Below are 62,634 nucleotides of genomic sequence, written 5' to 3'. Positions count from 1 at the left end.
ATTAACTATGGTTAATGTTTTAAAAACCTTAAGAGCACCATTGAGAATTAATAATATATTTAAAGTTGTTTGAATTAGGATGATATAAGAAATTGATTTTGGACCAAATTATTTTTTATATTTAAATATATATTTATATATTAATACTTCCTAACAAAAAGTGAAAAACCGTACATGGCAGTAGGTGTCAAAGTCGAACCCGATTGATTTGAATAATCCCCAACTTAAATTTTAATTTATTTGAACACAATCAGGACTCAAGTTTGAAATTAAACCTGATCTGAGTTTATCAAATCCGATCCAAACATTTAAATTAAAATCTAATTATATATATATATTTATATTGTATTGTTGGAAACTAGGAATATTTCATGTTGATATTGGGTGTTATATTAGGGGAATTTGGAATTGAAGGAAATTTGGAATATTTCACGTTGATACCTTGATCCATGGCATATCAAAATTGCTACTCCGTACTTCTCCCTTGATAGTTGTACTTCTCCCTTGATAGTTGATACCTTTGCATATCAAAATTGGTACTTCTCCCTTTGCTTTCGAATCAGCTTTCTAATTTGATACTATTTTGATTTTTGAATTTTTTAAAAAAAAGTTTTTAAAAGTTTTATAAGGGGTTCTTAATGTATATTTTATGGGTAATGATATATGCTGTCCTTAGAGGTTAGGGCTGCATATATGCATTTAATATACTTCTTTTTTTAGTATTAAGTTGGGAATTTATTGACAATTCACAAGTAAATCGGTGTAATAAATGTTTATTTATTGTCAATTCTTTTCATTTTTAGCTTCTTATTACTAGTGTAAGACCCGTGCCATGCACGGATAAAATTGAATCATTATTATTATGATTAATAATGGTCATAATATAAGACAACCTTTTTATAATCGGTATTGTTAATATATTTTTTTTTTACGGAGAATTAGAAGTTAATTTAGTAAATGTTTAGCCATTTTTTATAATTATATACATTAATACATATATAAACTAATGAGTCTAAAGATATTGTCTCAAGATTGTTCTTTTATATTGAGTTTTTTTTTTAAATACCATCCAACATTTCTATAGTTAAACTTTTAGATCCATATATAAGGTCGTGGTGGGTACATATATTTTATTTATACTAGGGTACCCTACGCGCGCGATGCGCGCGAAAGAGTTAGCTCTTGCATAGAAGTTGTATTGTGCGTAGTTACACCTTTGGTTTGGGTGGTAGACCTGGTAATTTTAATACGTACGATTTGGTTTATGTGCCTATGTAGTGGTTTTGTAGAAGTATAAAAAAAGCCACCAAAATCTTTAATGACAATTATTTGTTAAAACCCTCAAAAGTTTGACAGTGTTATTTCAAAATTATTATTAAATAATATTTAATTGATTTGCATCCCTTCATATCTTAAGCTACTTTAGAACTTTTAATTGATTTGCATGATTCAATAATACTTAACGTATTTTTCTTCAAATGATTTTTTTGTGAGCTTGGTCATACGGAGTAATAATATGTGAAATGTTCGTTGTAGCTAAAAACTTAATAATGTAAGTTCAATGTTCTACGACCATCTAATATCTATATCTATAGCTAATACTAAAGCAATAACCACTTAGTTATATTTTTCCTTTTAAATTCTCTCCATATTTAATACATTTTTTTTTTCTATCATCGATTTCCCTCGATTTTAGGATTTTAAAGTTATTTATACCTCTTGATAACATCTGCTCAAATATCATTATTTAATATGAATATCATTTAAATTCCACGTTGTTTATGTGCGTGCCATCAAATAATTACAATTGAAAAGCTAATAAACCATAACAATATTTGTAATTAAAGGACAACAAAATTGTAAATAAGAAGAGCAACCACGAAGGAGTAAAAACAATTCATCTCGTGATAATAAACAAAGTCTTCGTACATACAATTTTTTTCCTTTTTAAATAATAATAATAACATATGAAGTAAAAACATTATAATTTTTTTATTTAAAATAAAGGCATTACAAGTTTTTGTTAAAAAAAAAAAAACTTTGTAGTAATTGATAGTATGTTTAATGAAAAAAACTCAATTAAATATATTAATGAGAGTAAACACATTAATGAGGGTAAAAAAGTAAATATACATTTTTGTACATAATTTTGTACATATTTTTGAGGGCATAGTTGGTAGCACACTATTCCTAAGAGTTATTTTCTACTTTTTATAAGGTAGGGAAGGACAAAATAATTTAACAATAATGTTTTATAAGTGAATAATAATTTGCACGGACCTAAATCTAACCATTTCTTAAATTTTTTACCATTGAATAAGACTTTTAATTGTTACTTGTCGTATAATACACATATTATATAGTATTGTCTATTGTGAAATATAATATATGCATTATCTTAAAATATTATTTTTATTACTATTGATCAGCACTAAGAATTTTTATTACAAATTCTTCCGTTTTGTATAATGTGTTTTCCGGCTTTCGGTGAACGATGTGAACTTTCATTTCTACCAAACCATAGGGTAGATTAAGGAAGATGCTAGTTCACTCGAAGCACCCAATTGACATTGACCCACAAATGATCGTTCATAATCATTTGAAGTGTAAAATTGAGATTTTTTAAGTTTATTTACACTATGTCATAGTGCTTGTACTATAAGCCATTTTAAAGGGCAGCTAAATTACAACAAAAATGAAAAAATTGTCACTAATTTGAAGTCATAGAAGCAAAAACTTACAATTTGATATGTCACTGAGTGGTCTTCTTAGTTGATTATCTGACCTTTGTGAATGATATGATAGTCGTTATTGCTTTTCATTCAAAATTCGATATCTATTTAACCTTGCATTTTTTTTGATATGAGTTAAAATGATATCATCTAACTATACATGTATATATATAAAAAAAAATTGAGAAATATATATGTAACTAATGTATATTTAGATTATCAATCAGACAACCTTTTTGTGTGATTTTATTAATAAAATTAATATTTCATAGTAAGTGAATATATTTTTATTTTGATGGCACTAAGGGAATATATATAGAATACAAATAAAATTATATCTAGATAGTATTGTGGAGTTGCTTAAAAAAAATATAGTATTGTGGAGTATAAAAATTATATTGGAATATTTAAGATTTTATATTGCTTTTTAACATTATTTCTATTTTAATAATGGTATGGTTGATACTTGATACATTTACTATAAATATATATTTTTATATTAGTTAAATAATAATAATGAATCACTCAATTGTTTTAATCAAGATTATGAGTCACTTCTTTCCAAAGAAAAAAAAAAGATTATGGGTCACTTTTAAAAAAATAAGTACTGGGAGATTTATGGGCATATGTTAGATAATCATTCTTTGAATTTATGGGTACATTTTAGATCATCCTATCTTTGATTCATCTTTAGTAATTGAAAATCTTTAATAATTGAAAAGGTTTGGCATAATTTTGTTGGTGATGTGGCTAGTGCTTAGAATTATATTACAGAGTACCTTAATTCTTCATTATTCAACTTTCACGGTTTGTTATGGCTTATTATGTACAAATCAAAAATTACAAATGTGTGATATTTGCTATAAGTGGCGTTTCAATGTGTAGTATTTAAATATCATGTTTTCAACTTTTCATAATTAATTTTTATACGTAATTAAAGTGGTACTTAGTTGTATATGTAAGTTAATTATTATTATTATATAAAATATAAGTGAGTAAGACAAATAGAAATAGACGGAGCGAGAAATTTTAGTGAGGTTATTCTATAAACCTAAAGATATATTCTCTTATTAATATCTTAAACATAAATAAAGATAAATATATTATTCTCCTAATAGGATCAATAGAGAAAATATATCACACATATATTTTCCAATATTGATGATATCATATATCTTAACAATATCATAATTATTGAAGGTGTCTAGAAAAATAGCTCACATTATATTATTTTAAAAATAAAATTAGAAAAGAACATATTATTAATCTCAGAGTAACAACTTGAGCATACAACAAAGACTCGAGAATCATCTTCATCCTTTTCGTGCTCAACCTTAATCTTTCGCTGATATTTGGTTGTAGAAAACTCAGTTGATGTAAATTGGTCATCTGCATTCATGTCATTAACATCTTTAAAAACACCTTTTTTGATTCGGCGTGGCATCACTATTTGAACAATTGTCATCGGAGTGCTTGTTGCTAGAAATCTGTAATTTTAATGTATGTATTAGTGATATTAAAAAAATTGCTAAAAATATAAAATAATATTTGTATTTAAGATGACTATGGAGTGAAAAAAAACCTAATAATATTGATACTTGCCAACCTTATTGCCGTCATTGCCAATATGTGCAAAAGCTAAATAATAATAATAATAATAATAATAATAATAATAATAATAATAATAATAATAATAATAATAATAATACAACGAATATTAATTATTAATCATCATAAACCTTAAGTCGAAACTAAGTAACAACCTTATAAGCATTGTCCGACTCCTCAAATCTATAAATCTATATCTATAACTATAACTAAAGTAACAACCGCTAACATAATCCCCTATTTAAATTGTACAGATGTCAAGTTGTGGTAAAAAATTAAAATTTCTCGCCTAAATCAATTGCTGACATCATATTCTTATTTTTATTTTTACTTATTTTTTAAACCTTTTTATTTTTTACCTTGAATTATTAAATTATAATACGGAGTTTTTTTTTTAAGATAATTATTATAATATGTTATTTCTATATATATATATTTTTTTTACATTATTATGGATTTATAAAAAACTATCTCGATCCCAAATATAATTACTCTCGGTTTAAGAGTACTCCGTATTGTATAATTTTGTTTATGGTTATGTTTGTATTTTTTTTTTCTCATATGAGGTACATATATAAAATTTATGTATTTCAAAGAAATTTATTATGTCATGCATCGTACGGGGCTAATTCAATTTAGAACTATAGATCACCGTGCATGGCACGGGATCTAACCTAGTGATTTTATTAAGTTTTTATCTTCGGACATCTTCATAACTGTGAATAAGGGACAATATTGTAGAATATTATACTCATAAAATTTTATCTTAAACAAACATTTCCTTTCTAAGAGTTCATTCAAATCTTTAGGAATCAAATCCATATTATCTCCATCCTGCATCATTCTAAATTCATGATATCATAATTGGCATTATTAATCACAAATTTAATTCAATTTACTAAAAAATTAAAATATTTACCATACCTTTGTTTGTTTTTCTCGTAGGTATAAAGCAGATTTGCCTAGAAGATGCACCAATTTAGGATTAAACAACAAATGAAGCACTTCTAGAATCATCAACTACCCTAATCTGAACTTTGAATCTTGGAACAGGTTCAACATAAGTATTGCACTTTTCACACAAAAACTTTGTTAGCCCTTCAACATTTATCTCCTTAACCTTCTTAAAATCTTTTTTACAGGAAGGTAGAACCATCCATTTTCAGTTTCAATGGAGTCAATTGTAGCTAATGTGACACAAACACACACCTACAAATATAAATAAATAAATAATATTTATAAAATAATATTTATAATAATAAAATTTAGTCATATAAATTTGATAACTGTTTTAAACATTATGATTTTTGCATCATAATTGTAAAATAAAATAGTAGTAGTAAGCACTTGCCTCTTGTGTATAACGGATCTCATCAACTGTTTTTCTTTCAGATTAATTTGTTTAAAAAGTCACTCTCATTTTTTTGTGAGATATAACTATTTATGTCAGTCACCAATTCCGAAGAAATCTTTTCATCCTTATCAAATCTGCAAAATTAATGTAACAATCAATATATATTTTGTTGTATAAGTAATCAATATATATATATTTTGGGGGATATTACTCTTTCAAGAATAGTATGCATATCTAAAAAAGAAAAAATCATGTACCTATTCTTAAACTCATTCAGCTCATGAATATCATAATTTAAATAGAGTTTAGTCGCTAATAGGGAAGTTGATAGCATGGTAGTACTTGTTATTAAATAAAATTTAATAAACATGAATATAATAGATAGTACTAATAATATTGATGTCAAAACCAAAACCCGCAACTTTACATACCTTGCCAAGTCTTGATTTTTACAAACCGTAATAAGATGATAACTTGACGTCATGGATGCTCAGATAAATAATCTTGTAATTGATCAGCATATCGATTCCATAAAGTGCATCTTAAAACATTATTTCTGAATTTAATAAACAGAAATATCATTAATTCAATATTTACTATACCTTTTCATCCAATAGCACCATCTCAATAGAATAGAGGAGAATGATAGTGCCCATAAACGAATGGCTCTAACTCGCAAGGTTACATTCTCAGTAGTAGGACTTATGTCCTTGATGAATACTAAATTTTCAGCCATGAATGAATGAAAATTATGGTTAAATAATATAATAATAATGGTTGAACAGTATAATAAGAATTAAAACCCAAATCAATTGTGATCAATGATTATATATGGTTTATATATAGGGAATAGATCTTATGTAAATATGTAAAATTAAATTTTTTTACTCGTATCTATTGTCAATCATGCATAAAATTGACATTTAATGAAAAATTGCAACTATATTTAGATAGTATTGTGGAGCATAAAAATATATTGGAAGTTTGAAAAGATTTATACTACCTTACCATTTTTTACTCGTAACTCTCCTCAATCATGCATAAAATTGAAATTTAACGGAAAATTGCAACTATATTTAGATAGTTTTGTGGAGTATAAAAATAATATTGGAAGTTTGAAAAGATTCTATACTATCTTTTCACATTATTTACTCGTAACTCTCCTCAATCATGCATAAAATTGATATTGAAAATTGCAACTATATTTAGATAGTATTGTGGAGTATGTATAAAAATAATATTGGAAGTTTGAAAAGATTTTATACTACCTTTTCACATTATTTTTGTTTTGTGAACGATATGGTTGATATAATTACTATATATGTATATATTTACTATGTAAAGAATAATAATCAATCCTAAGAAAAAAAAAATAATAAACCGATTGGTAAAGAATAATAATCAATCCTAAGAAAAAAAAAGAGTTAATTTTTTATGCAATTTCAATTTCAATCAATTGACGAACTACCTAAATTGAAACATTGTAAATTAAACCTAAATTTCATAAAATTCACAGCTAAAACATTCAAACAAAAATAAAAATCAAATATAGCAACAATCCAAAAAAATTAAAGTTGATAAATTGATTCAAGAGCAATAAAAATGAAAAATAAAAAACACTAACCTGTAATTGAATTAAGGGTTATGAAATGATGATGCTTTGTAATTGTACCTATATATCTTCGAAGTGTTAAAAATTGCTTCTTTCAAAGTTTGAAGAGGTGAAAAGAATATCAGTGAAGAAAAAGAAAAGAGAAAGAGTAAGTTCTGGATGTTTCATCTTTGAGATTCTAGAATCATGGTGAAGTGCTCCGTATTGAACTATTCCTTTTCGGGTTTTTAAATAATAAATAATGTATAATAATAATAATAATATATAAGGAAATAATTATATATAATAAAAAATATAATATAATAATAATTTAGGAATTAATGAAATTGGCGGGAAAAGAAGAAATGACATTGTGCCAAGTGTCATGGAAGATTTCGCTTTTAGTATAGGTTAATAGATTTGCATAGGGCTGCATATATCTTTTTCCATATTTTATATATTTTTAATGTATTAATTTCGATGTTGATAAAGAAAATATGAAGAGAAAAAAACTTGACATTTAGATTTCATATCTATTAACTATTAATAAAATAAAACGTTGTTGACGTCATTCTTGTCCACAGGTCACTTTTAATAACAACTTTTATTTGCATTAGTTTGACCGGTACATTTGCCGAGACACAACTTTGACCATTAATATCTTTAATTGTAAATTGGTAAAAATTATATTATAGAACTTGACATTATGACAAATCTAACGATATATTATATAATAACATTTATTTACTTTATATAGCTGAAAAAATTAAGTCCCCATGGTATGTGAATAGTGTAAAAATCAAAGTGATGCATTTAAAAAAAACGGAGGGAACAAAAAATTTCCCACCTAAATGCAAGTGTAATGTCATCTTTTTTTTTTTTTTTTTTTTTTGGAGCTACCATATATAATAATTTTGAAATATGAATATTAATAGCTTTTACATTACCAGATTTACCACTACATCCTATCAATTTATCCTTAAAAAAAATAAAACAATTGTAAATAGCACACTAATAAATGGACTCTTACATTGAAATATGTATTAGGCAATGTTGAACAGGTGTTATGTCATAATTTTGATGAAAATCTAAAATTTTAAAATTACAAATTTTTTTGTACAAGGTGCATAATCAGGGCCGTTTCTGAGGTTTTGGGGGCCAAGGGCGAAAGAATAAATTGGGGCCCTACTTTATGCAATTTTTTTTTAATATTGGAGAATTTTTTTTTTCAGTACTTTAATTTGAACAAGTAATATTTTTTCAAAAAAAAAAAATTTCAATAAATAGTCTAGTTTTGACTACTGTTTTTTTTTTTTTTTTTTTTTTTTTTTTTTTTTTTTTTTTGTTAAAAAGGGGTTCGAACTACAAACCAAGGCGCAAAATTTAACCTCACATATATACACTTTCCACCAAGCTACACAAACAGACATGATGATTAATGTATCTCTAAATTGAATATATCAATACTTCTGAACTTAAAAGGCTGAAAATTGGGCCCTCCCCATCTGTGGGCCCTGGGCGGTTGCCCCGGCTACCCTGGGTCAGATACGTGTCTGTGCATAATTCTCATTTATATTTATCTATTTTTCTTTACACTACGTACAATTAAATATAGATTTTATATAAACTGTGCATCAAACGGATTCTAACCTATTTAAAACTTACGAAGTACTTCGTATATCTATTCAAAAAAAAAAAAAAAAAGTACTTCGTACATAATAAGATTTCAAATAGTAACTAGTTTTAGGGTTGGGTGATGCCTTGGGTCATTTTTTGTATAAAAATATTATAACAAATTAAAGTGAAATTTATTGGTGGTTTTATAATTTAATTTTTTTTTTGTAAATATTATCGAACATTATCAAAATTCATTATGAAATATGCATTAACCTAACTTTTATACTTCATATTAGTTTGTTTTATTTGTTAAAGGTTTTTTTTTTATTTTATTTATTTTTTTTTTTTTTATTTACCATTAAAAATTTCTTCAAAGTAAACACATATTGTGATTTTGAAATTGCTACGTATTTTTGTGTTACATATTTTAAATACATAAACCTAGTATAGGAATTATGGATGAGTAAACGAAATAATGAGATTATATTGAAATCAATTTAGAATTTATGAACATAAATTTTTTGTGAGGAGACATTGATGATAGGTTTTAATATGACATGACCCCACATTAGTTATCAAGTCATGACGACACGTGACATGATTACAATTCTTGCCATGTGTTTTAATAGATATATAGATAATTTTTCCTATACATAGATTACTAAAGATAGTCAATTCGACCAACCACATGAATAGTCTGCGAGGAGAACTTCATGTACCAAATGGAGTATGCTAACAAATTGCTCATTTAGTTACGGAATTTTATTTTACTTTTTTCATTTTTACCATGAGAATTATGTGGCGGTTTTTGTGTACCTGTAAGTGTAGCTGGTTTGCAACATGTTCACGAGGAAATTGATATTTGGAAGATGAATTTAATGCTTTTAATGTTTCATAACTATACATGACACCAAAAATGCATGTGTCCACACAAAATTCACATGAACTATTATTACAGTCTTGATAGCCTTAATTAAATTTTTTTTTAATAATATCCCAAAAAATCAAATACTCCCTCCTTATTTAATTAAAGTTGTATTCTTTGTCAAAAAAAAAAAATAATAATCAAAGTTGTATTGAGTAATAATTTAAATGTGATTGTACAAGTCATACATGGACCAAATTCATAATAAGTTTGTTTTGACATTGAATAGTGTAGTGCGCTCTTGCCTATTTTTCGACAATTGTGCAAGCAATTTTATATATTGGTGATGTGCTCTTGCCTAATAACAAATGAAAATATGTGCTCTTTGTAGGGAATTATAGGTACTACTGTAGGGAATTATAGGTACTACGCAGCGGAGAAACATGAATCATATTCATACAGTACCTAATCCCAAGATCTAATGCATAACACATAAAAAAACATATAATCGAACCTTTGAAGCGTGATTCCACGTGCGATCGAGCAAGAACATTGGGAGATAAAGAACCTCAAGCGTGATTCCTCTACTTGGTCCACGACCATAGATTAAGACCTCCACTAATGCTAGTTAGTTGCAATTGAACCCTTCAATTGACCTTCTATGGAGAAGAGCGAGCAACGAACCACCATGAACCACCACACGCGCCACCAAGGGTGGCCGGCCGTATGGACGAGGGGAGGAGAGAGATAGCCGTGAGATAGAGAGAGGAATTAGGGTTTTGGGATTGGTTGCCTTGATGTCAAAATACACTGTGTGTGAATTATGACTGCTTGCAAGCAACCCTAGGCATGGAACTTATTTATAGATCTCATCTCTAAATAAGAGCCCATGTCAAAAGCCCAAAACCTAATTTTCATCTAACTATATATGCTAGCCCAATCCATTTCATGATTAGTTAGTTGCTCATGAGGCCCATTAATGGGCCTCTTACTTGCTTAACCCAATACCCTTGTTGTGTGACCTCATAGGATCCATTCTAGTAGGCTTTGGACTATTTGACTAGCCCAAAGATCATTGATCATAGTCTAGCAACAGATAATGACGACCCAAAAGAACGAACTTATTATCTCCATAATAGTGATCCTTGATATATCTAGTAATTGCACTTATCGAAGACACAATTCCTTCAATCTCCCACTTGTCTGAGACAAGTGCGCAATATTCAAATTCCTTAAGTCAATGTGTGTCGATTTGATAATATGATTGCATCTCATGTCGTGATCATATTAATCTACAAATCTTTTCTTGAAAACTGAGTTAGAATTACAAAACAAATGATTACTATGTAATCCATTTGAGCACGGCCACGCATTTTCTGAATTCTCCTTCTTCAAGGGGCCAAGACACATTCCTATTTAATAGGTAGACTCAATCCAATCTTGTGGCAACCAAGGCTCCCACTCAAATCATGAGGTAACTAGGAAACACCCTTTATAATCTCCAGTTACGGGAAGACGTTTGAATGTACACAGTTACATCAATCATTGAATGAAATCAATGTTCCACTCATGTCAAAGGAATCCACTAATATATCCGGAAGTTCTATACTTGAACTTCAAAGTAGGTCTATAGTTCGATCATGCATCATTCATGCATACCCATGTGATTGACCGAGCTTCACTACGCTCCTATAGCCCATGAAACTGCGCTATCCAATCAATCTTACATGCTAGTCCAATTTATGAAATCATTTATGTCCACATTAATGATTCCGAACTAGGAACTTAAATAATGTATGAATTTAGTTCACCTGTGGGGTTTCATTCACCAAGTTATTTAAATAAATTAACCTGATGAGCCCATCAATCCATAATTATTTTGGACATTTTATTTAATCTTGAAACCATGATTAAATAAGATTGAAACTTTGTTTCAATTGATAAACATAATTCTGCAAATGAATGTATTACACATGTAACTTGTTTTTCTCCAAAAACAAATACAACTTCTAATTACATCATTTGCCTCAATTCAGTTTCATTAGCATGTTTCTCATGCTTTGGAAATGGAAGGGGTTTAGTAAGTAGAGTTCATGAGACATTCTCATAAACATGAATTTTGCAATTTCTAAATTTTATAATCATATTCATCTCCATACATTAAGAATTTTCCTTCGCCCTTTTGCAAGGAACTTTGGAATTTCTAATTTGTATTCCAACGTTATATTGGATTTTGATTGAAATCTATCATCACTTGTTCTTAAAAACATGTGAATCAAATAGACGAGTATAGTCCATGACATGCATGATGCATCCTTTTCAAACTGCATAAGGATCATCACTCAAGACCTTAATTTCATCAACCTTTCTCAAAGTATTGAATCATAAGCATTGTGCCATGTTACATGGGATTGAAACTCCTTTCAATATAATGTTGAACCTTATAAGAATCTTATCAATATAAGTTTCTTAACCAAACTCAAACATCCTTTGAGACCTATCTCTATAGATCTTGAATCCCAAATGTACTCATCTTCTTCTTCAAGGTTTTTCATACAAAATGCATTACCCACCACTTGACTCTTCAAGCAATGAATAATTTGCTCTTTATACTAGACCAAGAAGACTTCATAGCTCGCACTAAACATCTTGTACACACAAGACCTTTTCTTCATTTTACGAGAACATCAAACGATTTGAATAACTCACAAAATTAAGAATATTAACTCCCAGATGCTAACTTCAATCCATTAAAGGATCTTTTATGCATCTATAGGATTATTGGATTTTCAAACTTTTGATTGTATCATATACAAATCTTATTTCATGAACAAATTCAAGAAGGCGTTTTGAAATCCATCTACCAAATCTTATAAGGTAGAAATCACTAAAATATCTTTAATAGATCTTTGCAACGTGACTAATGTAAAGGTTTCATCGTAATCATAGTCATACTATGAATTTGTTGAATCCATTAACAAGTCTTTGCTCAGTTAGAAAACATTTTTCTTTCTTTTCTGCTTTGCTTACAATGATTCTTACTCAATTACGCAAATTATTCAAGTGTCATACACTTGCTTACAGACTTATAATCTATTTCAGATTTCCTGGTTTTAAACCACTTGGAGTCATAACTTGTCAAATCATCTTTATTACGTGCATAATCATCATGTTCCAAAATGAATATTTTAGAACTCTTAGTCAATATGAAATCATATTTCTTTGGCTAAGTTTTACATATGCTAGTCATCATTGTGGGTTTTTATGCAACAATTGAAACTCATACAACAGCTTTGTTTAGCTTTCAATGAGAAACGAAAATTGAGGATGTGCACTTGGAATGTACTACCTTCGACACATGGTTATTATTCCCATTACACTTAATGAGACCACGCGTTGTCATTTGTAATATGAGGTGAATCATGCTCATATTGTTGCTTTGATTCGATTACTTCTTAAATTTCTTCAAGATTTTTCGAAATCACTTTTCTTGAACTCTTTCAAGGCTCTCGAACTTTTCGAGATTCTTATACTCCCACTTGCCTTTTTGAGGAGGCACTTTTTAGCATAGGGTGAACCAACCATGGTTTGAGCCATGTTTGTATGTTGCTTTTTTCGAACTCTTTCAAGATTTATACTACTCCCACTTGACCTTTTGGAACAATTTCCATAAGGGCATCTACTTGAGCAGCAAACATTTTGTGCTAAGTATGATTTGTGTAGTAGTACCCCGTGCTCTGTGTAGGAATTGATCGTGCATTAAACGATTTAATACAACTTTTATTCCTTGCTTTGTAGAAAGACTTTATAAGAACTCTTCTTATCCATATCACATATGAAACCTTTGCTACAATTTGATTTGACTTATGTATCTTTGTTTAGTTTTGTAGCTCATCTTAAAAGTATATCCCCTGAATAATGGTTGGAAGATAGGTAATTTTATCCATTATAAAAATATATCTTATATAGATTGATAGCTCCCTTCATAAACACTTCACAAGGTTTTCTTTCGGAGTTTGTCGTAAAAATATTTCACAACTTTTGGATGTTCATCAAGGTCTTGGCTTAAATTTTCATTATTACGATCATATCGCAATATTTTGAATGTGTTGCCAAGTAAATGTCTTGACTCAAATTTTCACAATTACAATCATATTGTAATGTAATTATTATCTTGTCAAGTTGATACTGAACTTCATACCGAACCTTTTGAACATTTTCAAAATTTTCATACTTATGCTTCAACTAAGCACATGTGATCATATCACAAATGAAGTTTCATTGTCCTTCTCTAGCCTTTGAACCTTTGGTTTTCTTACATCGATATGTATTCGACCTTGAGTTCTCATCATCATTTCTTTAAATGGTGACTTTGTCAATACTTTCAGATTAGAATGATATTTACATATATCAATGGATTCATAATCCAATGATATTGAAAGTCCATCCCTTTGGATATTTCGCATGCAATGTTCATTTTTCATTCGAATTAATTGACATTTTAGAGACAATTTATATATATAGAAATGGTTTAATAATTTCTATCATACAGAACTTTGAACCTATTTAGCAATCTCAAAACACATTATGACTCAATGAAGCATAGAATAACATTTATTCAACGTTTTTGAATCTTCGATGCTTAGTCATTACTAACATTGAATGGTGTTTTGACAATGGCAAGAATGAATAACATTTATTTAATTCTAGACAATAACAAGGTAAGGTGAAATATAGGTTCTACTTGTAAAGTTGCAACTTTTGCTTTCAGACTCGTAGATTCTACTTGTGAAGTAGCAACATTTGCTTCTAAACTTGTAGATTTATTTCTCCTTTAGCCATACTTCTTCATTTAGTTCAACCTTATTCTCAATAAGAGAGAACTAAACAAGACATCATATGTCCAAGAAGTAGTAATGTGCTAAATCAATTTCTATAATATACTTCTTAAATTGGAACATTTTCCATTCTTTTACCTTCCAACAATATGAGGTAGTTTCTAATCAATTGGAATTGGTCCATTTAATTTGAAACATTTGTTATTCATAACAACTTTTAGCATGTAAGTAGTTCTAGGTTTGAGAAATAGCAACTTGTTTGCATTTCTTGGCCTATAACTTCTTAATGCAATCCTCTTACATTCCTAAACCTTTCCCATTTGAGCCACTTAGAACACTTCTCTTAGGTTCAAAATGATGTTTTGCTTAACTACTTTAAGAACTTTTCATGATTTTGCTAAGTTTATTCAATCATTATTCATAATAGAGTTTAATCAACTATTTAACTCTTATATAAAATGGATGAAGAATAGCGTCATTTGATCAACTTTTGATCATAGAAATTTCCAATCACTTTCTTATATCCAATCATATTGAAAATAAGAGATTTTATTGGACTTTTATGCTTGTCTTTTAGAGGGTTTGTACCTCCCATCTCATTATATCCCTTGAAACACTTTTCAAAATGAAGATGTGTTGGCATTTTACTCAAACATTTTGAATAAAACCAACCTTAGACATGTGACATGGATTTCTAAAACTTGCCTTTTAGAAACCATCTTAGCAAAATTGGAATATAGTTTTATGGATTATCTTTTAACCTTTTGAGAACATTTCTCAACTTTATTTTCAATCGAGGAGATTATATATAATAATAAAATTAGAACGACATGTTACTTATATGTAAACGCAAAATTCAATTATGTTTAATAAAATTTAAAGTACCATAAGCGAATTAAATATTGGTAACTTTAAAGCATTTATTCAATTTTAATTTGATCCCTATTGAATAAAATGATTCCAAGATCCTTTATTTGTGCAATAATTGACCGGACTTTAGCCCTACCATCAACCATTACATTTTCAAGGTGAGTAAACTCTTTACTGATTACAACTCTTTGTAACTCTTGGTTGAATAATTAATCATCACATGTTTAATTATTACCCTTAGCTTCAAGGTTCTAAACTCTTTAGGTAACCTTGTTGAGTATAACCAATCAAAATTGTAAAATTTGTTTTACCCCCACTCCCCTAAGATATAATATGACACCCAGCTTTAGCATGACCCATCATAAATATCGAAGGTTTCATCGGGTTTTTGATTGGAAAAGCTACCTCAATATTACTGGGACCTAGATTCATTATGTTGTGATTAATAGTGAACTCTAGCGCATCATCACAAAACATCAATAAAATCTAACATGCATAATAAATTGAATGCATAAACAAGACATAGCATGGCCCCCTAATCCTAAGAAAACCAATAAAGTAAATGCTCCCACTTGAATCATCATGGATCTCATCCACCTTGCTCCTTTGGGCCTTCACTTCATGGGTTTCTTGGATTAACTGCAACCTGTAATTTTACTCTATTCTATCTACTACTTAAATAAAATGAAATAAAATTACAAAAATACTTCAACGGTATGTAGACCGTACTTAGATTACATAAATACATCACGATGCGCAGATCGTATTTAGCAATCTACTGGGCCATACTAGTCATTATATAGCAGTAAATAATATCATATATTATAAAGTGCCACATAATAAATCACTCATCATGCTTTCCTAAACTACAACATCGAATGATCATAATTAAGGAAACATGGCATCTAAATATCTCATATTTTAATTAATGCAATTAGATAATATCATATATTATTCATGACCATCAATAAAACATCGTATACTTTAAATTAGTCATGAGATAGAATCAAATCTTATTTTAATCTTAAAAGATAAATCATATTTATCCTCAAAGATTATCCTAACAAAGTTAGAAAATTCTATCCTAATTACTAGCCAATCACAAAATTTTAAATCAATTATATCCAAAAATAATTATGGGATAATCACATTATTTAAATCAATTATTATCCTTTTGGAATATGCTCAGAATATCCTAACAAATCTTATCCAAAATTAACCACTTTAATTATGGATAATTACCAATTTAACAACTTTAAATATGGATAATATCAAATATAACAACTTTTGAAAGATTTGACTTTATCCTAAAATAAAAGATTTTATCCAAATAAAACCGAATTTATCTTTCAAAATAAAAGATCATATTTTTCAAAATATTTTATCTTATCCAAAATAAATCATATTTATCTTGAAATATTTTTAAAATAAAATAATTTTTTTTTGAAAACCGTGCACCAGCCACCGTGGTGTGGCCAGCCAAAGTCGGTCACGGTGGCCGTACACCGTGAGGTATACGCTGCTCTGCAGCGGTGCACAGCAGCAGCAGTGCCGCGCAACCCTTGCACGGTGCTGCTGTTGCTGCCTTTACTGACACGTCCTCCTGCCCCACCTCGCCCCTCCCTCCGGACCACCTGCAGCGGCAGCCACCGTGGCTGCGCCACCCAGCCGCGATTGCTGCTGCTAAAAACCTTTTGTTTTTTTTTTATTATTAATTTAAATAAAACAAAACATATTTTGTAAAATTAAATTAATGTTAATGTGGTCCAATTAATTTCAAAATTAAATCACATTCAATCTTGAAATTAGGGTTCTTCATGAAATTAATCCCCAATTTAATTTAACACTTAAATTAAATAATTTGATCATGAAAAATTCATAATTTATCATGAAATCAAATAGATTAAAATCATTAATTACATAGTAAACGAATTAAATCAAAACCAAAACACAAAATTCATAATTTAGGGTTAGGGTTTTGAAATTTTCAGAAAAAATAGGGTGCGGGTTCGAAATTTTTTAGTGATTAGGGGCAAAATTCGGATCTCTTCATGGCTATTTTGAGCATTATTAAATCACATTTAATCAATTCCAAGAGTTAAATCACATTTAATATAATAATTGACCCATAATTAAATTATTCTCCCTCCTAATTGAATTAAAATTGTGGACTATCAAAGAATTATAGTCAATATGCGTAAATGCAATAGGCTAATTGATACCACTGTAGGGAATTATAGGTACTACTGTATGGAATTATAGGTACTACGCAGCGGAGAAACATGAATCATATTCATACAGTACCTAATCCCAAGATCTAATGCATAACACATAAAAAAACATATAATCGTACCTTTGAAGCGTGATTCCACGTGCGATCGAGCAAGAACATTGGGAGATAAAGAACCTCAAGCGTGATTCCTCTACTTGGTCCACGGCCATAGATTAAGACCTCCACTAATGCTAGTTAGTTGCAATTGAACCCTTCAATTGACCTTCTATGGAGAAGAGCGAGCAACGAACCACCATGAACCACCACACGCGCCACCAAGGGTGGCCGGCCGTACGGACGAGGAGAGGAGAGGAGAGAGATAGCCGTGAGATAGAGAGAGGAATTAGGGTTTTGGGATTGGTTGCCTTGATGTCAAAATACACTGTGTGTGAATTATGACTGCTTGCAAGCAACCCTATGCATGGATCTTATTTATAGATCTCATCTCTAAATAAGAGCCCATGTCAAAAGCCCAAAACCTAATTTTCATCTAACTATGCTAGCCCAATCCATTTCATGATTAGTTAATTGCTCATGAGGCCCATTAATGGGCCTCTTACTTGCTTAACCCAATACCCTTGTTGTGTGACCTCATAGGATCCATTCTAGTAGGCTTTGGACTATTTGACTAGCCCAAATATCATTGATCATAGTCTAGCAACAGATAATGACGACCCAAAAGAACAAACTTATTATCTCCATAATAGTGATCCTTGATATATCTAGTAATTGCACTTATCGAAGACACAATTCCTTCACTCTTGTCGTTCGGATGAGGATGTTAAGGAGTTGGTTGCAAATTGGGGTGAGGTGCTGGAGCTGGAAGATGACTCATTGGGATTGGATCGATTTCGACGTGCTAAAATCATGATTAATGTTGCTAAGCCTCTCCGTCGCTTTCAAAGAATCCTTGACAAAAGTGGACGGGAAATTTGTGTTGAATTTGCCTATGAACGCCTTCCTTGTTTTTGTTATGCCTGTGGCATTATTGGACATTCAGAGAGAGATTGCTGCTTAGTTTCAGAGGAGAGTAAGAAGAAGAAACTCGGTTGGGGACGGTGGCTGAAGGCGTCCCCGAGGAAAGGCAGAATGCGAAAAGTGGAGGAACTAGAGGCTATGCTTACCTCTAGGAAACAGCTATTCATCACAAAAGAGGCAGAGCAATTGATTCCTCAAGAAGATACTGACTCAGACGAGACTATGCAGATTGGTGGGAATAATGCTAGACTCAATGCAAGTTCAACTGAGCAGGGCTCAGGGAGTGATTCAGAGATAGTTGTGGCGAATTCCTTGAGTGGAGCATTGGCGAGGGAAGATGGTGGGAAAAGCGGCGAGGTGAAGGCAGGGGATGGTGTTAGCAGGGTAGATAATGTGGGAAGTGTGAATAAGGAGCAGTTTGAAGTTGAGTTACAGGGAGGGAGTGAAGATATAAATAAAAAAGTGGAGGCAGGGGGGTTAGTTTTTGGTGCCGGAGTGGAAAGTCATAATAAAAATAATACAAAGGGCAGAAATAAGGTGTATAGGAAAATAGTGAGGGAAAGAAATCAATTTGACACTCATATGGAAGTGGTGGATGATGTGGTTTTAGGCAAAAGAGAAAGGGGGTTAGGCTTTGCTGATGGGGAGGGTGATTTATCGAAGAAAAAACTGGTGTTACAAGATGAAACTACTGGATTGCGGGTGGCGGAGGTTGTCAATGGGCAACCCCGCCGAGCTCCATGAGTGCCTTGAGCCTAAATTGCAGAGGTCTGGGCAACACTTCTGCAATTAATAACCTTCTAAATCTAGTTCGGAGGGAGGCCCCGTCTCTTATCTTTCTTATGGAGACAAAATTAAGTAGTGGTGAAATGTGTAAGGTTCGTGCAAAAATGGTTGGGTATGATGGGATTGCGGTTGATAGTAATGGAAGATCAGGGGGTGTGGCTCTCTTATGGGTCAAAGGTTTAAAGGTAGAATTGAGATCAATGTCAATCCATCACATTGATGTCAATGTGGCGGGTCTAGGGAATGTGGAATGGCGCTTTACGGGTTTTTATGGATGGCCGGAGGTCCATAATAGACATTTATCATGGAAGTTGCTTGAGGAGCTAGCTTTGGGAGAGGAGGGTGCGTGGATTTGTATGGGGGATTTTAATGAGATTCTTGCAGATTCGGAGAAGAAAGGAGGGCGATATCGAGCTATTTGGAAAATGGAAAACTTCCGTGAGGCTGTTGATCTTTGTAACTTGAGAGATATGCCTTTCTCGGGTTACGAATTCACATTTGATAATGGTCAGTTTGGAGCAGATAATGTGCAGTGCAGGTTGGATAGAGCACTTGTTCGTCAAGAATGGCTTGAGGTGTTCCCGAAAGCAAAGGTTATCCACCTAGAGCGTGAATGGACTGACCACGCCCCCATTAAATTGTTGCTTGATGAGGGATATGGGGCAGCTTGGAAGACGGAAAGGCCCTTTCGGTTTGAGCAAATCTAGACCGAGAGCGAGAAGTGTGAAAATATAGTACAGCAAGCATGGGTAGGTGGGCAGAACTCGGTGGAAGGGAAGCTAGCATTATGTGCAGAATTTTTGAAGTCATGGAGTGATAAGGAATTTGGGGCAATTTTTCGTGAAATCAGAAAAAAGAGGAAAAGATTGGGCACATTAAATAAGGGGAGTCGAACTGAAGCTAGAGTGAAAGAAAGGAGAAGAGTTGTGAAGGAGATTGCAGACTTGATTCATTATGAGGAAATCTATTGGCGTCAACGTTCAAGGGCTCTCTGGCTCAAAGATGGTGACCGAAACTCGAGTTTTTTTCATAGGAAGGCTTCAGCTAGGTGCAAGAAGAACACTATTTCACACCTTCTATCTGATGATGGTGTTCGATGTGATGATGAAGAGGGAATCGGCAATGTGGCTGTGAAGTATTTTCAGAATTTATTTAGTTCTTCGACCCCTGTTAATGTTGACTTGGCACTTGAAGGTGTGGAGAGGAGAGTGACAGAGGATATGAATGAGTGTCTCAACGCTGATTATACGGCAAGTGAGGTGCTCCTGGCTCTAAAACAAATGCACCCCTTAAAAGCTCCGGGCCCGGATGGTATGTGTCCCTTATTTTTTCAGACTTACTTGCATATTGTGGGTCCTGCTGTGACTTCTTTAGTGTTGGGTGTCCTTAATGGGGATATGATTCCGAAGCAGATAAATGAAACTTTTATTGTGTTGATCCCAAAGACTAAAGAACCTGATAAGATGACAGAATTTTGACCGATTAGTTTGTGTAATGTAGTGTATAAGTTGATTACTAAGGTGTTGGCTAATCGGTTGAAAGCTTTTTTGACTGATATAACCTCTATTAATCAGAGTGCTTTTGTCCCAGGAAGGTTAATAACAGATAATATTTTGGTATCTTTTGAACTTTTTCATCATATGAAAATGTCAGGAAGTGAAGGAGGGATGATGGCTTTGAAGCTCGACATGGCTAAAGCCTATGACAGGGTAGAATGGGGTTTCTTGAGAGCAGTTATGAATAAGATGGGCTTCTCTGAGCTCTGGGTTGATCGTGTTATGCATTGTATTTCGACGGTTTCTTTCAGAGTTCTTATTAATGGGGCACCTTCGGGGGAGTTTACTCCAACTAGGGGTATTCGACAAGGTGATCCTCTATCCCCGTATCTGTTTATTTTATGTGCAGAGGCTTTGTCTGGGTTGTTGACTAGGGCGGATGAGAGAGGTAGTCTTCATGGGGTGAAAGTGGCCTCGACGACCCTTTTGGTTTTGCATCTATTTTTTGCAGATGACAGTATTATTTTTTCGAAGGCAGATCCGGAGGAGGTGAGCACGATTAGAGGGATTTTGAAGATGTATGAGGAGGCGTCGGGTCAAATGGTGAATTTTGATAAGACGACGGTATCTTTTAGTAAGGGTGTAAGTGGAGCGAGAAGAACTGAGTTAGCAGCTTTAATGGGTGTGAAGGAGGTGGATGTGCATGATAAATACCTTGGTCTCCCAACGGTGATTGGAAGATCAAAAAGGGTGCTTACTAAGGGCATCCGGGAAAAATTGTGGAAGAGGCTTCAAGGGTGGAAGGGGGGTTTTCTTTCTAAGGCGGGTCGGGAGGTGTTGATTAAGGCGGTGGCCCAATCTATCCCAACCTACGCGATGAGTGTGTTTAAATTCCCTTCTTCTTTTTGTGACGAAATGAGATCTTTGGTGGCAAACTTTTGGTGGGGGCAAAAAAAGGGTGAGAGGAAAATTCACTGGATAGCATGGAAAAAATTATGTGAACTTAAGGCAAAGGGAGGTTTGGGATTCCGTGATTACAAATTTTTTTAATGCAGCTCTGTTAGCTAAACAAGGTTGGAGATTATTGCAGAATCCGGAGAGTCTAATGGCAAGAATTTTGAAAGCTTGATATTTTCCGAATGGGAATTGTTTAAATTCGGAGTTAGAGAGCAGCCCAAGTTATACATGGAGAGGAATTTGGGGAGTGAAGTGGGTGTTGCAGCGTGGTCTTTGTTGGCGGGTTGGTGATGGTCTGAACATATCAGTTTGGAAGGATGCGTGGATTCCGAGCACTCAAACTCGGAAGATTATTTCACCAAGAGGTAATGCGCCAGAAGACCTTCGTGTTTGTGATTTAATTCACCTTGCAGCAGCTCGTTGGAATGTTCCTTTGATTGACACTCTTTTCTTGCCTTTTGAAAAAGAGCGTATTCTAAGCATCCCACTTAGCTTCCGTTTACCCGAGGATTCCCTTGTGTGGGATCTTGAGAAAAGTGGGGAATTTTCTGTTAGGTCAGCATATCGTGTAATTTATAAAGACTCTAAAGCTGAAGAGGAAGCCTCTACTTCGTGTCCTACTGCAATATGGCAGAACGTCTGGCATGCGAATACACTCCCACGCATCAAATTATTTTTTTGGCGGGCTTGTTGCGGGGCTTTGCCTACTCTCCAGGGACTAAATAAACGTTTTCCAGATAAAAACCCAATGTGCTCTTTGTGTAGGGCTGAGAATGAATCCGAACTACATTGTCTTAGGGATTGTATCATAGCCAGGATGATTTGGGATGTGAGTGAATTTTTGGGAGACTTAAGTGGGGAATATCTTGATTTTGGAGATATGGCTCTCACTTGTTTACATAGGCTGCCAAAGAAAGATCATGGTCTTTTTATGACAATCTGTTGGTCTATATGGAATGCTAGAAACCGTTGGATATTTGAGGGTGAAGTTTGTAATCCTAAGGCTTCGATGGAGTATGTATGGAAACTAATGAAGGAGCTGCCTTGTGAAGAGGAGGGTCCAAGAGTTAGTGCTGCTGCTCGGGTGCGATGGAAACCCCCTGATGATAACGTGCTAAAACTCAATGTTGATGGGGGTGTGATAGAGGGGATGGGCTCTTTTATGGGAGCTGTTGTGAGGAACTCGGATGGAGCTGCACTATGGGCGATGGCATGGCGGACTGAGAGCAGATGGCAGCCACAAATTGTCGAAGCTATGGCTTTATTGATTAGGCTTCAGCATGCTGTAGAGTACGGGTTTCAAAGGCTAGTAATTGAACGTGATTGTCTTAACTTGATCAATGCAGTAAAGTCACAAGAAAGGGGGGGGGGGGGGAAGTGGCTTCCACTTAATATTAGATGATATATATCATACAAGTAGTAATCTTTGTTGGGTATCTTGGAGTTTCGTCCGTAGGGAGGGTAATAAAGTTTCCCATGAACTTGCACATTGCTTGCCATGGGTAATAGGTAGTAGAGTATGGGTGTCGGATTTTCCTACTTGTATTCTTCCTCTCTTGGACTCTGATATTGCTATGAATGAGAACTAATCACCCTGTTTGGGTTGTTTGAAAGAAAATAATATATATATATATATATAATTTAAATGTGATTGTATAAATAAGGATTTTTTTTTACGCCTTTCTTACTAAGGTAAATCTCTATGTATATCCTCCTTTTGTTTACAACGTTATCAAAGACTTGGGAAGTCCTGAGACCCGCATCAAGCTAGAAAACTTCTGCTATCCTCCAAAAAAGAAAAATCATGTATTCCTTAACTTAGATTACTGAGTTAACACCTTAGCTACTTCAAGTATAGGTAGAGGTGCTACTCTCCCCGAATAATTCTTAATGTTAGAAGAAATGAAGAATGCCTCCGATACCGGATCTGCTAAACTAAAGAAAGTAACATCTAATCTAATAAGGAATAATGCCAGCTGCTATATATATATATATATATATATATATATATATATATATATATATATATATATATATATATATATATATATATATATAATTGCTACGTACTCATGGTATGATCTCATGACCTCTATAAAGAGAGGTGATGCGCCTTAACCACTAGTCTAGTGAGCACTTATGGTTATTTGATGTAATGTTTTATGTTAAAAAATCTTTTTTCTTTTTGCCGGGTCACATGACCCACCATACACAAGGTGGCTTCGCCACTGGCCATATAAGAGTAGGAAATACTTTAATTATACTCCGTTAGTAATAAAGGAATAGTTACTTAGGGTGTATGTAGGTTAATATTTTGATAAATAAAAAAAAAATCCTTTACAAGATGTTGCATTAGAAAAGAAAAAATTGACAAGAATAATCCCAACTTTGTCTCATTCGCTCAAAATAATCCCAAATTTGGATTATTTTTTAGAAATCCGAACTTTGATATGAATTTGTTTTCAATGATCCCAAGTGACCGGTAACTTGTTGAAAAGGTTAAAAAAAATTTCAATGTAATTTACACATGTAACCACATAATTGGTCAATAATTAACTAATTATTTTAAAACTGCCTTAAAGAAAAGACTTATTTTAAAACTAACAATTTTAAAATAATTATATTAAGAAAACCACCATTAGCCACCTTCCCTGCCCTCCACCTCTGCTCCCAACCCCAGCGCCGCCTAGACTCCTCATGTCGGCGTCCCCCCTCACCGCTGTGACTCTTTAACTCCTAATAATCCTCCTCACACTGCGACTCTTTAGCCCCCTTTCCTCGCAATGTTGCAAACCCTTTTCCAACTAATTAACTCCCACTTACAACCCCCCTTATGCGACCACAAAATCGGAAAAGGTCTGGGGGGGTTTGGATGAGATTCCAATAGAGGTCATGGTTCGCGGGAAGGCCGAGGGTTCGTGATCAAGGTGAGGGTTGTAGGGGGGTCTTTGGTTGATGGAGAACTAGCGAAGGAAGGGGATCGGTAGGGGTGTTGGGATGGGAGGAAGAGAAAAGAGGTGGTGTCGTCGCGCGGGAATGTGGTCTAGACGACGATCTGGGCATGGCACTAGTGGCGATTTTAAGTTAATTAGATGATTATTTTTTAAAAAATTTTGCTTAACTAAATTCTTAAATTTGTTTTAATTTTTTACAGTAATATTTAAATTATTATTTTTAATTTATTTTTTTTATCAAAATATATGCTAACACGTATTAAATAACTTGTTATAACAAGTTAGATTACCGGCTGAGACCATTGAAAGCAAATTCATATCAAAGTTCGGTTTAATTAAAAAAATCCAAAGTTTGTGATTATTTTAAGCGAACGAGGCAAAGTTGGGATTATTCTTGTCAATTTTTCCTTAAAAAAAATTAAAATAGGTAAAAATGAGTTTGAACGGGTAAAAAAAATTAATTTAAATTATTATAATGTATGGGGTAATTTAACAAACAAATGGAACGTTAAAAAAATAAATAAATAACTCTCTCATTTTTTTTAAATGCATCAATTTAATCGACACATTGTCAAGACATAACTTTGACCATATATATTTAATTCTCTATTAGTAAAACTGTAATAAAATTAAATAATGATATGGAGTAATAGACATTATAACTAATGTAATGGTATATTCCATATTATTTAAAAACATTTAAAGTGATACATGAAAAAAAAAAGGAAAAAAAAGAGAAGAAACAAATCTAGTTTGAAATTAGACTTTATTCGATCCATTTTACCAATTCCGACTCCAACACCTGAATTGACTAGGAGCCTGTTCTGATTTACTGAACTGAACTGAATATTTTATGAGAGAAATGAATTAGACACTAAACTGAACTGATTGAAGATGAACTGAAATTAACCTAAAGAGAACAGGCCCTAGGAGTATCCTTAGAATATACGGAAGGGTAATATTATATGTAGCCCTTAGAGCTATATATAAACATTAAATACACTCTTGGAAATTGTATAAAATTAGGAATCCAGGACAAAAACACGCGTAAATTAGTGTGATTAGTGGTTTATATTTTAATGATTTCTTAACTTTTTACGATTTTCAAGCGTAAATGTAATTCTTATATGTAGCGGCTAAGGGTTTGTTCTCATACGTTTATTTTTAGTTCTATTTAGTTCAGTTCAGCTCCTAATTTTCTTCACTTATAAAATATTCAGTTCAGTTATGTTCAGTTCAACTGAGTTCAGTCTATGAGAACAGACCCTAAGTAGGAGTACTCCCTCCGTGTTCTTTTAAGTGTTAAACTTCCCATTTCCGGCCGTGTTTTTTTAAGCGTTATACTTTCTTTTATGGCAAAAAACTAAATTAAAATATTATATCTCTCTCCTCTAATGGTCCCCACCCAAACCCACTTACCTAGTTACCCACTATTATTTTTTTTATTATATTTTTCCTTTCTCATTCATTATTTTTCAATAAACTATTAACCCCACTATCTTTCTTTTACAATTTTTTAATACTCCAAATACCTCACTTACCTCTTATTTTATTTAAATCAATTAAATTGCTTAAAACTATTATCGGTCAAAATGTAACACTTACGAAGGTTGTAAAATCTGGCAACACGTAAGTCGATAGTCAACAGACCACAAATGAAATATTTTTGGGAATATGCATATTGAATGGATAAGATCCAGCTAGTTTGCCGGTTTTAGGCTATGCGTATCACTCCAACATCCCCAAAACCTGATTGTCTTTTTTTACTAGGGCATTTGCTCAAGTACTCAAATGGGAACTGCATATTTTTGGGAGGCCGATAATTTTTTTTTTTTTTTTTGAAAAAACATTAAATAGGAATCAGAATATGTTAAAAGTACAAGACTACGTAGGAATGGGCCTACACAATAAATTTCGAACAACCACACGTATCTTATCTTGTCACAAAGTAAGATACCGTGTTACCTACCCTTTGAACATGAGAAAAAACAAAAGCATTAAAAAATACTTAGGTAAATTGCTAATATCATCATAAATTAAATTAGCGAGCACCTTTATAGAATCCTTCATAACTTAGATAACATACATTTTTACTCCATATTTGTTTTGTTTTTATTTTATTTTTAAAAGTATTACTTCCTTAGTTCCTTGAATATATACGATAATTTTTTAAAACTCTAGTTTGAACACTTCTTCCTTGTGTAAGAAAAAAAAAAAAAAAAAAAAAAAACACTTCTTCCTTAAGAAGAGTTTACTACTTCGTATTATTTCTTCTTTCTTTTTTAATAATTACATCATTCTTTATTAGGGTGTTAAAATTTGATTATCTTCTACCACATTTATTTCACTAGCAAAATTATACTCCCGTATCACATTATCTCTTATTCATGTCCACATTCAATTCATTTATACTTCTAAAACTTTATACCCTTATAAATGGTCGAACTATATGAAACGGAGGAAGTAGTATTGTCACAAATTTTCCGGTGGGTTGAGAAATTGTTTTTGTCCTTAAACCTCAAGCCAATATGTGGAAGTTATGAGGTAGAATCAAGCAGAAAAAGACAAGTAAGAAATGAAAGAGGTTAGCACATGGGATAGATTGCCCACTCTGGTTTCCACCCATTATCCTTTGTTGCTTCCTTGGTCTTACTTTTAGTACCAACTTTTTAAGAGTTATTAACAAATCTTAACATAGGATGCCTTTGCCGTTGGCGGGGTTAGCTCGAACCCCTTGGTTAGATCAGTTCACAGGCGGCTGACCTCTTTCAGTCCACCCTTAGCTCCGTCTCTGCATTCCAAGTCCTAGTCAAAGATATGCTCCCTAAACTGGACCATTAAGCCCAAAAATGGTAAAACTGTGAGGTTGTTCATGAAAAGAGTCAAAACATGATAACTTGTCTACGCTTTACTACAGAGTCAAAACATAATAAGTCTTTTGAGGGTAATACTAAAAGACATGAGATCAAGTTTTGTAAATTTCGTCAAAAAAAATTGTAAATAGCTTCCACGAATCCAAACAAAAGATGAATATAATCCAATTAACAGAAATTTGTATTAGGAAGCATGTTTTAGGGTACTTTTATTAAGTGTTATTTACTTATTTCTCTTATCATCATGAAAATAAAAAGTAGGAAGTGTTACAAAGTACATTTCTTTACAAACTTACCTATCAATTATCATGGTCAGTTTCTATTGTCTTTATAAAAACTAAAAAATTACTATAGGAGTATATCTTAGAGACTTAGCTACATTACAACATCAAGACAATAACACACCAGCAGAATATGAAAAGCAAATCAAAACAATAAGAATGCACCATTTGAATAAGATATGCAATCAGACAACTGAAGAATCTGCAGTATCAAATTTCACAAAGTAGAGTGAAAACTACAAAAACTAAAAATTACAGGGAATTTCCTTACACGAAAAATTGAGGACGAGATTAGCTAGTGCAAAAACATGCACCCTGCCCAAAAGCTAACTTACAACTGCTGCAAACACTTCAGACTATTATGTAAGCCTGGTTATGAGTTGTGTACATTATCAACTCTCAAAGGTGCTGATAATTGCGGGACTTTCAAGTTGAAGATTAAAAAACAGAGAAACATCCGTCAGCACCATCTCAATCAATGGCTAAAAACTGCATTAGTCTCCTTGTAAGCAGTATAGTTGGCGAACATTCCCAGAAGCTGTAACATGTATCAAGGAAACCATTAAAAACAGAAAAATAAAGCACAAAACTAAAACATCCATCCAACACCCTTCTGCTTCACAAAGAATTTTCTTTTTTCTCTAGTTGTGAAAAAAAATACTTACAAAAAACTTAGGGCCTGTTCGTTATCTTTTGTTTGTTTCAGCCTGTTGTTATTTTTTTAAACAAAAACCAAAAACTGAAAACCAGAGTGGTTCACATTTTATATTGTCAAATTTCTAAATTCTCATAATTTCAATACAATCAACTAATTATGATTAATTATATGACATACATCGTATGACTTTCAGTAACAAAAAACCAAAAAAAATTAAAGCGATACTGAGCGGCCCTAAGCATATAATGTATTAGTTTCAATAATCTGGTTCATAAAGCTGATAAAGCACACAATCTAAGCATCAGCGACATATCTAGAGGTTAAGCCTTTACCGTATAACCAATCTTTAAACAACACATGAAGTGCAGATGACAGTTCTCGCTTCTTGCTCTCATCTAGGGGAGTTTCCTGCAGAACTTGCTTGACCTCCCCCAGGTTTGTGTTCTGAAGGATAAGAGTCATTTAATTAGTTAATATTTAAAATTCACAATATCAAGTCAAACTTATTTAAGAGAATTCAAAACATACATTTTTATGCTGAGAATTCATGTAAGCCTCAGGCAAAGAAAATGGGTTGTCTTTAGTGGCTCCAGGTACTTCACCACCAAACCAGTTCGGAATCTGCATAACCAAATTGAACAATGACATGCAATTTTATAATCAAAGTAAATAAAATAAAAAATCTATTTCATTCTACAAATGAATCTGACAGGCAGTCAATTTTTTGATGTCCTTCAATTCATCAGACATGAGCATAACTCAAATTGGAGAAGAATATAGCCCTTGGGGTCCCCTGTATTGGGACTATATTTCTATTTATTTTTGTTTCTAATTGGTCAGGGGCTCGGGGAAATATTACAGACCTTACCAGGAGTTAGCCGCACCCATAAATGATATAAATACAACTGTTACTTTAGCTTTACTCATGTATGTAACTCAAGTCAGTAGCCTATATGGTAAATAAATTTAACAGCTCCAATTAATTAGGTAAACACATTCAACAACTCCAATTTTTTTTTAATGTCTAAGAAGATTTCGCTAAAACCCTACTCACTTAGTTTTTGACCTTTAGGAAAAATATTAGTCAACGAATTAATGGTGGTTGTTCTTGAATCTATAGTACCTTTAATGATTCCTATACCTGTCATGTTTCTTGGATTATCTAAAGTTGGTGTTTAAAGTCATATTCCAATTTTAGCTGCAGCTTATATAGGCAAATCCCTGGAAGGTCATCATTGATTATTTGATTTAACGAGTCTCTCTCTTGGTTAAGATCCAGCTAATATATGTGGTTCAAAGAAACTTCATCAAGAACACCCATCAAAATAACCTATTTTATTTATACAAATACATAGTTCACTAGTGTAGTCTGCCTTTAATGAAGCACATAACCTCCGGCACATTTCCAGCACAATTTCTTTTAAAGAGGAGGAAATGCCGCATACATATTCAAAAGATGAAAAGATACGAAGTAGCAAAAATGCGTAACCAGAGACTGATAAAAAAATACCTAGTACTGAACAGATAAAGCAACATAAACAAAAGCAGCAGGTTGTAAGGAATTTAAGCTTACCAAAAAGTTAGTAAACTGATCTGGATCCAGCGGTGCAGCTGTCTCAGCTTGAGCATCAGAAACACCTGCAGGGTGTGATAACGAATCATGTGGATCAACCACACCCAATGGCAAAGGTTCATTCCACTGGTTGATAGTGGGCTCAATACCAACTTGACTCATGTGTTCCTCCAATTGTGGGTAAAAAGTATTGTATGGTGCCACCTGAAAATTCATCAAGGATAAAAGATTCTCTCATAAAAGCAGACAACAGAAGTATGCAAAAAAAGAATCAAGCAAAGCTTCACAATACACTGGCACAGTAAAAAAATCATAGGACGAAAAGAAATTAAAAAAGATTGCATGCTCCCTAGTGGGGAAAAATAAGTATATAAACTTCACTAGCGATATCTATGGCCTAAAAGGGGGTTTGACACCTAAACCTCAAAGTGTGCACATAGGGGATTGGGTAAGGAGTTGAGGACAAGCCACTGATTACAGGCCATTAGAAAGCAAAAGAAAGAATTTTACAACGTACTTCAAGGTCTGACAAAAGCCTCCCTCGTAAAACTTACATATCTAAGCAAAATCTGATGTAAGCAGTCTACAGTCATAACCAAATTAAGCTAACTAATTAATGCACAGCTGATAGCCTGATACCAGAGGCCATACATTCATTATTTAAACATATAGGCTTAAGGTCACTTCAAATTCTATTAGCATAAATTACCAGATACCCCTACCAGTTGCAGGCCTCCATTCTTAAGTATTTGTTCACAGAAAACTGGCAAAATGCTAAGCCACACACATGAGCAGTTAAATAAATCACAGTACAAGGAGGGGTTGATCTTGTAATTTAGCCAATAGTCAATTTTTTCCACAAAACTAACCATGCCCATTAATCCTAGACCTAATTAGTAATTAGGCAAAAGCCATCAATCAATTTGAGGTTGTGCCAACTGAAGTACTCTCAGTAGGAGTCATTTCTCAGCAGACTCAATATTTAAAAAGGCTGCACAAACCTCAGAGAGAACAATCCTCGAAGTTACTATTATCAATGCTGAAATTATGCAGACAACAAACAAAAATTTGACAAATGTATTTCTTATGTTGTGCTTGAGCATCAGATCCCTGTTTGCTTCTCATTAGTTAAATTAATATTTGTTCAGTAACCTCACAGGTAATCTTCTATGGCCAATAACATTGAGAAAAGTGGATAAATTTCTCACTTGGATTATCAGCTGAAGATGCACTTGAGATTATCATTGATTTGTATCATACCAATCATTTGGAAGAATTAAAATGCACACGCATGGTAATTAAACACCCTCACTGCCAATAGAATGGGTATGGTGTGAACCATAAATTCCATGTATAGACAGTAACCCAAACTATATTTTGAATGATAATCCAAGAATCGGGATATATTTAAGCTCACAAAGTGAATTTAGTAAAAAAAAAAAAACATCTAGAGGTTAAAGGCCGGCAATTAAAAAAAGATAGAAAAGATCTATGGCATAGCGCAAGGCTACAATGGGACTTGCAACGAAAACTGTTGGAAGTAAATTCACATTAAAGTTCGGATTATTAAAAAATATCCAAAGTTGGGATTATTTTGGGCAGATGATGCAAAGTTGGGATTATTCTAGGCAATTTTTCCACTTAAAAAAGAACAATTTACAGCACTTACTATATGAAGAATACAAAATAAATCCTATGTCCACAAAAACCTATTTACTATTACAAGCGCACAGCAATAAATCAAAAGACCCAACTTTCCGTAAATTGTTTTCTAGTGAAGCATGTCACAGTGCTGTCTGCCCATTTCAGTTAACTTCACTGGCACCATCCTCAATCCCTAATTCTGAGCAAGTGACCATATAAGTACAGAAAACCATCTATCATCCATAAGAGTGATTTTCGTGATTGAGGTTTCAGCCATTAGTTGATAGCCATTCATCCCTTATTACATGGTCATTAAGCTACACAGTTCATTTATATAACTGAATATTTATAATTATAGTACAAAACACTACCCTCTAGGCTCTAGCTCACCGAAAGCTCACACTATTTTGATGAATATCATTTATGCCTCGACATTTTTATACTTGAGTATCTTTCCACATTTAACCAAGTCCATCCTGCGGAGAAGTTACTTCTAGTAGCTGGCTATTATTGGTAGCCTTTTCTAACCCATCAAACACTACAGTGCATGACAAAATTGACTTGCTTTCTAATATTTTATTGAGGGTACAAAACAGTCATGATAAAGAGCTAAAATGATCAAGGCCTCATTAGTTTCAATAAGTCAGCTACTCCTTTACTCTGGCCATCAACTCATTCTTAGAAACAGAGGATATGACGGCTTAGTGTGTGTGTGTGTGTGTGGAGAGAGAGAGAAAGAGAGAGGATCAGTCAAAAATCAACAATCAAACACAAAAAGGTGATGGATCAATGTATTGCAAAAATGTTACAGTGGATACTTTTAAAAGTAGAGAAATATGGGGAATATACATTAGGAGACTGATGGTGAAGTTGCAAATAAAAGTGACATACCTGTAATTTATGATTATCACCGATAATAAGAGGTCTTTGATTGACTCCCAAGTAAAACATGCACTCACGACAGTTGGCAATACAAATTCGTTTTGCTGCAGAGATGACATGAACTCGCTCACAGTGTTCTACTCTTAGAGCCTGTTGACATTATCATTGTCATAACAACTGTGCTGTCAGTTTCACATCTAACTCACAACTCACATTTAGGCGTCTCCAACTAAATTAAACAAATAAAGAAATTCATGGGATCATCTGGGTCAGCAAAGATGAGAAATATAACTTATTCCACAAATGGATCATTACCTTACCAACAGCTCCAAGAACTATAGTTGCATCAGAGCAGCCATATATGGTGGCATATCTCAAGGGTGCCAAAATATAGATAACAGAATCATGGCAATTTAGAACCTTAAGAGAAGATCCTTTCACATCAGCTGCTTGTTTCACATAAGAGGACTTAGAAATCCCTTCAATAAAAGTCAGGCCTCTTGAGCTTGTTGAAGCCTTAGCTGAGTTTGAGTTGGCATCAGACATAGCAATGTCTTGATCAGAGCCATTTTCTTTTGCAGTGGCCCTCTCAGCTATACGTTCCAAGGCATCAGCTATCTTCTGTAGAAGCCAATCATGAACTTGTGCTGCAGGTACAGGTGCAGCAGGCATATCAGGGTCTGAATTTGCAAAAAAGGGTGCTGCTTGGCTTAATGGTACTACTTCAGACCCCTTCACACCAAATTGAATCAAAAAGCCAAGGTGTTCAAACCTTTCCATTGGCAATACCTGCCATATAATGTAGTCAGATAAATCAACAAAAGTTGAGAGAGGAAAAACAAAAAGGCGCAACAAAGAAAGAAATATAGGGGGTCTAAATATAGCGGGTTCCTCAAATTATTAATTTTTTTTTCCATGAAAAGACCAAACTTTTACAGATAGTATAACATTTTCTCCCAAATTAGAAGAACAATTAACAACCTCATATAATTCCTTTAGCAAGCAACATAGCAAAATTAACTTTTCTGGTCAGCTAAACACAGAACATCAATAGGACTACACTACAAGCACCATAAAATTGACCAAGAACAAACCCTTTTTTTTTTACTAGATGGTACCATTTTATCTAAATTGGGAAAAAAAAAAAAAAAATATATATATATATATATATATATATATATATATATATATATATATATATATATATATATATATATATTAACAATCTCCTTTATTTAACAATGCAAAATCAACTTTTCTGGACAGCTAAACAAAATTACTAACTTCAACTACTCAATGTACCACATGGATGATTAAATTACGCCTTTGCTTCTCTTTTTCCCTTAGACGTGTATGACAAATGGCATGTTGCCCACAGAAACTTTTATCTGTCAGTTAGCATGATGACAATAAAAGTGTCCAAGAAGGACTCAATTATAAGTCTTGACCTGCACTGTTACTACAAAGATCACAACTAGAAACAAAGTGGTCTTGGTATCTGTCCCACGTCACTCCCTCACACTAGTGTTAAGGAACCATGAGATAATAAACGCTCTGGTTGATCACTTTTCAATGCACACACAAACATCTAACATACATCTTTCAATCTACAACAAATAATATGAATAAAGCAGTAAATCAATCAAGAGACGTGAGAAAATAATTCTTCCAGGAATAAACAACTCTATATGATACTGTAGATGATAGTTGCAACTAACCAGAGATTCGTCACCTTCCCCTTCAACTGGCTCAGCTAAGAGAGTGAGAATATTTGCCAAGTGTTTTTGCAAGTAAGATAATTGATGAGCTTCTTCATCTGCTTGTGATGGCATGAATTTACGAGTATTACTGCGTACAAGCTGCAAAAGGAGTAGACATCTAGCAGTCAGATACCAAAAGCAGATAGTTGATGGTATCATTCCCATCACAGAGGGGTAGTAGCAACCAAAGTAGTCAGCAAGAACTGCAATATTACTAATTTGTTGATTCTTATTACTACAGATAAACATTCAGCTCCACCTTCGTTCAAGATTTCCATGTGTTAAATAAATCTGAATATTAGGTGTTTTTTTACAGAAACTAACAGAATGCAGGATTAAGCACAAAATTAACCTACAAAAAGTAACTTGTGAAAAGTTCAGAAGACACTAATTCATGAGTATCCTGAAACATCCGTTAACAGATCCACCAGCATTCTAACAAAGTTTGGGAACCAAGGTTTAGTAAGGAGATATGAAAAGGGAAAACCAATGACAATACAATGTCATCATAACAAATATTCTCCTTTCAGGTAATCTATGTAGCATCAACACAAAAACAAGAACAGAAACAGAAACAAATGGACCAACTGAACAACACCTAGTGTCTCAAAATTTTGAAAATGAAGCCTTAATGAGGATTCGAGAGGAAAAAAAAAATCCACCTTTTTCTGGAGCACTCCACTACTTTTCATAATCCCTCTCCCTCTTCTTGTTTCCCTTAAAACTTTCCATTCCCGTGTTATTTATAAGATTAATTTTGCCTTCCACATTACTACGTCCTCTTACTATTTCTCCAACCAGAAAAAGTATGAGCAAGTGGTTATAAATTCACTCATCCATTGATTAAGGACTTGAAGTAAGCAAAAGATAGCACAAAGCCTTTGGTTGTGGAGAGAGAGAAGAGAGATCAGTTGGTGAAGCCAAGCCTTTAAACCTCACAAAAGCTTTTGCCAACAATACTTATCTAAACTATATCTCCCTTCATTCTATCCCTTTGTGCCACCTCTAGGCCTAAAAATGAACACATTTACACACTTGGCATTACACCTCACAAATGTTTCATCCATGACACCATAGGTTTGGGGATGTTTTGTTCAAATTTCCCGACGTTTCACCTTTTTACCTATAGTCCACACACTACCAAAATATTTGGACCTATAACAAATCAACTTCACCTAAATAAACTTTTTACATGTATTAGTAACCAAAGTTAGGGGAGAAAAGGAGACCAAGTCACAAACATTTGTCTTCATTTGTTACTAACCTTCTTATCTTATTCCTCTCACAACTTACATTTTCATTTACATTTTAAAGGTCTGCAATCTAAATTGAAAATGGGTATAATGAAGGAATAAATATACTAAGAAAAAAGACTTTGTGGGACTCGTAGGTTGTAGATTTCTTTTCGAAATGAATTCAAAGCTGGTAGTTTCAGATCCGCATCCCAAGTCAGACTAGATTTTGAAGTCTTGATAATTAATCAGCTCGAATTCTACACCATCAGGTCCGACCATTTCCGTCCCTAATCAGATGGATATTAAGTATGCCAATATAAGCTGATAGTGGATATACACTTAGGTTGTGAGCCAAGTGTAATTCTATGTCCATACCCAATTGGGAAAAAATAGTCATTGGATATATACCTGCCATGGGTGCTAGGTAAGGTGGATATGTGTATAAGGGAGGAGATATCTGCCTCCCCTTCTTCATGAACGTGTCTAAAAATTAAATAAAGTACGCACTCCTTTGTCTACAACTACTTTTAGTCACTTTTCCCTTTCAAAAACAAGTACGGTTGCCTTTACATTTATGTGTAAAGTTGACTATTAAGATTAAAAAATAATAATAATAAGGTTATAATTTCAAATAAACAATCTAGCGAAAGTACTCCACCAGAAATTAAGCTAAATAAATAACTCAATATAATTTTGACAAATTTATTGTTAAATTAAACCTAGCCAGGTGTGGAATAGTATTTAAGAAGAATAGTTTAATAAAATAAATAAATAAATTGATAGGCTACAGCTCATGTCTCTAAACCAATAGCTTAGTACACTGATTAGATATAAAAGTAAATGTACCTAGAGTTAAAACCTTTGCTTGACAGATGTGATATCTATTCTTTTTAGGGTTTATTTTGATTCACTTGGTTTTCATTTATATGAGCATAATAAGCTGTAAATTGAACTTGGGTAACCCTTACTAACTTTTAGTTGAACTTAGCTAACTTAAATAAGTTTGCTTGGCTTTAAAATAAACTAAAGACCAAGACCATTTAGTGTGAATGCGTGATTGGGATAATTATGAGAGATAATGGCAAAGAGGGCTTGTGAGAATGGAATAAGAAAACTTCAAATCAACACATGCCATCTGATGCTTCCTCTTCACTTTCACTCAAGTTTGTGGTTATAATGGTAAATGAAATCCAAAGCTAATAATCCTTTAGTGCAATTTTTTTGTAAGGAAAGTTGGCGAAGGGAGAAGATTGTTGTCTAGCGCAGATTAGTATGTTCACATCCTCACAATGCCTTACCAGTGCAACTAACTCAAAGAAGTTTCTTTCTCTAGACTATAGCTTTTTTCCAAAGAGGAGGGAGCTTCTTTGCACGTTATCATGGCCACCAGATTTTAAGATAATAACAAAAACTAATATTAGAGTTCAGGATCAGCCATGTTCAAAAGTTTTAATCACACTTGATTAAAAAACCCTAATACCCTGTTCTCAGCATACCTCTAATCTTAAGCCAATAGTAATGCATTCTTAAGTTAATGACAGTACCTACCTGTTTAATCCTAGGCCAGCATAGTGCTAAATAACATTCTTGGCGAATAACCATAACTTGTTTTTCAAGGAAATAATCTTCTAATTGGCAAATAACATTGCACTCATAAGAAAGCAAGATTTCACTCCATATCCTTGTTCTCTTCTTACAATCGCCACCAAAACCTTCTCCCCTGAAGAACTATTCCAAACCGCAAAACAAAATTAATCCAACTATTACATCCTCTAAAACAAAGTTGCCAGTCATGTCTCATTCCATTTCATCAAACTATCTAGCGCAGATTATTATGTTCACAATGCCTTCCCCTGTGCAACTAACTCAAAGAAGTTTCTCTCTCTAGACTCTAACTTTTTTTTCCAAAGAAGAGAAGCTTTTTTGAACATTATCATAGCCACCAGATATTAACAAAAACTAATATTAGAGTTTAGGATCCACCATATTCAAAAGATATAATCACACTTGATTAAAAATCCCTAACACCCTGTCCTCAGTATACCTCTTATTTAGAGCCAATAATAATTGCATAATTAAAACGATGACAGTACCTACATGCAGAATCCTGGGTCAGTATAAGCAATAACACATTTATCGACGTATTATTTGATCTATCTAGCCTTGATCCTATCCTAACCAAAAACTCTCCTTGCATTAACTGTCAAGGTGTCTACTCATCTCATACACTAATAACCTGATGGAGATGAGGAGCAACAAATATATAAATAAATAAATCCTTCTCTAACCCGTGAACAAATTCATTACACATATACAAGAACCATGAGTGATCAAACAAAAGCAACTCCATCCAATAGGCGCAAACTTCTGCAGGTATGACGTCATACCCTTACTCTTTAGACCCCATAGGATACCATCAAAGGGGGGAAAATTACAAAGAGCAGAAGGCCTCCTCACACTTATTTTCACATTGCATAAATATTTAAAGCCAATTAATCAAAAAAGCCTTCCAATTTCTATCAATATCCAACAAAATATAACCTAATGCCCTGCACAAGCAATTAAAATCACTCCTACCCAAAGAAACTTCTCTTGTACAAAGCTGACAGGCTGACATTTTCTTCATCGTTTGTCCCAGAAGGAGGAAGTCCTACATCCCCTAGTTGCACCTGAAACCCCGTACAAGCACCAGGAATCAAACCCGTCCAAAAAACTTGAAGTGAGTAAAGATGTGAATGTGCAACTGGCTGTCCCAATCCAATAATCAAGGTAGACTACAAAGTTCAGAGAACCTTTCTTTTGAGTCAAATTACGCCTATTCCAATACCACAATCAAATTGATATTAAGACAGCTAAACCTATGTTTAGATTAGAAAATATAGGCCTTACCTTAATAGCCTAATTCTAGACCACGATAGTGCTAAAACAACACTCTTGGCAAATTACTTCCAATCTTCTAATTGGCATATAAGTGATATAACATTGCACTCATATAAAAGCAAAATTTGACTCCATATCCTTGCTCTCTTCTTACAATGCCACCAAAACCTGCTCCCTAAACTGTTCCAAATCACAAAACACAATTAACCTAACTATTACATCCTTTATACCAAAGTTGCCATTATTTTCTCATCCCATTTCATCAAACTATCTCCTTCTCGCCATACCTCACATTTGAATTTGTAAAAACTCCAATCAAAATTCAAGCATAATAACCAAGCACCTAAGTTTCGAATTCTCGATTCCGACAGTACTACCCTATAAGTTACAACAAGACAACATCCTTTCTAGCTAATGCCAATCAACAATCAATCAAAACTCACCCAAGAAACAACCAAAAAAATTTCTTCATTTCACAGCACAAATCATAAATAAAAATCAAAAAATTAAAACCTAAAAATTTACCTGAAGAGGAGAGAGAGCAGACAAATACCCATCAAACGCCGAAGTCGAGGGCCAAACATCAGCAACAGCAGCAGAATCCTTATGAGTCCTAGGCAACAGCCTCTTATAACTCTGAATATACAAAAACAAGATCAAATCATACACATTCACCCCAATCGCCGGCACATCATCAGGCTTCGCACCAACAAGAGGATCAGAATCATTCGGAAGAACAGCGGCAATCGTATCGATAACAAGCCTCGAATGTTCCTCGGAGATTTGCAGAACATCAGCAACAATCGACGGATTAACTCGGAGAGAATCGGATTGTTCTAGAAGCTTCTCCTTGAGGGATCCGATTGAAACGGCGGCGTCGGAGAAGATGAGCTTAGGGATTGGAAGGAGGCCGTACTCGAAGGGTTCGCGACGAGTGTGGAGTGTGATTGGATCCTTGGTCGGCGTTGATGGCGGCGACGAAGAAGGTGGTACGTCGGTGTTTTCCGCCATTGAAATGGAGGAGAGAGAAAATGGAGGTGAAGAGAGGAGAGAGAAAATGGGGGGATTTTTTGGATCGAGAAAAATGATGAAGGAAGTTTTAAAAAGAGGAGAGAGAAAGAGAAAAGAGAGTGAGAAGTGGCGGTAAGAGAGGAAGAGAGAATAGTAAAGAGGTGTTAGCTCCGCCACATGATGGTTAATCACGGTGGTTGGTTCATCGTTTTTTTCTTTAGATTTTGTGTTTAATTATGAAATTTGTGAAAATAATTAATGCAAAATCTTACAAAAATTCTATTTTTATGTATTTAATATGGTTTTTGATTATTACATTAGACTAGGTTACATTATTGTGATGTGAGTCATTGTTGGATAATGTTTTTGACATGGATTATTAGATGATTTGGATGAACAATTATTAAGAAATTGTAATTTTTAAGTCAATTGATTTAGCTGTTTGATTATCTATTTGAGGTGACAATTATCAACAAGGAAATTTTGTCAAATAACATTTTTTATAACCCTTTAATTGTCAAAAAAAACACCTTATAATTTTATTTTTTTTGGTTAAAACACACCTAGAACAAGATTTTATTTTTTTTTTACTTTTTTTTGTGAGAACGCACCTTTCCCGGTTTTCAGACCATTGACTTTGGTTTACCGGTGTTGACTCGTCACATGAGGGTCACATTCTCAAAATACCCTCTTTCTCTTTCCTCAAGCCACCACAACTACAAGCCTAGACAACCCTAGCCACCGACACCACTGCCTAGCCACCACTAGAACCTCCTCTCAACCGTGGACACCACCACCAATCAACCTAGCCACCATCACCGCCTACCCAATGCACCGACGTTGGAGGAGCTAAGGATGTCCTAGTTGTTATGGATGAAGAAAGGGAGGGGGATTTTCTAGGTAGGTTTAGTGTGATTTGGGTGGGCTGTGGGCGGTGATGGTGGTGTCCACGGATGAGAGGTGGTTCTAGCTTAGTGGCGGCTAGGCGGTGGTGTTGGCGGCTAGGGTTGGCTAGGATGTGGTTATGGTGGTTGTGAGGAGAGGGAAACAGGGTATTCTAAGCACGTGACACTCACGTGAGGGGGCCTGGTCAACACCGTTAAACCAAAGTCAATGGTGGGTTTAGGTGTGTTTTAACAACAAAAAAAATAATAAAATAAAATAAAATAAAATTATAAAGGTGGATTTTCACAACAAAAGAGTTATAAAAGGTGTTATTTGACAAATTTTCCTATCAACAATGTAGTTTTTTTTTTTTTTTTTTTAATCGAATGATGATTTTAATTCACAACGTTGCAAGATCGAATTGATTGGGCCAATGAGCACATATTGTTGTACAAACAAATTAATGCAAATTACATCTCGAATTTTTTTGGCAAATCTTGGAGCGACAAATGTGAGAAGCAACTTCTCTCTTAAAAAATGTATCTTGATGAATATAGATGAAAAAAAGTGATAATTTGAGAATTGAATGGTCGGAAATTTTGCTAATACATGTTGGAGGTTGTGTAAGTGGCTTAATGCAACAACCTTCCATAGCAATTTAAATGCTCCTATTGACCAAGTGTGCTTCGTGTTTGCATAAGTTGAGGTGATAAAATGAGTAATGGAGCATGAAGAACATTAGGACAATTGTAAGAAAGAGTGGTGAGAAGAAGCTTATATCAGGTGGCATTTTCTAAGAAAGGATTGGATTCTGAATATCGACAGTATAAGTAAGGGGAGAGCAAGTGTACACATAAGGGTACAATGTGGCAAATTATGCAAAGCATTGCCCTAAATTGTGGATGTTGTACTTTTACTAAGGGAGAATTGAATGGAGTCTTGCATGGATTGCTAGGTGGCTAGTTGGTTGAGATGATGGTCATAAGATACTAAGATAGTCCAAATCACTATATTCATATCATCTGAAAATGTAAAGCTCATATTACTCGTCGAGAAATGATTACAATAAACTTTTGCTATAAGGAAGCTAATCGAGTTTTAGACTTATTAGCTAATATGGGGTTAAGTCAGATCAAAAGTATGTGTTATTCAAGGTGGTCACTAAAGATTTTCAGTTATTTTATTGGAGGATCATAGTGGGATGGCAACGCAACCAGGGTTAGTGCTAAAGAGGGCCAACATTAACTATATTTTTTCTTTGTTTGTTGTGTTTCCTTTCTTTTGCTCTTTTGCTTATTTTTAGTTTCTCTATTTTGTTTCTTCTCTTTCACCCAAAAAAAATGTTATTATAAACAGATTCTAACACACAATGTTCTTATTTCTGATTGATACTTTATTTACTGACTATACGCTTATACAATGTAAATATTCTAGTTAGTGAAAGTATTTTTTGTTAGTGACTATAAAGCTAGCATTAATTTTTGAACTGTTGTGACTTAACTTCATAAGACACACTATCTTCTACACATTGTGGATGATTTTTCTAGAACTGTATATATGGGTGTATTTGTTGCATACTAAAACTCAAATTCATTAAGACCCATTCTTTCTTTGCTATTGTTGATTGTCAATTTGAAGCTACTGTTTGGTGAGAAGTAACAATGGAAGACACTACATCAATATTGAAGTGGTTATAAGGGCATCTTGACAATCTAGGGGTGTTTCATCCTCGAGCTATGAGTTAAGGGCCATATGTATGTTTTGTATGAGTGGGTTAAGGTTAAGGCCTCATAGCATATGCAATTAGATTATGCATCATTATGAATTTAAGGAAATAGATTGTAAGCAACAACTATATGTGCATGCTGCAAACCAAACATGACAGGAATTGACCTCCACAGCCATCACATTCGATACAAATGCAGCAAAAAGGATGCATTTTACATAATTTCAAGCTCGTTATACTAAAAATTGGAGTGAAACCTGTGATTCCAAGAACACTACAATTAAATCTTATACTAGACTTGTATAGTGACAGAAAATAGCAACAAAAACTCTTTTCTACTACTATTTTTTCTCCTGCATTCACCTCATCATCGTTGGTCTAGCTTGGGGGTAGCAGCTTTTCTGCTTGGTCAGGGAAGAAAGTGACGAACAGAAATGCACCTGTATTTTGATAATGTAACCAATGTCGCAAGGAAATTAAAGTTAGCATTATATGGAGATTCCTCGGTTTAAAGGCTGACAAGAAGAGTGACTTACAAACAAGAATTGTTCCAAGTACTGCTGAAATCTTCCCTTGAACTGTAATCAAACCGGCTTTACCAGCATTCTGTAACTCGGTGGAACCAACAGATTCAAATGTTCCTACATATAAGTTAAAAGCATGGCATTTTGTCAATTGGCGTTTCCTGATATCATAATACCGGGGTACATAAGTAATATTTGTGTTGTGTGCATAATCAGATTAGTACCTGGTTTTACAGACTGAAGCCCAGATGTTATGCATGCTACATTCTGAAACCCATATTCTTCCAACTTCCTAGCAGCAGCTGTAGACCTGTAAGGGTTCAATCGAACGTACAGTCCAATTATCATTTCAGTAATCATATGTTTAAGAGTAACCAAACTCAGTTTTAAAGAAAGGTTAACTAGGATTCAGGATTTAAGAACATAAAGCAAATTAAACCATTTTCTAAATTGAACTCCTTTTGTTATGATACACTAAAATTATAGCCCATGATTCCAAGTTCAAATAAATATTGATCTTTGTAATGAAATCAAATGAAACATTATGTTTTTTTTTTTGGTGTTATACCCGGTTCACCCTTTAGGCTAATCCGGATTCAAGGATCAGCTCTGGGTGGTTAAGTTCCAAATACCAACCTGTATACATGAAAAATTGTATACATAATACGAACTCAGAAGTGAATCATGAATTTGAGCCTAATGAACAATCGTTTCAAAGTGGCACAAGCAAGCTAGACACATTAGAGATTATAGTTATGCTACAGATACCAACCTTAATCCTTCCTGACATACAAGTAATAACTTGGTATCAGGTGAAAACTGGCTCTTTATAGACTGCACAAAATCAGGGTTCTGTTTAGTGAAAGGCAATCCAAAGAACAAGCCAGCAAAATTGTTGTGCAGAGTCCTTTTTATGATTGTGCCTGCATGATCAAAATAACAAGTGTCAAACTAGACTTCGTTTTTTCAGAGATGAAATGAAGAGTTCGAATAACATAGTTGATACTGGTATGTCAGTTATTAAGCAAATGAGCACTAATTAATGACATAAAGCGCGATCATAGTATATAAAGAACAAGAGTGTACCAGGGTCATTGTCTTGGTTTTCAATGAAAAGGGGAACATGATAACACGATTTGATATGAGCACGCTCAAATTGAGATTTATCTCGAACATCAACAACTGCATACCCATCAGCTTTTACAAGCTCTTTAGCCTCATCAGCATTTACATAATCAATTTCTGCTCTAATCCCAAATTGTCTTCTTCGAAGAAATGATCTCTTAGGAAGCACCACCCATGATTTACCAGAACTCTGGAATGCCAAGCAAGATGCTCGAAAATAATCACTGAAAACATATATCTTAAGCTCTCATTCAAATTTAAATAAACTCAAGTTACCAACAATAATTGGTCAATCAATGGTACTCTATAGTTGTTTTACCATATATGTTCAATAACATTTTTTTTTGTTGGTGTTAGTGAGGCGCAGCCCTGAAAGATTAGGGCTGCGCCCGTCACTAACACCGAAAAAAAAAATTGTTATATACACCGGTGATTGTTTAATACTTACTCGTTAAAATTATACAATAGTACAAATAAAATTGAAATGGTGTAACATAGTAACAATATAATTAACTTATTTTAATGATCATACTAAAAATGGAAAGAAAATAAAGAAAAAGGGGGGGTACCTGCGAGGAGGAAGCAGTGTAGAGTAGTTGAATGTGGCCATTGAAGAGGAGTTTCGAGATACAAACTCCTTCGATTATTACTCCGTAGTTGCCAAATTCTTTCTCTATCTTCTCCTCTCTCTCTCTCTCTCTCTCTAACGGTTATGGAAAAGGGGTCCATGAAATTGAAGATATGCAATGGGTTTGTGCCACGTGGTAAAAGAAATCGGATAATTTATGTAATTTGTGATTGCTAGAGATTTCTGGTTTCTGTACTTTAGTTAGAAGTACTATTAGTCATCTTACTCATCTATGAATATATGATTCTATGATCTTATTTTATACTCTGTACTAAACTATATTAATTGAAATAATCAAATTAGGCTCGATTCACTTTATCTTAATTTTACTAAAGCTAAACTATTTTATTGAACATAAATTATTTTTGTTTAACTCAAATTATTTTTAGTAAACTAAAATTATTGTTATTAGTAGAACATGAATAGTTAGTAATTGAATTATTAGTAAATTATCAAATTATTGTTGTTAGTAGAACATGAATAATCTTGTGAGTTTTAATTGAATAAGAAATAAATTAATAATTAAATGGCATAAGATACTCTTTTCAACTCATGTTTTTCTTCTTGCGTCTATTAGAGTTTATTATATATTCTCCAAATTCTCAATTGATATTTCTATTTTATATTTCTTAATTAATGTCTTCCCTTGCAAGATCTATCGTAGCATACACATTTTTAGGTTGATATCTACCTTAGACATGGCTAGAGTTAATTAAGTAGAGTATTTTGTATTAAATTTGAAATGAGATGATTATTCATTCAGATCTAACTATTCAAACAATTTAATGTTTTTTTTTTTTTTTTTTTTTTTTTGAATGGAATAGGGGAAGGTGATTTCATTAAATAATTATAAGTCATTCGACACTTACAATCATCAAAGACGGATCCAGGGGGTGGCCGGCCATGGCCCCTTATGATCCAATCATCAAAGATGGATCTAGGGGGTGGCCAGCCCAGGCCATGGCCCCCCTATGATCCAATTCATATAAAAAGTTTAAGTTGCAATGTAATATAAGGCAAGGTTACTTGACTGATTTGGTTTTAGCTCATATCTCATAACATGTAGGTTAAGAGATTGAAACCTAACGAGCCCATTTATTACTTTTTTTTTTTTTTACTATTCTTTTAATCTTTCTTATTCTTTGTCATAAAAGTCAAACGTTAAATAAATCTTAGTTTATTTATACATAAGCTTTAGAAATCTGGCCCGGTCTATATGTAATTCCTAGATCCGTCCTTGACAATCATCCCTTAAGATATCTAAATCATCAATATAACTATTAAACACCACTAAACTAATGGCATCACTTCTAAACTAAACCTAAATAATTTAAAATGTCTTTATTGCATCGTTCTCGATGTAGCTCCATTGATGTATATATCGCGAAAGTGATAAAACTTTATTGGTCGATGTAGCTCCATTGATGTATGTATCGCGAAAGTGATAAAACTTGATTGGTCATCAAGATCGACAAATTTGCAAGATGAATCTTCTAAATCTGCATCCTGCTACTCTTATACCAACAGAATCGCAATTCTACAAATTTGTAAGAAGAATTTTCCAAATTTGTATCCCTATACACGCGAAAAACAAACATACTAAAAATCCCACCATTAGGGAACTGACTTAATCCTACATAAAAGGATCAAACTGACTATAATCACCATACTGTTGGTGGTCTTTAATTTATTGGCTAAAAACATTAAATTGAGGAAAAATTTGGGGCTTACCATCTACAAAATCGATAAAGAACTAAGTTTTACTATGGTGGCGAGGTTTGAAGATATATAACAAAGAATTTTTTAGGATTTTTTTTTTCTAAGAGTAATTTTTTCTTATTTTTTAGGAGGAAGCCCCATTTTATCTCTTTGATAAAACAAAATTTGTTTATCAAATGACAAAACTGTAAATAAATCAATAATTTTGCCTACTAGTTATCATGACATATTTGTAAATGAATCAACTATATTATGGAGTCAATTTTCAAGTTATCATATCATATTTGTAAATAAATCAACTATTGTGACATCCATCTTTATTAAAAAGTTATTGATTTATTTACAATTTTTCCATTTGATAAACATATTTTGTTTACTTGTATTTTCTCATTTTTAGCGAGGAAGCCCCGGATTATCTCCTTTTATCAAATGACAAAACTATAAATAAATCAACAGTTTGCCTAGTCATCATGGCATATTTGTAAATAAATCAACTATTTTGTCTAATCATGGCAAAACTGTATAGCTTGGTCTGATTGGATTTCTTTTAGATGAATGAATACTTTAAGAGAGTTAAACTATGACAATGCATGGAAACACGATGCAAGTAAGGAAAACCTCTAATTTTCAAATTTTCACAAATTTGCTAAGCTAATAAAGGTCTGTTCTCATACGATTATTTTCAGTTCAGTTCAGCTCCTAGTTTCCTTCTCTTATAAAATATTTAGTTCGGTTCTGCTCTAATAAGTTCAGTTCTGCTCTAATAAGTTCAGTTCAGTTCAGTCAATGAGAACAGACCCTAAGTTCAACCAACTTGTTGATATATTTTTTTTTCAAAAGTAGATCAAAATTGCTTTATTTCCCAACTAAAATAGAAAAGGTTGTCGTTCCGTCGCCTGTGATACTAAAACCAACAGGTGAAAATTTGATTTATGCCTCATTTTCTTTTTTTTTTTTTTTATGTTAAATTAGTTTAGTGAGGTTTTACCCCGCAAATTCCTTAAGCTTTAATAAGCGACTTTATACCACTTAATAGTTCGATCAACAAAAAGTATGTAGCCACGAGTCAGAGAATTGAACGGATACTAGTTACGCCAACCATTAATGCTAGTCTAAACACAAACCATATCGAAGGAGTTAAGGGTGACCCTAATCAGGAAATCCAACCAGACTGCGACTACGGGTCTGTTCTCATTGACTGAACTCACCTGAATTGAACTGAACTGAACTGAATTGAGCTGAACTGAACTGAGCTGAACTGAACTGAACTGAAATGAATATTTTATAAGAGAAGGAAATTAGGAGCTGAACTGAACTGAGCTGAACTGAACTGAACTGAACTGAACTGAATTTCAACGTAAGAGAACAGACCCTACAACTCTATAGAAAAAGGCATTTTCGCATAAAGTTGACGCCTATAATCTCTTCTCTAACTTGTGATTTTGCTTATAAATGCTCATTATCATCGAATATTGCACCCCCAAATGGTATGAAAAGTTATGAAGTACTCCATTTTAAGATGATAATGTTGTGTAGACACCCATTTGTGTCTCCCCAAAACCAAACCCAGTGATGAGTACCTTTCACGTCGAATCATAATCGAATGAAACGAAAGTGTGGAAAGTCTAGTGTTGCGGAAAGTTTTAATTTCTTTTCTCTTCTCTCTGTTTTTGAAAACTTATTTTAAGAAAACAGCCAATCCAGTTTGGTTGGTCCATGATATGGGTCCAATAGTAGTGTAGTTGGATGGGGTTTGCAAAGACCTTTCCAACGATATATTATAAGCCCAATTCCGATGAATATTGAGGAAGTTATGGCCAATTTACCAAACTAGGCCCGGTTTGAGCTTTATGTACGGCCCAATGATCTAGGGGAGGGCCTAATGTGATTTATCATTCCTAATGCAATTAGGAATGGTTTTAGTCTTCTAGATTCTTCTAGAAGGTTCTTTTCATTCCTAATTCAATTAGCATTGATAAATTGACTTTAGTTGACTTTTCAGAGTTTTAATCAAAATCAAATAGCATTTTCGAAGAAATTATATTATTTTATCCTCCAGTACGGTAAACTTATCGAATTTTCGAAAACGCGTTGGTATCAGGCTTGGCGCCTAACCCCAGGCCTTGGCGCCTGGAACCAGGCCTGGCGCCTGGCGCTAGCCATTGGTGCCTGGCGCCAGCTCTGTTTTCTGAGCGTCAGACTCTGTTTTGTCTAATTTATCTTTTTGGCTGATTTTCTCTATAAATATCGTATTAAAAACTCCGTTTTGATTCACCAATTATCATCATCTACATTCATTCATCAATATTCACCAATTATCAACATCTACATTCATTCATCAATATTCACCAATTATCATCATCAACAATCATTAATTCTTTAGCATTCTCTAAATCTCTCATCTCTCTCTCTTAATTCTTTCTAAACCTTTGTTTTCACATACAAAATTCCGCATTCACAAGATCTAGAAACACCTAGTCATATTCGAAGTTGCCTTTGCCCTAGACGTGAAAGGTTTTTAATTTCTGAGGGTTTGGTCCCAAATCTCTATTTCAATTATTTAATTTAATTGTTTTGTTTATTATTTTCCTTGAAGTTACTAACGTGTGTATTTTGTTATTAGAAAGAGGTACGAGGCATCAAAGTAAGTGCTTTAATTGATTTATTGATAATGACGTAGAATTGATCATGTTTACATTGTTATTATGATATTCCCAGTATCATGTCTAGGGTAACTTTAATATCAAATATGCTTATTATTATTCCTATGATGCCTTCTATGTTCTTCCTAATATTTATGATTGTTAGTATCATGTTAGGGTTAAAGATTTGATTTTTATTGCTTAGTGACATGCTAGGGTTTGTTATTAATCTTGTTAGTATCATGCCTAGGATCTTGCTATTATTATTATGCTTTAATGTTAACATGAACATGATTATGATTATAATTGTTATAATGATTATGAATATTATTATTATTATTTTGATGATGATTTTATTTATGATTATTATTTTTATGATTATTATTATTATTATTATTTTGATGATTATAATTTTATTGCCATGATTATAATTATTGATTATTATTATGTTGCTTGATGCTTATTTATTATTTATTGCTTGATCACACCTTTTATTGCATGTTTAAAGGGAATTTGGTACTTGTAATCACGCTTAATAAGATAATTAATAATCTTGTTAGGGTTAATTGTGATTATAATTCAAGTGATCGCCAATAATAGTTTGTTTGTGCATTAATATTCAACCAACATAGATAAACAGGTTTAGGGCAGGTTCAATCTCTTTAGGTTGGATTTGTACCTTCATCCCCGAACCCTTATTTGGTTCATGACCTTATGGAGTTGACGATCTCTTGGATCGTTAAGGGGTGTAACCTTCACCTCGTGAACGGTTTACAAGTTCCTAAAAAAACTTGTTGGCGACTCTTTTGCTCTATCTTCTTCCCTTTTGGACGCCACCGTACTTTAGTGTATGATCACAGTGGGGTTCAAGCTAGTGGGATTTTAAAGGCTTGAAATTATTCCCTACATGTTGGATAAACTATTATTACAATGAGACCTTTTTTTTTTTTTTTTTTTTTCTAAATGTACGTAAGATGAAGGATCCTAGTGAACCGACTCCTCTCACAAGTTACACAGGTTAACCTATGAGAGAAGTAAGTGAATCATTCTAATCCAAAGCAAATGTAGTTGATGATACTCAAACTCGTTACCTCAAAGTCACACCGTACGTAAATTTCACCCGACTCCACCAAAGTTGCTTAGTTTGCTTTATTATTATTACCATATGAATGGAATTCAATTTATGATACAAATATATGTAGAACTTTATATTCATAATCATTATCGTTACGAATTACGGACTTATCAAACGGACCGTACCGTGTTGATGGACATATATTGTAACTTTATTGAGAAAATTGGAACCTTGTCCCTTTTCTTCGAGGATTCTAGCTACATTATTCCCACTGCTTCATTTAGGATGAACTATTTAGTGATTCTAAGTATTTAGTGACTTCCACCTCAATCCTACTTCCAAGTGGAGATGGAAATCTATCAATTAGTTTCAACTTCGTCCAACTGATTGTTATAACACTTGCTGAAAATCGTTGAAAAGAGGAGTAAATTGCATAGGATGACACACCAAAAAAAAAGCTAATTTTTTCGATTTACATCCTTGATCAATAAGCTTATACAAGTATGTGACTACAAGTAGTCACATGATACTCCATCTGTTTTTAAAAACTAATCTCATTAATTCCCGAAATTCTTCATATGGAGTACTTTTCTCAATGTTCCATCCTCCACCACGTATGTAGTAATACACTAATACATAATTATCTCATTTTGTAAGGATATAGGGTGATCAATTGCCTTCAACTCCCCCTCTCCCCTCATTAATTCATTTTTTTTTTCATTGTAAATGAGTGGCAAAACATGAGTAATTTTTGAATTTTTTGCACATGTCAATTGCATAGATGGCTACTTTGACGATTATATGGAGTGGTTGAAAACTTCTTGGCTTATGTTAGGATGATTAATTTCCACACAATAGTTTGTTTCTCGTATTGGATAATAACATGCATGTTTGTTTGCTTGTTTGTTCATATACGATTTTTGTAAGTTTTGGGAGGTATATATGTTGCTCAATTCAGTTCGTATCAATTGATTGTGTGATTCTCATGACCTGTGATCAATTTCTACATGATATAAAAATAAGATATACTATACTCACGAAAAGTATGGAAACTAGCTAGAAGGGTTGCTCTTTCTATTACTTTTATTTTAGGTTGCCTATCCGGTTCACCGGAGCTTAGCTCCGACTACATCCGGATCCGACTCGGGTAGCACACCCGACTTACGGTTGGTGAGTCTCCTAACAAGAGTTTCTGCATACGGTGAGACTCGAACCCGAGACCTCCCTTTACCACTTGAGCCAACTGTTGTTGGTGCTCTTTCTATTAAAAATTGGTAAAGTATGAAAGCTTTGAACCTTAGTTTTTAAACGGAAATCTCCCCTCTCTTGTTTGTATATATGACTATATGAGTACACAACTTTAGATTTAACTAGTTGAGAAGTATAAACCTAGAAAGGTTACTCTTTCTATCACTAATTGGTAAAGTATGAAAGCTCTGAATCTTAGTTTTTAAATGGAAATCTCCCCTCTTTTATTTGTGTATATGACTATATGAGTGCACAACTTTAGATTTAATTGGTTGAGATTAAAAAATTTCTAATGTATCTTACTTAAAATTTGGAAAAAATGCTTAAACAATTATCATGGGAAATTACAATCAAAAAGCCAATTAGTGTACAATAATACAATATCCTATATGTATATAATGTCAATAAAGCACACAATTTCATGCAAAGTTCTGAGTTCTTGATCGGCAGACTACAGTACATGTTTTCAGGCACAAATATCCTCACTTCCCAACAATTTTTTCAAAAAAAAATATTGCCGTTACTCTAGTTATTTTTCCATTTTTTAACCATTATTAAATTTCTCCTTTTTTTTTTTCTTTTTGTTTTTCTAAGTTGTGTACTCAATTGGGTCGTACTCTTTGTTTCTATATAATGCTTGTGGCTCAGGTGCAATATATTCCCACTTCTCTTGCTCAGTACTTCACTCAAACTCGCTCTCTTTAACTCACTGAGTCACTCACCAACTCTGCCTCACCTATGGCTGCCATTTTCAACCTCCTTTTCTCTCTCCTCTTTTGCCTCATTTTTACTTCTCTTCCAGGTAATATATTTCACACTTTTTTTATGCATATTTTGCACATTATACTCATGTAATGCCTTAATCTTCCTTATTTTCTATATTGTTAGTATTTAATTGTGTAATTTAAATACATATTATTGCATATTTTATGCTTAGGTTTCACTCACCATATAATTTGTGTGCTTCGTTCGGATTTCATAGACAAATTTGTAGCTTATAAAATTTGTTAAATACAGCCGATGTACTGTTCACTTAGGGTCATGTGCTCATTTAATCAACAAATGAGCAAATTTGTACCTTATAGATTTTGTTAAATACACCTGGTGTACCATACACCTAGGGTCATGTGCTCATTTAATCAACAAATGAGCAAATAATATTTTTACTCATTTGTTGATTGAATGAGCAAATGACTCGGATGTACATAATAGGCTCTCTATAGTTTAAATGTTACTTAGTATACTATTAACGTGACTATTATTTTCGAATATCAAAACATATATGATACTACATGTAAATGACATTTTTATATCAGTTTTAAGTATAGAATTTTGTGTGTTTTTGTTTGGATTTAGTTGTCACATTTGTAGTTTAAGCTATTTTTCAACGGGACTACTCTACATTACTTTCACATGTTTGTGAATTTATTTTAATTTTAAGTTTCATTGTTTTGATGAATTAATACTTTAGTGTAGTCTTGACTCTTGAGATTTTGTTACTTTTAGTTTGAACATTTCTAAGATTAACTGTATATTTAAAGAAAATTGGTCACTTTTTTTAAGCTAATAACCTTAAAAGTCAAATCAATTTATATATGACCTATAGAGTATGTATCAACTTTTATAACTTTGTTAAACCGTGATATATGTTAATTATAAGTTCTTAGATTTGGAGACATAATACTATGTTTGAAATTATTGTTAGATACAAGTATATAATACTCTTCTGTCTCCAAAAGTTCTTTATGTATTGACTTTTTTGGAACACAATCACCATTCAAACAAGATGAACTTTAACTTAGAAACGGAGAATATATTTAAAATAGCAATACAGCAATTTATTAATTCATCTTAAGATGGATTAATAACCTTATATTTTGGTTACAACAATTAATTAATTCATTTTAAGATGGATTAATAACCTTAATATTTGGTTGGAAATGTGAACAGGGGAAGTATATGGAGCAAAAATGGTGCTAGTGAACAAATGTAGGTACACAGTGTGGCCAGGGATTCAGCCAAGTGCTGGCAAAGAAATCCTAGCTCGAGGTGGATTTCAGCTGCTTCCTAACAAATTTTACGTCCTTAATCTTCCGGCCGGGTGGTCCGGTCGGCTTTGGGGCCGCCACGGATGCCACTTTGATGCTAGTGGTCACGGTACGTGCGCTACCGGTGACTGTGGTGGCACCCTTTACTGTGCTGGTGCTGGTGGTGCTCCTCCTGCTACCTTAGCTGAGATTACTCTTGGACAGGAGCAGGTATTGTGCTTTTACATTTAGTAATTCCTGTCAATTAATTATTGTTAAAATTTAACCAACTAAATTAGTTAACATCTATATATTGATTTAGTGTAGTCACTATTTTTTAATTCGTACATTATATATTTCATCACCACTAAAATTTTTACCAACTAAATTCATTGACATCCACATGTTAATCAGTGTTGTAGTAACTATTACGAAATATATCACACTTTAGAAATATTACAATACTATTGTCAAAATTATACAATAGGATGATTATAGTTTAGGATTATTACCAGAACAAAACTTCGGTTTATTTTGAGTTAATCTAGTTAATTTAACTTGAAGAGTTGAAGTAAGTCTTCATGAAGGTAACTCATACGGAGTACTAAAGTCCTTTTGCATTGAATGTGAGTTGAAGTACCACCTAATATATTGGCATTCTTGGTCTTATTTTCATTTACAGAAAAAGGATTAAAGAGTTGGTCATGTGAACATGTTAAGGTTTTACCTTTAATGGCCTGAATTTATTCATAATTATCCCATCCAACCCTAAGAATTAAATGAGACAGACTCATTTTAGATGCATTCATGCTCTCTCTTGTAATAAGTGTACATTTGAACCCTTGTCTATTACTATGAAAGTTACATTATTGACACGCTAATATTATTTTGATTAAAACATACAGGACTTTTATGACGTAAGTCTAGTGGATGGTTACAACCTCGCAATCTCAATGGTACCTTTCAAAGGAGCATCAGGACAATGCGCGCCAGCAGGATGCATAAGCGACTTGAACACGATGTGCCCGACGGGACTCCAAGTCCGAGGCGCCCGAGGTGGTGTAGTAGCTTGCAAGAGTGCTTGTTCAGCCTTTAACTCACCAAGGTATTGTTGCACAGGCACCTTTGGTAGTCCACAAGCTTGTAAGCCAACAGTGTACTCCAAAATATTCAAGACAGCTTGCCCACGCGCTTACTCTTACGCGTATGATGACCCCACTAGTATTGCTACTTGCACTAGGGCTAACTATTTGGTCACTTTCTGTCCCCACCACCGCCGTTGACTGACTGTTGAGCACTTTAGCAGAACCTCAAAAAAAGGAAAAAAAAAAAAAAGAAAAAAGAAAAAAAATGTGTTAGTAGATCTATAAGGAAAAAGTAGAGTGTAATTTTGTTGGGGGTTAGTGGATTTTTATTGAATTATGAGGAGATTCTCTTATCTATGTCAGATGAATAAGAATATATTAGGTGCATGTCGGTCTACAAGTACTAGTATTAATATAATCTACGTATTATTATGGAGGTGATCTTATGATTTTGTGACATTAGTATGTTCGTTCCTTATTCTTAATAGCTATGTTTAATAATCCGTATTATTATTTGAGTGTTACTTCATCATATTAGGTCATTTTCAATGGTGAGACTTAATTTTGAATATTGAAATACAAAATGAGTTGTTTTTTATCTCCAATTGTGATACATAAGTCCCAACCCACTTCCCAATTTAGCAATTTATGTGAAGTCTAATTTTTCAATGGTGACACTTTTTAAAGTATACTAATGTCACTTTCAATTTTTGGCCCTCCAAATCATATTTTATGTTTTTTTAAGAAAAAAAAATAAAACTTAAATAAATTACAAAATATATTATTATATTGATAAGGATCTACACTTTTTGTCAAATGAGACTCAAAGTTGAGTATCTAAACTTAGCAACTTTCTTTTGGAGTTACTAAGTTTAGATATCAACTTATTGACATCCTTTGCAAAAATACTCTCTCTCTCCTAAAAAAAAACTCACTCAAGGCTCACCATTGAAGAGGGTGTTTATATTATTTTTTTTTTCAAATTGTAGCTATGTAAAGTTAAGGTCCGTTCTCTTCAGATTATTTTCATTTCAGTTCAAATTCAATTCAGTTCAGTTCAGTTCTTAATTTCCCTCTCTCATAAAATATTCAGTTCAATTCAGCTCCAATAAGTTCAATTCAGCTCAGTTCAGTCAATCAGAACAGACCCTTAGTATTTCGCAAATTGCAGCCATTTAAAAAAATTGCAAATTACAGCCCAAAAATTGCTATAAATTATAAATTGCGACCTAATTCAATTTTTCATCGGTTTGCGTGTTGAAAAATGTTCGTTTAAGGTTTTAGGAGCCATTTTAGATCTTAAGGAACTGAATTGAGCTCAGAACTTGAAAAAAAAAATGACGTAAGTGCCTCGTTTTGCTTAACAAAAATGTATCGATTTGTGGGCAACTATTTTTTCCAGTAAAAACGAGATGCTTACATTAAGTTTTTGCCAATTCCGAGCTTAATTTACAATTGACAAAAAAGAGGCACTTACGTTAAGTTTTGCCAATTCCGAGCTCAATTTACAATACACAAAAAACGAGGCATTTACGTTGAATTTTTGCGATCATGATTATATATTTTTAGTATTACTTGGAGGTTTTAATACATTTTGTTAGTTCTTGAGTTGAATGATAATGATTCCCGTAATGACATACATTGGTGAAGAACAATATTACATTCTTCATTTCTTCCTCTTCTCATTCTACTACCTTTGTTATATATTATGTGCAATTTTTAAATCACAAATATTTAATAAAACCCGGTGTACAGTATTTTACTGAATGGCGGCGGAAAGAAAAGGAAGGTTTTACTCACCCACCCAAGTTAAACATATTTCTCGCTCCTTCATTCTCATTTCCCATAGAACTTCTCTCTCCTCCTTTTTTTTTCTCTCTCCTCTTCATCTACTCAGACTTTCTCTTCCATTCTTTTTGGGTGATTCAAGTTTTTTCTGCCTTCCATTTATTATATCCTTTCGATTTTCAAGTTTATTGTCTTAATTACTTTATGGTTTTTTTTTCTCAGCTTCTAATTATAATGGTAAGTGTTTTTTTAACAAAAAAGAAAAAGATAATTGCTCCTTGTACTTTTCAAACAAAGGAATCGATGTTATACGAAGTACCAATATAATTTCTGAAGTTGTGATGTAACTTTTTTTTTTTTTTTTTTTTTTTTTTTTTCTCTTTTTCTCTTTTTTGTTATCTTTTTTTTGTTTATTTTGTTGATTTTTCTTTTTTTTTTGTCAACTTTTGGTAGATTATGGGTAACTTTTTCTAGATTATGGGTAACTTCTGCAAATATAAGAGTAATGTTTTATGAGTGAAGATATAATGGGTAACTTTTTTTTATTTTAAAAGGGTAACTTTTATGCATAAAAGGGTAACTTTTATTAGAATAAAGGGTAACTTTAGTAGATCATATACGCTTTATGTGTTCATTTTGTGCAAGTCATGGCAGTTTTGATGTACAACTGTTTTTGGGTAATACACGTAGTTGATTTCATTAAATATTTGGTATTTCACATGAAATTGATAATTAAATAGTTTACTATCTGCAAATTTGTGAAATCATTTGAAATGTGGCAAAGTAATGTGATTATATTCATTTTGATGGAGCTAGTTTTGTACTGCAATTACTGTGTCGCTAATGTAAATGCAATGACAGGGATGCAACCCGCCAACAATGGATATGGCGGGGACGTTGGCAGATATTAGTGCGTTTTTGTAAAATATGGGTCACTTTTGTGGAAAAAAAGGGTCACTTTTGTGGTAAAAAGGGTCACTTTTGTGAAAAAAAAAGTCACTTTTGTGAGAAAAAGGGTCACTTTGTGAAATATGGGTCATTTTTGTAAAAAAACAAAAGGGTCACTTTTATAAGAAAAAGGGTCACTTTTTGCAAAATATTCGATGTACAATAAAATTATTGTAAATCGGGGGTATGCAAAAGTTTTTGTTTTTAAATATTGTATAGGATTTTTTTTTTTTTTTTACTTTTACCGCCAAAACTTTTAAAAGTTGTATTTTACCATCAAAAAAATTTCTATAAATTGTTTTTTACCACCTAACATCAAGAAAACCGTTAAATCTAACAGTTGTAAAAAATTCTTCGATTTTCATGCGCAAATCATGTTCTTCATAGGTTTTAGGGGCGCATTTTGGTCCTTTGGATCCAATTTAAGGTTAGAATTGACAAAAAATAATTAGAAATGCATCGTTTTGTATGTTTCACGCAAATCGAGGTATTTTTAAACCCGCAAAAAAAAGCATTTTTGATCATTTTTTGTCTAGGCTGACCTCAAATTGGATCTAAAGGGCCAAAATGCCCCCCAAAACCCCTAAAGACCATGTGTTTGGAACGAAAATCGAAGAAGTTAAAAAATTCTTTTAGGTTTTTGACGATAGACAGTAAAAAATAATTTAATTTTTTTTGTGGTAAAATAAAACTTTTAAAAGTTTTGGTGGTAAAAGTAAAAAAATCCTATTTTGTACTCCGTATCTCACAAATAATACACAAAAATTGCACATACTATGTAACAAATGTAGTACTCCGTATTAATTCAGTATTTTTCATACCAAAAAAAAAAAATATATTACATGGACTTATAAATTTTTCCATCTTCTACTCCAAACTCCCACCCAAGACTGCACTTTATCTAGGGGGTGAGCATGGGACGGGCACCCGTATCGTTAGTATTAACGGTTCGGGTACCCGATAACCAATATCACTAAAAGTGATATCTATAAACCGAACCAATAAGTTCGGGTACCCAAATTTTTGGATCGGTTATTGTAGGGAATAATTTCAAGCCTTTAAAATCCCACTAGCTTGAACCCCACTGTGATCATACACTAAAGTACGGTGGCGTCCAAAAGGGAAGAAGATAGAGCAAAAGAGTCGCCAACAAGTTTTTAAGGAACTTGTAAACCGTTCACGAGGTGAAGGTTACACCCCTTAACGATCCAAGAGATCATCAACTCCATAAGGTCATGAACCAAATAAGGGTTCGGGGATGATGGTACAAATCCAACCTAAAAGAGATTGAACCTGCCCTAATAAAAGGCCTCTACTTTATTCTGATCGTATTCATGTGCGCTTTCTGATTAACATACAATCAATAGGATTAACCCTAAACCTGTTTAATCTATGTTGGTTGAATATTAATGCACAAATAAACTATTATTGGCGATCACTTGAAATTATAATCATATTAACCCTAACAAGATTATTAATTATCTTATTAAGCGTGATCGCAAGTACCAAATTCCCTTTAAACATGCATCAAAAGGTGTGATCAAGCAATAAATAATAAGCATCAAGCAACATAATAATGAATAATCATTATAATAATAATCATCATCATAAAAATAAATTATAATTGAAATAATCATGATAATAATCATAAAAGAAAATAATCATCATATTAATAATAATTGAAATAATTATCATGGATAAAATAATCATCAAAATAATAATATTCATAATCATTATAACAATTATAATCATAATCATATTCATGTTAATATTAAAGCATAATAAAAATAGCAAGATCCTAGGCATGATACTAACAAGATTAATAAAAAACCCTAGCATGTCACTAAACAATAAAAATCAAATCTTTAACCCTAACATGATACTAACATGAATTAATATTAGGAAGAACATAGGAAGCATCGTAACAATCATATTAAACATATTTGATATTATAACCTTTTCCCTAAACATGATATTAGGAATCATAATAACAATTTAAACATGATTTCTACATCATAATATCAATTAATCAATTAAAGTACTTACTTGGATGCCTCGTACCTCTTTCTAATAACAAAATACACACGTTAGTAACTTCAAGGAAAATAATAATCAAAACAATTAAATTAAATAATTGAAAGAGAGATTTGGGACCAAACCCTCAGAAATTAAAACCTTTCACGTCTAGGGCGAAGGCAACTTCGAATATGGCTAGGTGTTTCTAGATCTTGTGAATGCGGAATTTTGTATTTGAGAAGAGGCAAGTTTAGAAAAGAGAGAGAGAAAGAATAATCAAGAAAATCTTGATGAGAGTTGGTTAATGAAGAAGAGAATTGATGATTCTTAGTGAATGAAAACGGAGTTTTTGATACGATATTTATAGAGAAAATCATCCAAAAAAGATAATTTAATAAAACAGAGTTTGAAGATCGCAAAAACACATTGGCGCCAGCCCTGGCTAGTTGGCGCCAGGACCAGTGGCTAGCGCCTGGCGCCAATCCTGGTTCCAGGCGCCAAGGCCTGGGTTTGGACGCCAAATTGATTTTCCACGCGTTTTCGAAAATCCGATAAATTTCCTGTACTGGAAGATAAAATAATATAATTTCCATCGAAAATGCTATTTGATCTTAATTAAAACTCTGAAGAGTCCTAATTGAATTAAGAATGATAAGAACCTTCTAGAATGTTCTAGAAGACTAAAACCATTCCTAATTGCATTAGGAATGATAAATTATATTAGGCCCTCCCCTAGATCATTAGGCCGTACTTAAAGCTCAAACCGGGCCCAGTTTAATAAATTGGCCATAACTTCCTCAATATTCATCGGAATTGGGCTTATAATATATCGTTGGAAAGGTCTTTGCAAGCCCCATCCAAATACACCACTATTGGACCCAAATCATGGACCAACCAAACTGGATTGGCTGTTTTCTTAAAATAAAGTTTTCAAAAACAGAGAGAAGAGAAAAGAAAAGAAACTTTCCACAACACTAGAGCTTTCCACACTTTCGTTTCATTCGATTATGATTCGACGTGAAAGGCACTCATTACCGGGTTTGGTTTTGGGGAGACACAAATGGGTGTCTACAGAAGCCCCCACTTTGACTAAGTTTGGAGAAACGCAAGTTTCAAAAACAAAAGTCAAAGTAACGATAGGGACGGAGAATGATTCAGAACGTTCTGCGATCCTAAATCAATCTTGTAACGCCGATACCTGCAAAACTAGCATTAGTTAAACAGATAAAAGAGTTAAGAAACGCGTATCTTGCACCATCGAGCACACGTCTCTGAAAGTAACCGATTTGTTGCTGTTGCTGTTGTTTTGATGACCTCCTGCAAGCTAGAGAACGCCACCTTGCTGTTTCGATGTTCACTCGTCTCTGACAAAGAGCTTCCTTTGATATGATCTTCTGAATGATGTGTCCACGCGTCTCTGAACGAAGAGCTTGATAATAGGATGCCCACGCGTCTCTGAGCAAAAGAACTTGTAGGAAATGTCCACGCGTCTCTGAACAAAAGAGCTTGAAAATAGGAAATGTCCACGCGTCTCTGAACAAAAAAGCTTTGAAAATAGGAAATGTCCACGCGTCTCTGAACAAAAGAGCTTGAATGAAATGTCCACGCGTCTCTGAACAAAAGAGCTTGAATGAAATGTCCACGCGTCTCTGATCTGAACAAAAGAGCTTTGATGAAAATGTTCACGCGTCTCTGAGCAATAGAGCTTCGGTGCTTGAATGTTTGTTGCGATAATGTTCTAAAGAAAAATTTCCGAAGACCAACGTTTGTCGATCTTTAAAGCTCGCCTGAACTTTGCTTTCGCTAAAACCAGTATGCCGGTGTTTCCGTGATGAGCCAATTCTTAGGCGCTTTAAGCTAAGTGAGACGATCTTTCATCAGGTCGATCACTTATTGCAATTGTAATCAAACTGACTACTTAATCATGTCAAATTGCTTATAGGGGCTAACTGGCGTACCAAGGAACCCGAAATTGCTGTATGAAGTCGAAATCACCTTTCCGAGAGGCTTCGAGCTCTGTCGTTACTGAGATATTTCTGGCGCCAAGAATTGATTCTGTCGCCGAACGCTGTGATAGGGTCTTCCCTGTTCTGCTGCACCTGTATTTATTTTTGACTATAGAACTTTGGCAATTTCTTTAATTATCTTAGGGTTGACCTAAGGCTTAGCATTGCTTGACTCATTTACTTGACACAACTCAAGGTATAAACTTGACTCGATGTGATTGACTGACTCGAGGTTGACTCGACTCAAAGTGAAATGACATGTGTGACTCGTGACCCGTGTGTGCATTGTAATGTGATCGTGCGACTCGAAAATGCAAAAAGAAAAAATTTCCGTCATTTTTGTGGAGGGTACCGACTTTCTCCCGAAAAAGAAAGACGCGAAAAAGAATCGAAAGTTTGAAGATGCATGTTGAATGAGCTTAGTCAAATGTTGTTTGATACTATCTCTCAAAGTTCAAGGATTAATCCATCCTAGGCTATCTCAATGGTTGACTCAATGATGAAAGTATTTGGGTAACTTAGGCACGGAGGCTAAGCACTTCATACTTCTATGTAATGACAATTATGAGTGATTTTGACAAAGCATGCTTCAGCGTTAAGATTTCATGACAAAGGGTTCCTAAGGGAAATATATTTGGTCATGTATGTGTGCGGTGTGTGAAAGTGATTATAAAGTTAGGCCGCAAAGGCTAAGTGTTTGGAAAAATATATTATTGAAAAGAGTCAAATGGTGGTGACTCTTAGGCTAGGTAAGCTAATGATGTAGGGATCAAGCCCCCAAGTCTAGCTCTAAATGAATAGGGATGAGCATTGGAGATCCCTTGATATGATCATGGTGTAAGTGTGTGAATGTGAATATGAATGCATGTTTATTACGGCCGCACCTCGATATGAGGTTGCCTACGTATCCGTTAGAAATCAGGCCGAACGTAACTCTAGCCGAACCTCGCACAAGTGTGTGTATACCTCAAAAAGGTCTTTTAAGGGTTGTAACGTGGTTAGGCTAAAGGCTGAAGAAGAAGGGGATAAAGGCTCAAGACCCTAGATAAGCCCCCAAGGTGTGCAACCTCGCTTTTGAATCTTTGTATTTTCATGTTTGAATTTTTATTCTTTTTTAGCTCTTTTTGCTTTAGCATTTATTTTATTTTTATAAGTGTGGGCAATCCTGATCATGCGATCTATCACTCACTTGGTATTCATGTTTCTCAGGCACGGTACCGAGCACTCGATAAGAGACGCAATCTGAGACGTGTTCTTGTCGAAGATATTTTCATATCAAAGACATTGGAACACTTGCCCTTTTGTACACTTTTTTTCGTTTTGCTTTTATTATTGCTTATTTTTTGCTATTGCTTTCTTTTGAATTTGCTCAAGCTTTCTTTAGAATTGCATAAGTTGCGCACCATCCCATCCCAAGGTTAGGTAGATGTAGGTTGAAAAAAGAAGGGTCTATCGTTAGACGAGGCTCAAAGTGGTT

The 62,634-nt window shown here is 33.4% G+C and overlaps 4 protein-coding genes and 1 pseudogene across 4 annotated transcripts; 3 read left to right on the top strand and 2 right to left on the bottom strand.

Moving 5' to 3' along the window:
• The first annotated feature begins 19,615 nt into the window (after positions 1 to 19,615).
• Positions 19,616 to 20,989, top strand: LOC145633081 (uncharacterized). Its single transcript, XM_081685375.1, has 2 exons — positions 19,616 to 20,104; positions 20,219 to 20,989. Exons 1-2 carry the CDS (start codon positions 19,616 to 19,618, stop codon positions 20,987 to 20,989), a joined length of 1,260 nt encoding a protein of 419 aa, XP_081541501.1.
• A 7,215-nt stretch (positions 20,990 to 28,204) lies between these two features.
• On the bottom strand, positions 28,205 to 40,055 carry LOC145632207 (uncharacterized). Its single transcript, XM_081684522.1, has 8 exons — positions 39,230 to 40,055; positions 34,548 to 34,688; positions 33,145 to 33,618; positions 32,839 to 32,979; positions 30,304 to 30,507; positions 29,259 to 29,351; positions 29,063 to 29,174; positions 28,205 to 28,610 (listed from the first exon to the last, which is right to left on the bottom strand). The coding sequence occupies exons 1-8, from the start codon at positions 39,713 to 39,715 to the stop codon at positions 28,567 to 28,569; spliced, it is 1,695 nt and encodes a 564-aa protein (XP_081540648.1). The 5' UTR covers positions 39,716 to 40,055; the 3' UTR covers positions 28,205 to 28,566.
• On the top strand, positions 29,479 to 30,287 carry LOC145632208 (ATP synthase subunit a, chloroplastic-like; annotated as a pseudogene).
• Positions 40,056 to 42,479: 2,424 nt separating the features above from the next.
• Positions 42,480 to 44,697, bottom strand: LOC145630947 (rhodanese-like domain-containing protein 9, chloroplastic). Its single transcript, XM_081683067.1, has 6 exons — positions 44,545 to 44,697; positions 43,937 to 44,199; positions 43,623 to 43,773; positions 43,075 to 43,160; positions 42,863 to 42,967; positions 42,480 to 42,766 (listed from the first exon to the last, which is right to left on the bottom strand). Exons 1-6 carry the CDS (start codon positions 44,583 to 44,585, stop codon positions 42,705 to 42,707), a joined length of 708 nt encoding a protein of 235 aa, XP_081539193.1. The 5' UTR covers positions 44,586 to 44,697; the 3' UTR covers positions 42,480 to 42,704.
• A 7,212-nt stretch (positions 44,698 to 51,909) lies between these two features.
• Positions 51,910 to 54,856, top strand: LOC145632206 (thaumatin-like protein). The gene is made up of 3 exons (XM_081684521.1): positions 51,910 to 52,089; positions 53,238 to 53,545; positions 54,220 to 54,856. Exons 1-3 carry the CDS (start codon positions 52,026 to 52,028, stop codon positions 54,595 to 54,597), a joined length of 750 nt encoding a protein of 249 aa, XP_081540647.1. The 5' UTR covers positions 51,910 to 52,025; the 3' UTR covers positions 54,598 to 54,856.
• The last annotated feature ends 7,778 nt before the right edge of the window (positions 54,857 to 62,634 follow it).

Source organism: Chenopodium album, chromosome 5, assembly GCF_948465745.1.
Source record: "Chenopodium album chromosome 5, dcCheAlbu1.1, whole genome shotgun sequence".
Classification (NCBI taxonomy): Eukaryota; Viridiplantae; Streptophyta; class Magnoliopsida; order Caryophyllales; family Amaranthaceae; genus Chenopodium; species Chenopodium album.
The sequence above is the reverse complement of the archived record's forward strand: the minus strand, read 5'-3'. Positions and strand labels throughout refer to the sequence as shown.

Excerpts from the sequence above, each read along its gene's own strand:
- LOC145633081 (XM_081685375.1), top strand. The coding sequence starts at position 19,616 with ATGGTTGGGTATGATGGGATTGCGGTTGATAGTAATGGAAGATCAGGG. Across the intron at positions 20,105-20,218 it reads AGGTGTTCCCGAAAGCAAAG|ACCGAGAGCGAGAAGTGTGA; the intron begins GTTATCCACCTA and ends GAGCAAATCTAG.
- LOC145632207 (XM_081684522.1), bottom strand. The coding sequence starts at position 39,715 with ATGGCGGAAAACACCGACGTACCACCTTCTTCGTCGCCGCCATCAACG. Across the intron at positions 34,689-39,229 it reads CTGCTCTCTCTCCTCTTCAG|CTTGTACGCAGTAATACTCG; the intron begins GTAAATTTTTAG and ends CTCCTTTTGCAG. Across the intron at positions 30,508-32,838 it reads GTGATAATCATAAATTACAG|GTGGCACCATACAATACTTT; the intron begins GTATGTCACTTT and ends ATGAATTTTCAG.
- LOC145630947 (XM_081683067.1), bottom strand. The coding sequence starts at position 44,585 with ATGGCCACATTCAACTACTCTACACTGCTTCCTCCTCGCAG. Across the intron at positions 43,774-43,936 it reads AAACCAAGACAATGACCCTG|GCACAATCATAAAAAGGACT; the intron begins GTACACTCTTGT and ends TTGATCATGCAG. Across the intron at positions 42,767-42,862 it reads ACTTGGAACAATTCTTGTTT|GTGCATTTCTGTTCGTCACT; the intron begins GTAAGTCACTCT and ends ATCAAAATACAG.
- LOC145632206 (XM_081684521.1), top strand. The coding sequence starts at position 52,026 with ATGGCTGCCATTTTCAACCTCCTTTTCTCTCTCCTCTTTTGCCTCATT. Across the intron at positions 52,090-53,237 it reads CATTTTTACTTCTCTTCCAG|GGGAAGTATATGGAGCAAAA; the intron begins GTAATATATTTC and ends AAATGTGAACAG. Across the intron at positions 53,546-54,219 it reads TTACTCTTGGACAGGAGCAG|GACTTTTATGACGTAAGTCT; the intron begins GTATTGTGCTTT and ends TAAAACATACAG.